The 72,089-nt window shown below is 36.2% G+C and overlaps 1 long non-coding RNA gene and 1 other non-coding gene across 2 annotated transcripts; both read right to left on the bottom strand.

The window, feature by feature from the left end:
* Nucleotides 1-24,604: 24,604 nt before the first annotated feature.
* On the bottom strand, nucleotides 24,605-47,072 carry LOC113617816 (uncharacterized). The gene is made up of 3 exons (XR_003431778.1): nucleotides 47,060-47,072; nucleotides 35,607-35,613; nucleotides 24,605-24,694 (listed from the first exon to the last, which is right to left on the bottom strand). It is a non-coding gene; the product is annotated as an uncharacterized LOC113617816 (long non-coding RNA).
* Nucleotides 29,448-29,554, bottom strand: LOC113618628 (U6 spliceosomal RNA). Its single transcript, XR_003432062.1, has one exon. It is a non-coding gene; the product is annotated as a U6 spliceosomal RNA (small nuclear RNA).
* Nucleotides 47,073-72,089: the final 25,017 nt, after the last annotated feature.

Below are 72,089 nucleotides of genomic sequence, written 5' to 3'. Positions count from 1 at the left end.
GTGAGTATCCCCTTTGTGCCAGCTGTTTCTTTAGGTTTTTGTGATATAGTTTTAAGATAATAAATAGAGCATGATAAATTTAGGACAAGTAGAGAGAAAGATACGTAAATAGAGTGACACTGGGAAGGGCTTTGTCTACTCAAGAGGGAATAAGAGCAATAGTGGCTTAAAGCAAAAGAAGTAGGGGTTCGGAGTAAGTGGAGTGGGAGATTTTGAGGAAACTACTTGTAATTCAAGGGTAGGATACCGATGATGACAGAAATGAAAATGTTTTAGATTTTCAGCACAATGAAAATATGTTTCTTACCCTTTGACATTATTTGAGAGATTCTAGTAAATAGGGATTTATTTTCATTACTTTCGGTGGTTACATTATATTTTTTTCAAACCAACTCCATGCCTTGACTCGTCATGCGGAGTTTAGTTTTTGTTTAAATTATACATCATCCAGTGGATATGTTACATTCTCTTCAAATTTCTTAAACCCTGCATGTCAGTCATACTCATAAAACCACTTGCATCCATCTGCCTTCTCCTCCAGCAATCTTTATCACTCCCTATCTCTTTCCTCTCACAGGAGGAACTGACCCTTTTTTAGTTCAAGTTCACCTTTTCTACCTGTTCTAAGAATATTGTTCTTAGGTACAATTTACAAACATGTCCTCAAAACACACTCTCACATACACTTTACCAATGCTGCATTGCAGGTGCTCTCATTTTCTCCCTTCTACAAACAAACTTCATTAAAGAGTCTAAAGAAATTGCTAGTTCTTTCGTGTCCAATTTGCTGCTAAACTCACTTTGATCTGATTATTTTAGTGAGATAGAAAATAGACTTGTAATTATCAAATCCAGTGACTGCCTTCTACTTAATTTGGCTGCTCTATAACATAATAATATTGATCAAACTTTTTTTCCACTATAGTATTCTTCACTATTATATGTTATTTCTATTTCCCCCCTTCAGCTCACTAATTATTCTCTTTCTGGATTTCCTCTAGCTCTGTCCCTAACCGTTGGTAAATTCCATGGTTCCACCTTTGACCTTTAACCCGTTAGACATAATTTTATGTGTGATCTTATCCACTATTATAGATTTTATTAACACCAATTTAGAAGGCCAATGAAATTAATCTCTAAAGCCTCCTGTGTTTACTATTTCCTTAAATGGAACCAATGAAGTTATTATTAGTGGAAGTATCCATACTTGAAAACTCAAATACCCTTGATATGCCTTGCTTCAATCCATATCTCTTAGCTATCAAGTCATTAATTGAAACTTCCCCTGTTAACTATGAAATCCCTCTTCTCTTCTCCATAGCTCTATCAGTTCAGATTTCCTTTCCCAATTCTCTCAATTATTTCAAGTCACTGAACTGAACTTTCTTGGATATCTCTTACTCTCTCTGACTCATCCTTTTTTGCAGACTTGGGCATGGCGTTCCCTTCTTTAACACTTGTTTTAAATCTTGGAAAGAAAAGGATAATATATAAGTCCTTTACAATATGACCACAAAATCCTTTCATTCAATTACCAAGCCACATCTCATTTTAAACTATATTAGCTCATTTTTAAAATGGTATGTAGAGCTGAGAGTACCACTATCAGAATATAAAGAAGAAACTCTCTAAAGGCACACAACAACACAGCTTCAGGCAGTGTTCCATAGCTATAAATGCTGGATAAAAGCTCTAACGGACAGATCACTTGAGCACAGACAGTAGAAAGAGGCTAGTTGAATCTGTGGCACTCCTGAGGCATGGTCATAAACATTTGACTGATAGTGGCTCACAGATGGCTAACCATTAGCAACACTATGAAAAAAAAAATTAGTTACTTGGCAACATCATCACACTTCCACTGTCACTTCTAAAACCTTCCTCTTCTTTCTCTGTTACTTCCTCTCTTCTTTTCTCTCTCCCTCAACAAATATGCAGAAGATCTTTCAACCTAGGAGCTTGTGACTGGCCCAGGGACCCTTCCTATGAATGGTTCACCTAGAGATTTCCTGATATTGAATTTTTGCCCAAACTAATCTACCCTACTTTCCATTCACATAGGATAAGCAGAATAATTTTTTCATGGCAGAATACCCAAAAGGGGGTTCTCCTTCTGGTTTTGTCTGTGGCTACATAGTATCTCTCATCTCCTGTGTGTTTCTAGAACCTTGCCACACCCATGTCAAGAAGCAGAAGTTAATTCCCCTCCTAATTCTGAGCAGACTTTGTGAATTACACGTGTCCAGGAGAGCATGGCCAAAAGTATGCTATGTTAATTTAAAGGCTGGCCTTAAAAGGGTGCAGCGTCCATCTAACTACCTGAGGCATTCACCTTTGGAGCCCTAAGCTTTGATGTGAGCAATCTAGCTGCCTAGGCTGTCATGATCTGAGGAAGCCAAAAGTAGTCTATGTCGACTAACCATGTAGAGAAACCACAGAAAGAGGCCCTGAGATTATATGAAGAGAGAGAGCTTTCAGTGAATTTAGTCATTTGCTATTCCAGTTCCAAGCCATCTGACTACAGTCACAGGATATATTCTGAGGCAAAAGTGTTCAACTGAAGCCAAATTCCTGACCTAGAGTAAATGTAAGAGGTAAAAAAAAAAAAAAAGTTTTTTTAAATACATAAATTTGGTATGATTTATTATGTTTCAGTACTAACAGGCACAGATTTTGTTCAGGCCTCCACTCTACCACTATATACTCAGAGTAAATCCTGTTTTGTCTAAATTAATTGAAGTTTTCTCATTCTCTGACTTGGTTTAAGAATAAGCATGGTTTAGGGGTGACTTGGGTATGGCCAGTAAGATATGGGGCAATTACTGAAAGGAATCACACGTATAACAAAAGTACACTTTCTTCCATCAGATGTCTTCTCTAGAAATGGTTTTAATCAATAACAAGCACACTAAGGGTGACAGAATGAAAAGAGAGAAGGGACCTGGGTCCTTGACACTGTTGATCAACTGAATTAGCCAAACCTGGAAATGCTATACTCGATATCTCTTGTATATGAGGGAATATATTCTGGTTTAGTTAAGAAATTCGACTTAAGTTTTCTGTTATTTGCTGCTTAAATCATCATAACTCTTTTAATACCTCAATATAAATACATGTAATAGTCAAGGATTGTCACTATAGCCCTTGCATTATGGTTTAAGAATAAGGATGCTTAGAATAAGCAAGATAAGAAGTGAGAAGTTGGCAAAAGAATCTAAAATCAGGGCAGAGAATTGGTTATAAAAATTTACCAGGCTGCAAACATATAATAGGCTAGTACCAGGCTATCTGAAGGGAGGCAGTCTTTTTAAATTAGGTAAACCATGAGGAATTGTTCAAGCGACTAGTCCCCAGGGCCGTGGCCTTTCAGGGCATCTGGATTAGTAGAGAGACTAAATAAAATATAAATCACACAGAAAGGTAGCATTCTTATTCTTATGGAGTAACCTAAAACAGAGGAAGAGTGATGGAGTTGAAGTGAGTGAACTGGAGAAAACTAACTCAAGACATTCACTTGATGGTGGGCTTGAGTTCATACTGAGAACTCAAAAGAGAAATAAGACAGCTTACAAGTACTGACTACGTGAGCAGACAGTAATAAATAATCTTAAATTAGTGCTTATTTTGTATTAGGCATTATTCTAAGCACTTTATGTTTACCAGATTATTTAACTCTCATCAAAACTGTATGTTAATTCCTTCCCAATTATCAGATAGGGAAACAGACACAAGGAGGCTGAATAGCTTGCTCATGGTCTTACAGCTAGTAAATGCAATCTGAAGTTTGAACCCCATGCATTCCAACCCCAGACCTTACGTTTTAACCTCTGAGCTATATTTTGAGGATGATTTATATGTTTAAGTTTGCAAAAAATTGTTGGCTCAGGAGCTGGGAAGATATTAACCTTTCAGGTGGTGAATAGCATTGATCAAACTATGAGGAGATGAAGAAGTGATGACATCCCAGGGGAATTTTCAAATTTCCCTGGGATTTCAAATATAAAGCCATTTCAAATATAAATGCTTTATCAAAAGGAATGAGTATGTTGTAACTGATAGCTTGCTCTAAATAAGTCTAGCTTTGGCTAGTCTCAACCAAAATACTTCCAGGTACAGTTAGTGTGAAGTTTTAAGCTACTCTCACACAAATATATAATATTGTCTACAGCAGCATCCTCAAATACCTCAGTGTGTGTAGAAGGAATTTAAAATTATGATGATTCATGTAAATAAATTGCTTGACTTTAGAAACTGTTGCTGGGAAGATTCTTAAGAAGTTGCATCTGTTGAAAGAAAGAACAGAGAATGAGCACTGACAAAAAAGATATACATGGGTGAGAAGTATTAGAAGCCATAAAGATACTTGTGAGAAAGGGAATCAAGTACTAGCAAAAGCCAATAAAAAGTAACCTTGGGGGCTTCCCTGGTGGCGCAGTGGTTGAGAGTCCGCCTGCCGATGCAGGGGGCGCGGGTTCATGCCCCCATCTGGGAGGATCCCACGTACCGCGGAGCGGCTGGGCCCGTGAGCCATGGCCGCTGAGCCTGCGCGTGCGGAGCCTGTGCTCCCCAACGGGAGGGGCCACAGCGGTGAGGTGTACCGCAAAAAAAAAAAAAAAAAAGTAACCTTGGCAACAGAAAGTTTAAACATTTGGAGCTAAGAAGAAAGAGATAAAAGTTATAGTAACTGAAAAAAGTTAATTTCCTCACATCGGAGGAGAGTATTTTTCACTCTTGCACTTACTCACAGACATGCTCAGAAAAGGACATCTATTCAATGATTTCAACAAAAGACAACCAAATCTTATATCAAGGCTAAAGGCTAAAAAATGCAAAATTAAATTCTGAGTCATCTATCTTGGAAAAATTGTTCTGAAATCAAAATTGTTCTTCCTTTTGAATCTTAAAAAGAACTTTAGAGTTAGAACTTTACTTGCATGGTGTCATTTTACATTCAGAATTATGTAATCTGAGTAATCTTCTTCAATTTTATGGACTGCCAATTGTATTATAAGATGTTTTCTCTTAAATAGCCTCAGGCCTTGGCATTAGCCAGGATTCTCTTTGGTTTGGACAACACACCATCCCACTGGGCATTCCTCTGGAATTCGACTATCATTGCGAGGAAATGTCCTCATTTTTATAGCCAGAGAGAATCAGATTGGGGAATTTCTGCCGGGAAAATGCATTGCAGCATCCAAACATATGAGTAAAGAGGGACTGTTTTAAGAACTTCATGGGTTTTTGATCTATGTTTGGGTGTTCAGAATCATCTAGCAAAGGCAAGGAAAATCTTAAGTGATGGTAGAAGTAGGCCACCTAGTCTAATTTTGGGTAGGAGTTGAATACATGCCCTTAGATCTTGAAGAATACTTATCAATAAAGATTATGAAATCATTTGGTTATCATTACAGCAGTTTGTCAAATAACATATCAGGAGCTAAGAAAGAAGAAAATCACTTTCAGAATATTAGACTATTTTCCAGGGTGGTAACTGAGTGAAGCTTCTATTTGACATCAGATTAAGAGCTATAAGAAGCAGTGCTTGAGTTCAACCTTCTCTCTCTAGTTCAGAGGCATGAATCATAAGGGATGTACCCAGTTACTGAACTATTTATTGTCACCTGTGAATTCTGTTTAAGATTAAAGGGAAGGGATGGAGGGAGGAGGATCCATCACTACAACTAGAAGAAGTGAAAGGACATGTACCAAGCTGCAGACAACAATTAGTTTGCTATATCATACAGTGCAAATAAGATTATGTTTAACTTTGTAAGAAACTACACAACTGTCTTTCAAAGTGACTGTATCATTATCGGTTCCTATCATTGGTGGGTGAGCATTCTTGCTGCTCCACATTCTCACCAGTATTTGGGTTTGTGAGTGTTCTGTATTTTAGTGTATAGTAGCATCTCATTGTTTTAATTTGCAATTCCTTAATGACATATGATATTGAGCGTCTTTTAATGTGCTTATTTGCCATCTGTGTATCTTCTTTGTTGAGCTATCTATACAGATCTTTTATCCATTTTTAAACTGGGTTGTTTATTTTCTTAGTGTTGAGTATTAGACGTTCTCTGTATATTTTGGATACAAGTCCGTTATCAGATGTATGTTTTGAAACTGTCTTTCCCAGTGTGGCTTGTTTTTCCATCCTTTTTATAGCATCTTTTGTGGAGCAGAAGTTTTAAATTTTAGTAAAGTCCTACTTGTCAATGTTTTTTCTTTTGTAGATAATGATTTTGGTGTTATTTCTTACCTTTTTATTAATAATTCAAAATTAAAAATATTAATAATAAATTATTAATTTCCTAGTACGAACAAGGCACTTACATAATCAGACTTTCCAGTGATCAACCTCCCTTATTTACACAGACATACTTCATCAATGAAAGGATTGAGACATTGATTTTGTCAGTGGATATTTTAATAAATGAATAGTTCTGTTTCTGAAATAATCATTGATCTCCTTAAAATATTATAGAACAAATTTTCTAAGAATTTCTTTTCATTAAAAAGAGGGCATTTCCTCTTTCAGCTTCAACATGAAAAGAGCTTAGATGTTATTACTCCTGTCCTTACAATAAGAAAAAGCTTGACAAACTGAAAACCAATGACTTTTCTGGGTCCCACCAGAGAATTGAGGTTTCAGAGCAAATCACCATCCCCAAATCTGAAGAGACAGGTCTTTATAGAAAGTCATAGTTGAGACCTGCATATCTGGAGCAGAAGCTGTTGAAGCCATAAAAATGTTCCCATAATCTTATACAACATGTCTGGCTTTCAGCAAAATGTTATAAGGCATACCAAGAAAATAGGTAAAATCAACAAAAGCAAAAGCTGGTTCTTTGAATAGATAAATACCATTAATAAACCTGTAACCAGACTAACCAAAAGAAAAAAGAGAGAAGTTATACAAACTGCCAGTATCAAGGAATGAAGGAGGGGCCATCACTACTGATCCCATAGACACTAAAAGGCTAATAAAGGAATAGTACCAACAGTTTTATGTCCACAAATCTGATAGTTTAGTGAAGGAACTTATTTTTTAAAAGAAAATCTAACAAAACTGACAGTAGGAGAGATAACCTAAATAGCTCTATTACTATTAAAAGAAATTAGATCGATAATTAATAATCTTCCAAAAAAGAATGCACCAGGCCCAGATAGTTTCATTGTTGAATAGTAGATTTAAGGAAAAAATAATACCATATTTTCATAATGATCTCTTCCAGGAAATTATAGCAGAGGAAGCAGTTCCTAACATATTCAGTAAGACCACCATTGCCCTCATACCCAAACTAGATAAAGACATTACAAGAAACAAAAACTACTGAGCAATATCTCTCATGAACACAGGCTCAGAAATCCTTAACAAAAGTTAGCAAATTAATTTCTATAACGTATTAAAATAATTATAGATATTCAAGGCTGATTCAACATTTAAAGATGTTGTAATCCATCATGTTAGCAGGCTAAAGGAGAAAGATTACATGATCATATCAATTCATGTAGAAAAAGCTTTTAACATCCAACATGTATTCATGATAAAAAATACCAGAAAACTAGGAATAGAGGGGAAAGTCCTCAAGATGATAACAAATATATACAAAAGACCTACAACCGACATCATGCTTAACTGTGAAAGAATGAACACTTTTTCCCTAAGACCCAGAAAAAGGCAAGGGTATCCTCTCACACCACTCTTATCAAACATTATCCTGAATGTTCTAATTAGTGCAATAAGAAAATATATAAATGGCATCATAGGAATTGGAAAAGGAGAAATAATATCTTCAATTTGCAGATAACATAGTCAGCTATGTATAACATTGCAAAGAATTGACAAAAAAATCCTTGGACTAATAAATGACTACATCAAGGTTGCAGGATGCTAGGTTAATGTTCAAAAGTCTATTGCTTTCCTATATACTAGCAATGAACAATAGGAATTTGAAGTTAAGAAAAAGACATTTATAATAGTATAAAAAAGGAAATAAGTTATAAATATAAGAAAAGATGGTCAGTATCTATATGGGAAAAACTAAAAAAAATTCTGATGAAAGAAATCATAGAAGACCTAGATAAGTGGAGAGAGAGTCTGTATTCATGAATTAGAAGACTCAATATTGTTAAGATGTCAGTTCTTCCCAACTTGCTCTATAGATTCAGTGCAGTCTCAATCAAAATACTAGGAAGCTATTTATCAGATATCAACAAGTGGATTCTAATGTTTATATGGAAAGGCAGTAGACCTAGAACAGTCAACAAAGTACTGAAGAAGAAGAAAGTTGGAGGTCTCACACTACTCAATTTCAAGGCAATATAAAACAGCATAGTTTTTGATAAAAGATTAAACACGTAGATCAATGGAAGAGAATTGAGTCCAGAAATACACCTATAGTCAACTGATCTTTGACAAAGGAGCAAAGGTAATTCAATAGAGAAAATTTGTATCTTCAACAAATGGTGCTGGACCACTTGAGAATCCATATGCATAAAGTGAACCTAGACAAAGAACTTACCTATTTTACAAAAATTATCTCAAAATGGATCATCAACCTAAATGTAAAATGCAAAACTATATAACTTCCAGAAGAAAATATAGGGTAATGTTTAGGTCACCTTGGGTTCAGTGATGAGTTCTTAGAATACCAAAATCATGATCTATGAATGAAAGAAGATTATAAGTTGAACTTTATTAAAATTAAAAACTTCTGCTCTGAAAATGACAATGTTAAGAGGTTGAAAAGATAAATGACAAATGGGAGAAAATATTTATAAAACATATCTGATAAAAGATTTGAATCCAAGATATGCAAAGAACTCTTAAAATTCAACAATAAGGAAACAACCCAATATGAGAAAATGCACTAAAAGAGACAACTTACTGAAGAAAATATACAGATAGCAAATAGGCATAAGAATGGTGCTCAGCATCACATGTCACTGGGGAATTGCAAATTTAAAAATATAAGATACTACTATACACCTATTAGAATAGCTAAAATTTAAAAAAAACTAAAGGATATACCAATTGCTGGTGAGGATATAAAACAATAAGAACTCTTATCTATCAATGCTGAAAATGGAAACAGTACAACCATTTGGAAGACAGTTTGAGAGTTTGTTACAAAGCTGAACACAGACTTACAATACAGCACAGCAATCATACTCCTAGTATTGGAATGCATTCTCATATTAATGTTAATTCCATCTCATTTTAAAAGTAGACATTTTATCAGCAGCTTTTGTATAAGCAAGGGAGATTCTGGTCTTGGCAATAGCCTCAAGTCTGATTTTAACTTTGCCCAAATGGTGGTGATGTTTCACCCTTCTCAGCAGATGAAATTTTCATCTGTTTTTAAAGCAATCTACAGAATATTTATCTCTCAGCTTGCTTCATAAAAACGACCTCCCGTGAGGCAGTATGAATTATTTTCACACTACCAGAGTGAGATTTAATGACATTTTTAATAAATAATAGTATCCTGTTTACACTTAATAAAGTGTTACCATTTACAGAGTTTCTAGTTTAGATTTACAAAAATATACTAAATCAGACATGAGAATCATGATAATTGTTCTATTACTATTTCTCAAAGTATTTATGGTAGGAAAGGTTAGTGACTGCTGCTGGCATGGTAGTAGCAGAAAGCTAATGATTCTCTTGTCTTTTAAGAGAGTTAGACTCGGTTCATGTGCCAAAAAAAAATACCTCAAGGCTTAAATGCTAAGCTCATTTATCTCTCATCAGTTAGGTAAATGAGATGCAGAAGTGGTTTCTAGTTTCTAAATAACTTTTTATGCACTACTGAAAGCCTTAAAGGGTCCTAAAATGCTTTCTCTTGTTAATGAAATTTCACTCATATAATCTGTTCCGTAGTCTAGAAGACTCCTTTTTAAAGCCTCCAGGCAGTATGCCATTGTTTATAAGCTCCTTTTTACTATACGTTTACTATACATTTACATTTACATTACTGTACATTTACTATACATTTTACTATACAAAAAAACTGACTATAAATGATTGAACTATACTTTCAGAAAAAATAAGGCACAGTTCCAAATTTAGGACCCACCCCTGTAAAGAGGTGATTTATATTTGGGATTACTATTGATGTTAAATATTGTATTTCTTGGAGGATATTAAGGAATATTCCAGGACTGAACTCTTTATTTTCTCATTATAATAATTTATTTAAGTAAGAATACAATTAATTAAGTGAAAATAACATTAAGCCTTTTTTTATATGATACTTAAATATATTTGAATGGTTATGGATCTAAGACTGTATTGGACTTTCAACCAAAAATGAATTTCAATTTGGTCTTTGTTATGGTTTCTTTGGGAATGGGCTATGATATTGATTCAGTTAAAAAGTGAAACTTACTTATAATCCCTGGTCAACATTTCATGACCCTCCAATCTTTGAATTAATTATAAATTGCTTTATAACTATTCCTCATCTTTTTCTTTCTCTTTATCCATGATCTTCCTCTGACACAGCTATAATTTATGAGTTTTCACAAGTTTATCTCTTGACTCTCTAAAGTGGCTTGAATAAAAAATTTTCATTTCTTTCTTAGATCGACAATAGATTAATTTTTTTGTTGACAGTAGGGTGTATGGATCTGTATTCATAATACTTGAAGTAAAGAGAAACTAATAGCAGACAGGCAGCTGTGGGCTTTCACACCAGCAGGGACTTTCAGAAGTGACAAAACCAAGTTAAAGAAGCACCTGGTAAAAATCAAGAGTTTACTTAGATATAGCTACAAAGGATTTGCAATAACGTTTAGTGAGATTGATCAGAAAGTATCAGGAGCGCGTATGAAACTAGTTTACTGAGATTCTCTGACAAAGGTAGACTATTGTAGGGCACTTGGGCTCTTATCCATGGACCATGGGAAGAGAGATAAGATTGGCTTTGAAAATAATTCAGTTAAATACAGACCCTTCTAACATACACATCAAGCCCTAATAATGGGCTTAATTCAGAGTTGCTGGATGTTTGAATTTTTCAGAAGCAACAGCAGTTAAAAGAAGTGAATGTAAGTAAAATCATAGGACAAACAGTATCAAAAGTGTACAAAAGTATATAGCACTCTTTGTAGTTTCCTTAGTTAAGTATTAAACAAAAAAGTAAGAGTTATATTTCCTTAAGCATTCAGATTCTTTGAAGATATATCCTAATTAGAGAAAGAATGGTAGAACATGATAAATATAGAAGATAATTAATGTATGCATCCAAAAATATTAAGTGCTTCATGTAAAACCAATACTCATTAATTGTTAATTTAGTAAAATTTGCCATTATGTTCAGGCATATTAAGCCATATTAAGTAGTGTATCTTAAAGTTATTCACACATTCTGTTCAGCGTAAGGAGTTAAGATGAAAGAATGTTTCTTTAAGATGTAGATGACAAGGTTATTAAAGTAGCACTGTTACTTTAGTTTTGGAATTCAGAATAGGAAAACAGCAATATGAAACAGTAAAGTTTATTTCAGTGTTTTAAAGTCATGCAGGGTTCATTAGGTAGCTATTAAAAGGCAATTTTTTGTTCATCTTGCTTTGACCATATCACCTTAGGCTTTCCAACAGGGTTCTCCTGCCAAGAAACAAATTAAGTACTTATTAGAGGGTCACTAAGGCATCGTTACAGGAGTAATAGCTCACTATAGGTTTTTGTCATTACTTCATTTATTACTTTCTCTCTCACAAGCTTTATAGAATCATGAATTTTTAATGTGTTGTACTCTGTGATTATCTCAGCTTTGTTACTGCTCATGGAATTTGTTTCCTTTTTGATTTTAACAGCTTGTTTACAAAATGATAAGTTCTTTTTCCTACATGAACTTCTATAAAATGGCTAGAAAGATGCTATAAACTTGACAATTTAATGCAGAATATAAACAATTATAATATGGATTCTTTATCATTTCTATGATCCCTTGCTTACTTTCCCTCTTTATCATTTTCTAATTTCCGGTGTTGGGTATATTATGTATTTCAATAGTTGAACCCCAATGAAATCTGAAAATGTCATTGATAGGCCCATGCTGTAAAGTTTCTTCAGGTACCTCCAATAGTACACCAGTGTGGACACTCTCTAAAATGGAACTTTTAGAAGAGGAGATCAAGATGGTGGAGTAGGAGGACACTGAGCTCACCTCTCCCCATGAACACAACAAAAATATATCTACATGAGGAGCAATTCTCACTGAAAACAAACTGGAGACTGTCAGAAAGACTCTTCTATAACCAAGGCTATAAAGAAAGATCCACACAGAGTTCAGTAGGAAAGAAAGAGAAGCGATTAGTACAGGGCTTGTGCCCCTAGGAGGAGACAGAAGAGGAAGGAGGGGGATTACTTTGTCTTGAGATCCTCCCTGGAGAGTGAGTGGTTTGAACCACATGTTGGGCATCTTACCCTGCGGTTCAACACCGCCAAGACTAATCCCCTTAGGTGCTGTGAAAACCAGTGGGACTAACAGGAGGTCTGTAAGAAATCTAGACTTCTCTCATGAAGAGCAAGCACACACACTTGCTTACTCCTGGGACCAAGGCAGGAGAAGCAGGTTGAAACTGTCTGGGCCTTGGCCAGTTTCCCACAACCACCGCACCACATGCTCTGGCCCATGCTGAGCACTTGTTCCAGCCCCTCTTCCTCTGGAGCAGCTCCCCACTAGGGTGAAGGCTGCTGTTGCCAAGGAGGGTGCAAGGTTAGGGGGAACAGAGCTGGCTAGGAACCTGCAATTAATCTAAATGGGGTGAGGGCAGCCATTACTGGTGCTCGAGGAGGCAGTGGATTGCGAGCTTTCCCGGGCTCTGACTGTCGACCCAGACTGCCCCAGCACATGCCCCTGCCCACACTGGTCACCTGCTCTGGTCCCTCTCCCTCAAGCACTGCTCCTCTCTGCTGGAAGGAGGGAGAACACACACTTAGTAGGAATGGAACCAGCTTGGACCCGACCCTCAGGGCTTCTGCTTTAGCACCTTGGGACCCAACCCAGCCCATGATAGGGTGGTGGCAGGCTCTGAGCATAGGAAAGCCCTAGCTCATACCTGGTTCTGGCTCTAGCTCCTCTATCCCCAGCTCCAGTCTTCCCCCAGCACACCCTAGTGGAAGATGTGACCCATGTTCAGCTCTCCCACCAAAGCTGTTGGGCACATGTCAACTGCATAGGGATACTCCCAAATAAGGATACCCCTTCAGGACCAGGATAGGAAACTGTTTCACCAAATTTCATAGAGGCAGTGAAGGTTAAACAAAATGAGAAGACAGAAGAATGTTTCAATTGTACTACGATTCAACTTGTACTTTAAAAATAGGTGAATCAGCTGCCTGTTTCCCCTTATCCCCAACCCCTGGCAGTCACCAGCCTACTCTCTGCCTCTGCGTGTTTGACCAGTTTAGACACCTCATGTAAATGGAATCATGCAGCATGTGGGGAGTTGCTAATCAACGAACATAGCGTTTCAATTCTGCAAGACGGTTAAGGTCTCTAGAGAGCATTGTGCCTATAGTTAACGATGCTGTATTGTACACTTGAAAATTTTGGAAGGGTAGATTTCATGTTAAATATTCTTACTACAATAAGAAGTGTGATTCAAATGTTTAATTTTTTATTTTTAGAGCTAATATACTTTTTGAGATTAATCTTAGTAATCATATTTTGAGGAAAATCTTAGGTTTAAGTAGAGGTGACAAGATTTATCATAGGAATTTTCCTTATCCTGCATTTTCTGAAATACATTCTCAAATATGAGGCACGTAATTTAATATATTTAATGTCAATCGCTATTGTTAGAGTATTATAACATTTTATTATGAACTGCTTTATTTCTAGCATTTCTGAGTGTAAAATAGCTATTAATTTGTAAGATTCTGTGACCTGTCCTGATAGATTTTAATGCTATATGTAAGAAGTTAGTACTTCAGTCATTGCTTGAAGTACATAATACTGTGTTTTGAAAACTTTCTCAAGAATAATAATAATTAAACAAATTAACACATAATATATATTTAATATAAGGAACACATGTGCCAGGTTCTTCTTATGTGGAAATAATAAAGAAGAATGAAAATCTGAGTTGTTACCAAGTCTGAATTTTAGAAATAAAAAGTTAATTTATTTAATTAAATCTATAACTCCTTCCAGTTGGACCAAATCAATATTGACAGATTGGAAACTAACTTATAATGCAGGTGGAAGGATGTAAGAAGAATGATTAGGACTTTAAATGACTGAATGTGAATGGATCCTTCAGATGTGCTTAAAAACAATTTGTTTTCCTAAACCCATTGAAGTCTTTTTTCTAAAGTTATTCTTTGTTTGATTCCAATCATATAGTGATGATTTTAAAATGAGTACATTGTTGCCAGAGAATTGAATCCAAAAAACCTGCCATCTTTTAGTGTATTTTATTTTTTTAATAAAAATTGTATATATTTAAGGTATACAACATGATTATTTGATATACATATATATAGTGAAATGATTACTACAGCCAAGCTAATTAACATATTATCTCTTGATGAAGTTACCGTTTTTTTGTGTGATGAGAGCACCTGAAATTTACATATTCAGGTAAATTTAAGCAAATTTCCAGTATTCAATACATTATTATTAACTTTAGTCATCATGCTATACATTAAATCTCTTCATCTTATATAACTGCAACTTTGTACTCTTTAACCAACATCTCCCCCGGTAACCACAATTCTACTCTCTGCTTTTACATATTTCAGCAGTCCAACTTCTGTGTATATACCCAAAGAAAATGAAATCAGTACCACAAGGAGATATTTGCATTCCCATGTTCATTGCAGCATTGCTCATGATAAAAAACCTGAGTGTCCCTCAGTGAATGGATAAAGAAATTGTGACACACACACACACACACACACACACACACACACACACACACACAGAGGAATATTATTCAGTCTTAAAAAAAGAGAGATCCTCCCATTTGCAACAACATGGATGAACTTGGAGGGCATTATGCTAAGTGAAATAAGCCAGACACAAAGAAAAAAAAAAAAAACACATGATCTCATTTATATGTGGAATCTAATTCCATTGAATTAACATCATTTTTTCATAGAGGAAGTTTAAGCTACAACACCTGAATTACTAAATATTTAAAACCAGCATTGCCTGAATGATTGTTTTCATTGGAAGTAATGCAATCAGAGAAAGTAATTAATAACCAGTATCTCAGGAGATTGTAAAATTGCAGGTTTTTACAGTGACAATTAAGTTGTTATCTAACCATAAAGCTTAAATGGAAAATTTTGCTTTGATGTCATTCATGGTGATTAACATACAAAACATAAAGATCTCTTTGTATAATTGATTATAAGAATGTTGAGATTGACATTTTTTCATGCAAACTGGTATATTCAAGTACGAAACATCTGAACATTTAAAAAAAAATTAACCAACATGTTAATTTATGTGCTCAAACTCTCACTTGGCATTATCAGTTCAAACATATTTTTTATGAAGGAGAGTATAACTTCTGCAATGGAAGATTCAGTATTTGCCATTTTGATTATTCTGTAAGTTCCATTTATGTTAGTAGAGTATGATTTTGATGAGGTGATGAGGTGAGAATTTAAATAATTCACAGTGGGTTTTTTTCTCTCATTTAGTCAGATAGTGAGCTTATGTGAATGCCCTATAAACTCATCTCAGTGCACTTTTCTTGTCCTCTACTTGTCCTTACATAAGCAGTGACTATTAAAATGATAGGAGTCACAGGTAGAAAACAAATTTATGGTTACCAGGGGGAAAAGGGTGAGTGGATAAATTGGGAGGTTGAGATTGACATATACACACTACTATGTGTAAAATAGATAACTAATAAGGACCTACTGTATAGCACAGGGAACTCTACTCAATACTCTGTAATGACCTATAATGGGAAAAGAATCTAAAAAAGAGTGGATATAAGTATATGTATAACTGACTCACTCTGCTGTACACCCGAAACTAACACAACTTGGTAAATCAACTATACTCCAATAAAAATTTTAAAAAAAGAAAATGATAGGAACTTTAAAGACTTCAGAAGTTTCTTGGTTAATGTTTCCAGAGAAATAACAAAATTACATATATTGTATTTAAATAACAGGATTTATTTTAATAGTTTTATAAATGACCTTGAATAATGACATTGCATAAATGATTATACAATGACCCTTGTATAATCATTCAGGATCTGAATGAGGCACTTAATTTTTCAAAAAATGTTTGTTGCAGTTTGTGAGGAAAATTATAAATTACATATAAAACTGAAGCTATTTAATCTTTCTATATGTCAACTTCCATATAGGAAATTTATGTAAAGCTGTCTTTTTCCCATTTTGGTCATAGATTGGTATGAAAGGATCCAACTCTTCGAAAAATCATGTCATAAAAATTGTTCTTACCTTACATGTGAGTTATGTTCAAAAAGTTCTGTATAAGATATTTATTGAGAATTCCAGTTGTGTGTTCCCAGAGAAAGAGGAGTATTTATGGTAGCTGGTGAGCAAAGGTCTCGGAACAGCTAACTAAAAGTTTTCCCTTGGACCATTAGTATTCACAGAGTTATTAATAGGTATTCCAAAGAAAAGTAGAATTTCAGGAGTAAATATATTGATTAATGTTGGAGTTGAATGAATTAAACAAGTTTTCTTGCTGTAGGATTCTTCAATGCCTTTAATGTTAATGTGCATTAATATGCATTGTAAGATACAACATACAATGTTTCTGAAATGTATTTTGCCGTGAAACTTCTAATGCTTTTGAAAAGCTCACAGGACATTTAATTTTCTCTAAGGTAACAAATAGTGCTTATTAGGTCAGCACTATTTGGACTACTTCATATGCATTAACTTTTTTAAAGTTATGTGTGGCATCTGAAAAAAAAGTGGAATTTGCTTGCTACTTCCAAATATGGATGTCTTTTTTAACGTACAAACAATATTTTAAATAGATTGTCACTCAATGGACATGTCTTATATTTATCCTGCTGTTTTTTGAACCTCCTGGCATGTAACCATATCCCTTTTCAAGGTCCAGTTTGCAAAGTGCACAAAATGTTGTCTCATTTGGTCTTTACTGAAACTTTCTAAAGCATAAAGCTGAGGCCCTTAGAAAGATTCACAGCCTGCAGGATTGGAAGCCTGTAAAGGGAAGAGCTGAGATTTGAATTTGGGATCTGGTGGATAGTGATAATAGATGCATCCAGTGTCTGTGGAATGGTATATTATATTATTCCTTTGGAAGTTGTCTGCTGCTTTCAAGTCTTCCATATTTTTAATTTTTTTGTCTTCTGTATTTTTCAAATCTGCTATATTTTCTGCTTTCCAATCTTTCATATTTTCCATTTTCCTTTCTCCTTTGCTCTCTAACTTGTTTAACCTTTATTCTCACTCTAAGAGTTGTCTTCCTTCCTCTTTTTCTCCATGACTCCTTATCATCCTAGACTTTCTACAGGAAATGAATATTAAAACATTTGATCCATTCTCTAGTCACCAATAAACACTACTTATTGATCATTTTTTTCTTTCTCTCTTAATGGGTTTTGTGTTAAAAGCTATAAAGAAAAAGATAAAATTTAAAAGTCTCCTTCCTTTGGTTCTAGTATAGTTATCTCTTGGAATTAAATAAAAAATGATGAAAAAATTGATGGAAAAGCAGAGAATTTTTTGAGTATGTAAATGTATGAAATGAAATTTTGAAAATCTCTTTTTCAGAGAATATACTAGACTGTACATACTAGTCATTTTATCAAAGTTGCTATATAGCATCCAAAATTAGTGTGTTGGAGCTTGCAGTGGAGAAAGTAGGAATTGCCTACTCTGCTCTTTTATCCCAGGACACCTTCCTCCAGACATACAGTACAGCATGGATGCAGTGAAAGAGTAAAGGTAGTCAAGCAAGGGGTTGAATGGGATGGGTGCCATAGTTGAGAGGCTGTGGAGTTGGGAGGAGTAGAAGAGCCCAGCCTATAACAGTGATGAGGGCATCCTGGTGATGGAGAAGGGGGCAAGGATAGAAGTAAGGAACATCATATGATGTGCTTTGAAAGATAAAAATAATATTTATAGAAAGCATATGAGAAGTTATTTTCTGTAATTATCTATAGAGAGATTATTTTCTGGGGTTATCTGTAAAGATATTAAAAACAGAAGTGAAAAATATGGTATTTAGAATTGGTCATACCTGAATTCAAGTCCCACATCTGCCACTCACCAATGATATGACTTGAACAAAACTTTTTAACTCATACAAACCTCAGTTTACTCATCTGGAAAATGGGTGTGTGTGAGATTAACTCTCATAGGTCTTAATTTGTCAGTTAAATGTTCTACTTCTTTTAAAGTGCTTGGCACTAAAAGTTCTCAATAAATGCTAGCTAAAAGTATTGGTATCAGGGAGGCTGTACGTGTAAATCTGGGACTCCCTGAATATGTGCTTTAAGTTTTTCAGACCCATTTGCAGTTGTAAAATCAGCTCTTTCCTTCTGGCGGAAATGCTTAGTTTATCAATTAACTTTATAATAATTTCCCCTCCTGCTGTAAAAGTGCATCTTTAGTAAATAATGACCCAAGAACAATGCCAGGAAATGTACTAAATTTTCCAAACGGATTTCTTTGATTCAGTCAGTAACTATTAATTAAAATATGTAAGTAAGTTCTAAAACTCCAATTTCTTGTTTTAAATTAATTTTTATTGGAGTATAGTTGACTTACAATGTTGTGTTAGTTTTGGGTGTTCAACAGAGTCAGTTATACATATACATATATCCACTCTTTTTTAGATTCTTTTCCCATATAGGTCATTACAGAGTATAGAGTAGAGTTCCCTGTACTATGCAGTAGGTCTTTATTAGTTATCTATTTTATACACAGTAGTGTGTATATGTCAATCCCATTCTCACAATTTACCCCCCCTTCCCCCTTGGTAACCATAAGTTTGTTTTCTATATCTACGAGTCTATTTCTGTTTTGTAAATAATTTCATCTGTACCATTTTTTAGATTCCACATTTAAGTGATATCATATAATATTTGTCTTTCTCTGTCTGACTTCACTCAGTATGACAGTCTCTAAGTCCATCCATGTCACTGCAAATGGCATTATTTTGTTCTTTTTTTTTTAATGAAATTGGATACTATACCATTTTAAGTTTGTATCTTTTAGAAACAGTTGTTCCCAAACACTGATCAATTTGACTGCTTTCATCAAAACTAAATAGGTGAATTCAGGCATAAACATATGTAATTAAAAAGAAAATGCAATATAAGATTTTCTTTTGTCAAAAAGATATTGTGGCCCACTGTAAAATATCTAAATGATGTGTTATCTTGTAACCATTAGTAAATTGTTGATCTAACATTGATATGCCAATAATGTGCTATTCTTCTACCTTTGTTAGCTTTTATCACAAATAACGTTTAGAAGGAAATAATAGGAATCCAGTTAGAATTGTTAAACAAGGTTAATATTTTTTGAGTATCTACTGTGTTTCTGGCAGTGTGTTAGTTTCTTTATATGTGTAATGCATTGAGTATATGATATTATTTGTATTATTTTATTCAGATGGTAAGAATAGATTTGGAAAGCTAATTAACACACTCAGAGTCAGATAGCTGTAAGTATGGCAAGTCATGGAGCTAGAAGTTCAACCCAGTCTGTCTTATTCCAAAATCTATTTTTCTAACTGCTGTACCTTGCTGCCTTTTTTATCATTGTTCAAAACTAAGCTTTCTTACACATTGAAATTTTCAGTTTGCTGTGTTATGAATACCTCACAGTCCAATTCCTGCCACATAATGTCAATATAAAAATCAGATGATCGGCTGATAATAGTAATAGTAGCTAACATTTACTGAGTAATTAATAGTCTGTATTATGTGTTTCAATATGCAATCTTTAATATTTATAACTACCACTTGAAGAAGTAGTAATTGCTCTTACCTCCATTCTACAGATGAAGAAACTTAGCCTAAAGGAGGCAAATATGTTGTATATAACTAGCAACTAGTAGAGTTATGATTCAAATCCAGGTGTGTCTGATTCTGAAGCTCTTTACCACTTTACTGTTTTGCCCTTTGTTGTCATGAAGCTATATATTGTTTAGTAATTCTTATGATGAGAAAAACATATCCCAAGAACTGAGAGAGACATTTCCAGACCTGAAATTATCTAAATACCCTGACAGGTAATTGCTAGTAAACCAAAATTCCTCAAACCAAGATTTTATGGGCTTCATATTTATGCTCAACTCAAGATTCAGGTTAAGGTGACTTGAAAGCTTAAGATGCCCTGGGGTAGGTGGCATGGCCCAATGATTTGGAGTTTTACTCATCTTTAAATGTATGGGTACAAATTACATACAGCTATGTATCTCCTTACTCTTCAAGATAACTGAGCTATGATAGTTAGCTGAACAGCTGTGTCCTTCTTTGCTTTCCTGCCTTCAGATAAGCCGGTTTTTATAACCCAGAATGTTCCTTGTCTTCTCCACTCACAAACCTTTTAATATAGTACTTGAAAGAGTCTGGCCCTAGTGGCTCTCTCTGAGAGTCAGCTTAGGGTAGTGGTTAAGAAAGGGAACCTGGAGCCAGACTGCCTGGGCTCAGATCTCCTTCTAGGTATGACTTTATTTAGCTTCTTAACCTTTTTGTTCTTCAGTTTCCTCATGTGTGAAATTGGGATAATAATAATAATAATAATAAATTTCACAGAGGGTTGTCATAAGAATTAATTGAGTAATTTTTGAAAATATGTAGATTGATGTCTGGAATAAAGTAAGAGCTGCATAAGTACTTACCAAATAAATTTTTAAAAAATAAGGCTTTCACTGATAACAGGTATAACTGATAACTGATAACCCTGATCAGTGTGCTCTCTTTGTCCCCTATTTCCTGATGCACTAGATTCAACTCCTAGGGCACTTACCACATTGCCTTTTCTAATAATTACTTATTTGTATACCTTTTTACTTATACTAGATTTTAAGCTTCTTGCGAAGAGACAACTTCTTCCATTGCTTCAGGTTATTGTTCAATAAGACTCATGCATAAGTGAACCAACGACTCTCTAGAGGCAGGTAAGTGACTTCCATTTCCTTCCGTCCAAGAGAACATTGCTGATGATTGCAACACCATTACATCATCTGTCTCAATAAGATGGCAGTTCAGGGCTTCCCTGGTGGCGCAGTGGTTCAGAGTCCGCCTGCCAATGCAGGGGACACGGATTCGTGCCCTGGTCTGGGAGGATCCCGCATGCCGCGGAGCGGCTGGGCCTGTGGGCCATGGCCGCTGAGCCTGCATGTCTGGAGCCTGTGCTCCGCAGCGGGAGAGACCACAGCAGTGAGAGGCCCACGTACCGCAAAAAAAAAAAAATGGCAGTTCACACTAGTGGAAATTGTTACCTTCTGATATGATCATTTGGTGCCTTCTGTGTATGTGGTAGGTGAAACAATGTTCTTACAAAGTTGTCCGTGTTCTAATCCCAGAACCTGTGGATATGTTACCTTACCCAGCAAAGGGACTCTGCAGATGTAATTATATTAAGGATTTTAAGATGGAGAGATTATTCTGGCTTTTTCAGGTGGGTCCATTGTAATCACAAGTGTCCTTTGAAGAAGGAGATAATGGAAGCAGAGGTCCTAGTGGTGCCATTGCTGGAGGGGAGGCTGTGAGCCAAGAGATGTGGACAGCTCTCTTGGTAAAGGAAAGGAATGGATTCTCCCTTAGTTCCTCCAAAAGAGCTGACACATTGCTGTCAAGACCTCTGGCCTCCAGAATTGTAGGTCAAATTACGTTATTTTTAGTTTGTGTTATTTTAAACCACTAAGTTTGTGGGTGCAGCAGCCATAGGAGACTAATCAAATCTACTTCCCGGAATGAAAGATAATGAAAATAAAAGATAAAAATAAAGGAAAGAACAAAAGAATGATGGAACAAAGGATGCTTTACTACAAATTACACCTTTGTAGTTATTATGAGTAAGAACCAATAACTGAATAGACAATTAATCATCACAAATTATAGTGGGCAGAAAATAAAACATCCATTGTTGGGAACAAAATTTAAAACAAGTACATTAGTTTTAAATGTACTTGGAAGTTGGTCAGAGTTTTTATGGAAGTTCCTTTATCACGAGCAAGGCATTGTAAGAAGGAAAAAAACCCTGAATCAATACTGTAATTCAATTTAAAAATGGAAGAATCACAACCAAGTACAGAGTTTCTTTTTATAAACCCAATCTTAGAAATGATGAGTAAAAATTTTTAAACTTATTCTCTCCGAAGCTACAATATGTAGTTCTTTCCACCATGTTTCCCTTCCCTCACTCTTTCATTTCCACTCCCTGATTCTGCTTCCAACCAGAAGCAGTTGCATGTAGGGTAGTCATGAGGGGAGAGTAAACAAAAGGGCAATGGCAGAGATGATACTGTCAATCTCGTTTTAATAAAGAGTCTACAGAGGGGCTTCCCTGGTGGCGCGGTGGTTGGGAGTCCGCCTGCCGATGCAGGAGACGCGGGTTTGTGCCCCGGTCCGGGAGGATCCCACATGCCGCGGAGCGGCTGGGCTCGTGAGCCATGGCCACTGAGGCTGTGCGTCCGGAGCCTGTGCTCTGCAACGGGAGAGGCCACAACAGTGAGAGGCCCGCATACCGCAAAAAAAAAAAAAAAAAAAAAGAGTCTACAGAAATGCTGAACAGAAGCTTTAATAGCATTTCTGGCAATAACCACCCCTGTTCCCCATGTATTTTGAATCAGATTTAATTTGAATTAAATAGAAATAAAAACTCTTTACCATTGCACCCTAATGACTGTAATTTTCTCTCAAGCTGTTACTTATACAGTATGCTGCACCTTGGAAAGAACATTCTTAATCCTTTTCTAATTGAGTCTCAAGGCTAATGTCTTTATTTAAAAAACTCACTTATTTTTGAAGGCTGAACTTTAATACTGTGAATTAATATGACATATAAGCCTTTCTGGATTTTCCACAAGAAGAGAAATACCTAACTTAGATGTCTTCCTTTAGTTACAATAATTCTAGCCAGTCTAATGATACCACCCAGTTTGTCCTTTTGAGGGCTGTAATACTCCTGTCAGCAGCTCCGTTGGAGCATTTAACTCACCAGATATCTGTAACCCTGATTGCCAGAGCCAAAAATGTCTCCAGTATGACTTCAAGTAGTTCAACTCTCTGGTGCCAGATGGTATGCAAATAGAACCCTTCTCACAGATACAGATGTCACCGTGCGCAGAGCTTGTGCGAGTATCTATATCTACTCCTGCTGGGAATATAATTTGGTAGAAAAACTCTTTGGCCGACCTGCCTATGATCTGTAGACTATAGACTCATTCCCAGATGACAGCTTTAATATGTACTTTCCTATTAATCAAAAATGAAAAAGAACCCAAATTCAAAATTAGGGATGAACATATATTTTTGAAGCTGGATCTAAGGAGAGACTTGATAAAAAATTTAGAAAGATTACTAAAAAGGAATATCACCGAATGAGAGATCTAATTTGCCATCTCCTCCTTCCCTCATTGTAAATGCTGCCAAGGAGAATACCAAACTGTTTACAACTAATGGAGTGAGGGAACTTGTTTGCATCCATGCATCAGTTCCTTGATCTAAAGGAATGCAGTAATGAATAGAAGGAATATCAGTGTCAAGAAAAGTATCTGAATTAGGTAAGAGTCAGTTTTCAGAATGAATAACTGAATCCAAACCCTATATCCAGAGTTTTCCATTGTTAATATCTGAGCAGTTTTTAAGGACTTTTCTTTGGTTCCAATGCTACCCCTTGGGGTGGTAGAGTAGGATTATTTTTCTGTTTTTATGCAGTTTTAGATCATCCCATAACCTAACTTATTCACTTGATCATATATTCAAAGATTTGAAGAAAATTTTAGCCTATGACACTTCGGAAGATAAATCTGCTTTAAAATAAAATTATTTATAATTTTACAGCCCAATAAAAAATTTAAAATTGTTTGTGATTTAAAAGTGTCCATACCACTATCCTTTTTATTAGAAAAACATATAAAATCTGAAAGTATTTTATATACTCAAGTATAATCTTAGGAGTGAAATGTAAGGCTATGGAGAAGCAGGATATATATTTTCTATGTTCTTTTCATTGCTGTAGTTGTGCTGGACTTCAGTCTTTAGCATGGGCAAATAGAATGATATAGTTTTTTGCTTTTGCCATGTTATACAGTTTGTCAGGTTTAACCAAATATTGTCAGGTAATTTAACCAGATTATTGGTATACCAACAAAATATTTTTAGAAATCAGCCTAGAGAAAACCCGAAACTATACCCTAGAGCTCAGCCAGTTGGTTGGTTTGTAGATATCTCTTTGTAGAATTGGTGTATTTGTTTGAATTTCAATTTGAGGTAGAGTATTTAATGTCTAGGAAATAATGAAAAACTATTTTTGCATGTAAACCCTAAATGTGGTGCTATTCTTATAAAGAAAATGTCTAAGAAGAATGAGCTCAATATCTTTAAAAATTTTATAAGCAAACCCACTGTTCTTTAAGAGTTTAAAATACTGCATCAGGGACTTCCCTGGTGGTCCAGTGGTTAATACTTTGCCTTACAATGCAGAGGCTGCGAGTTTGATTCCTGGTCAGGGAGCTAAGATCCCACATGCCTCATGGCCAAAAAAACCAAAACATAAAACAGAAGCAATATTGTAACAATTCCAATAATGACTTTAAAAATGGCCCACATTAAAAAAAAAATCTTCAGAATACTGCATCAGTGACACAAATGAGCTACTAAATAAAGTGCATTTTTTTAACAACAAACCCGATTTAATAAAATAAGTCTCAATTAAGCAGGAGGTTAAAGGTTAAAATATTTAACTAAGGTGATTCTACTGATGGATGAGGTAGACAAACTGGGATTTAAGACTAGTTCCATCAGACTCATGGCAAATTATTTGATCTCATCGTAAAGCTGTGGGAACTCTTAACAGCCTTAATTTACTTACCTGCAAATTGTAGCTACCAGGAGGAATTGCTAGATACCGGTATAGTGTTTGCTTCATGGTAGGTCTCAGTGATTTTTAGATATGATAATGATGCTTAGTATCAATATTATAATATCTAATAACACTACATCTATACCAAATTCTTTTGTGCATTTAACTTTAATAGACTACTCTTTCCATTTTGAAATGTTATCTTTTTAATGATCTTATAAAATCTTCACTGATTTTTTTATTCAACTTGTTATAACCTTTTTTTTTTTTTTTTTTTTTTTTGCTTTTTCTGCCTATTTGCCACATGTTTTTCATGATGTGTGGAATCCCTATGATACGAGATGAATATCCAGTTACTACGTTTTTCATTAGGCCTTGGGCAACTCTGGCTGAAAATACTTATAAATGTATGTTACAATTTCACTTCCTACATCTTCTTACTTTTATTTTTCACTTCAGTGCCCTATATTTCAGTACAGTATAGTTTTAATGTGCTGTCTCTTTATTGTTCCTTGGTGAAAACTGAATTTTATTAAGCCCAAGCTCTAATTCTCATCAAGTTATCCTATAACTGTGAGTTATATGCATGAGTCTATGAATATAAAAGAGAAAGTTCATTCTAATCTAAAGCATACAGATTGATCTTATTATCAACAATACATAATAGAGACTTATTATTCTTCAATTTGCCTAGCGTCTTGCACAGGGCCATCATCAATATAAACCAAGTTCAAGGCATAATGCTTGCTTTCAAGAAGTCGGAATAACTAGTTCAATTCTTTCACCCCAGTATTCCCTATCAGATTTACAGTGTTACTTATTTTAAAACACTACTGACATCACCATCAACAAAAATACTAGAATTTATTTTTGTAAAAAAATGTGGGAAAACAATTTTAAAAACAGAATTTAATTTAAAAATTTAGTCAATATGATGTGTTTATTACATTCAGAGGGCTGATCCCCTATAAAGTTGCCGTAAGTCTCTTTGGTCATCTGATTTTAAGGCAGTGATTTGTAGTAAATATTAGTGTGTATAGGAGTCCGAGCCCCCTTCTCCCACCCATCCTCTGCCATTTCAAGAAAGGCGATACTGTCATGTTCTGTTAGAAAACTGAGAAGAAGATCTCTGTTGTTTTTGCACCATTAATTTATAATAATATAGAAGAGTATCTATTTCTCAATCTGTGTGCCTCTCCACCTTCTGTGTAAGTGCTATTGTATTAAAAATTGAGGCATATGGAGGAGGCTGTAGTAAATCAGTAGAGGTAATGTTTTCTGTGCCTCTTAAAATCATGTAATTATGATTCAAATCCTTCACAGCTCATGTATAGTAAAGATAGGCTCTGCACATCTATATTGGCATTTAAACAAATAAATGTTTATGACTCTGCAGGTTGGAAAGAAATTTCAACCAGTTAATGTAGACCTTGTGGGAAAAATCCCTTTTAAACACAATTATTGCTGGAAAACAGGATTTACACTTAAGCCATTTTTTCTGTTGCCTTAAGATAGTATGCAAAACATTTGAAAGGAGTGATGCTTTTAGTTTGACTATTTCATTATTATTATTGTTCTTAGTTTGCGGGACAGCACTGAAGATAAGGGGCCTTTGTAAAGTACAGTAAAAGTCGAGTCCTTCACTACATGTCATTTTTATTTTAGCATCTTGTTCTATATTTCCTCTCAGGGAGACAAGGATACTACATAAACAAAATTTATCAAAATCCTAAGATTGTGTGCTTGTTGGAGGAAAGGAATGGCAGTGATGGTAAAAGATGAAGGGGAAAACATAAGCAAATAAATTCAAATAAGAGTAAAATTTTATAATGAAGATGGCATATCCTAAACTAAGGAATAAAATTTATTTAACTTCATGCTCCTGAAATTTAAATGAATAAGTAAGTATATATATATGTGTGTATATATATGTAAGTATATATATACATATGACATATATACCAGTATATAGGGGTCAAACCACCTTCACCATTGTGGGCAACCTCAAACATCATCACATAGGCATCTGATATACCAGGCTTCCCCCAAAACAGATTAGGGATACATGCATGCCATCAAATTGAAATGTAGGCATTTTTGCTTACTCAATGTGTTTATCTCATCGGTAGTTTACATAATTTTTCTAAAATGCTATTCAATTTAAAATGGGGTTTCACCTGCCAAAACCTGCTAATGAGGTATTTTAAACATTTGATGATATTCATAATATTTGGTTTCAAAAATTAAAAACAAAACACCTATTTTGGTGATTTAACAGAGGTTCATAAGTTAGTGCGTCTACTTTTACCTATTATGTTGTTATATTTCCAGTGCAAAACTGATGTTTGGAATTTCAAGGTTGATGTCTTCAGGAATAGGTTATCCCTCAAACAATGAACATGATTTTTGAGAATGACCAAAGTAAAAGAAAAATGCCATAAATCCAGGAATGTGTTCACAAAGGGAAGAAGTGCCTTCTCTATCTCTGAGTCCTGGGCGTTCACAGCAAGCCACGCACTGCGGGAGACTTCTGTTTGTTTGTTTTAAAATTTTACAGAAACTTTGGGAGGCTGGAAAGGTGGAGACAGGGAAGGTATATCTGCTTTGACGCTGAGCCTGGAGTATATAGAATTTGGTTTTACCTTTTCTGTGGTTACAGTGATGTTTTTCCTAAAGATAATTGTTTCCTCTCAGGGAGGGGCTTATGCCCACACTTAGAATGAATTAATGTGAGAATGCTTTCAGCAGTCATCACCTTGGAGAACTTCAAAGAGTGAAGGTCAGGTCTGAAATCAGCTGTCTGCTAGAAGTCAGAAAAAGAAATACGTAACTTTCCCTAAGAATTTACAGAAACGCTTGGATAGGACAACCTGCTTTCAAAAGAAAGAACGGGAAATCCCACTGCAGCCGTTGCCATCACCACGATGCTGAAAGGAAAGAAGCAGAATCAGCAGGGGCAGCCCGGCCACTGCAGCCCCCATCTCCAGAGGGGAAGAGACCCCAGACAGGATGGGGGGCTCACTGCTCTTCCCAGAGGCCCTCTAGGACCAAGGGGACCCATGATTGCACCAGTGGGGAGTCTCCCATTTCCTCCTTAGGGTAGAGGCCCAATTCAAGGAGGCTTAGGTCCCTGGTCTGGCCCATATGGTCATGGTTGGTGGGGGAGTCAGTGCTGAACCTCCTTCCTGGACCAGGCCAAGGGGGTCCCTCCAGGGGAGGCCTTCACAAAGAACAGAGACACCCTTGAACACTCACAACTGGCCCCTTAACAAGAATGCCTGCCGGCCCAAGGATGGACCCCAGGTTATGGAAGACAGATCCCACCACCCTCTCTGCCAACAGTGCCAAAAAGGGCCATTGTTGATATGAAGACCTCTGTGCCTTCTGCCACCCAGGCATCAGTGGACCTCTGTGAGACTGTGCCTTCCCACCAGCCTGGAAGGGGCCCTCTATGGCCAACAGCCATTTATTTCCCTGTCCCTTGTGATGGCTACTGTGCGGCTGTTCCACCCCTGACCTCAGTCACTGACACCCGCCCCTAGAGTTGTGTTTCATCACTGGTGCCCTTTCTTCTGATCCAGCCTCCAGAGCCTTGCCTCAGGACCCCATCTTTGCTCCCTTCAGCTGCTTCCTGGATCTTCCTCTCTCTCACCAGAGTCACTTCCTGAAAGGCCAGTCTCCCTGCTCTTGGACTCCGTAGTTTCTGCCTCAGTAGCACGATCCCCACTGCCGTGGTCTGTGATCGCTGTGTCTTGTGAGACTCTGCATCCCCTCATAGCTTTCTTTTCTCAGCGTCCTTGGCATTTTGTGACTTCTCAACACTAGAGGAAGTTTTTCTGTCAAAATGAGTGAGGCTGGGCTTCCCTGGTGGCGCAGTGGTTGAGAGTCCGCTGCTGATGCAGGGGACGCGGGTTCGTGCCCCGGTCCAGGAGGATCCCACGTGCCGCGGAGCGGCTGGGCCCGTGAGCCATGGCCGCTGAGCCTGCGCGTCCAGAACCTGTGCTCCGCAACGGGAGAGGCCACGACAGTGAGAGGCCCACGTACCGCAAAAGAAAAAAAAATGAGTGAGGCTCTTGGTGCCTTCTAGACTTTCCCCACCTCCCGACACGTGAAACTTTCCACAACTTTCCCTGGCCTCGTCATCCTTCTCCTGGAGTCAGTTATCGTGGGTAGGACACAGCCGCTGAGATGTTTTATAAAGCCTCTGAGGGGCCTTCTGTAGTTCCTTTCCAGTCCATTTTAGTTAGACTATGTCACTGTGAGGCCATCAGCCCTTTTGTTTGAATTTTGTGCCTTTCCACCTGGCCCGCCTTTGGTGGAACCTGGATAGTACTGTCGCCCTCTTCCCACTCTCTGCCTCTGCATCCTGGCGTTGGTTGTTTTCTGTGAAAACACCAGTGAACAGGTCCAGTATTTTTTCAAAAATACGGAACGCTTCACGAATTTGCGTATCATCCTTGCGCAGGGACCACGCTAATCTTCTCTGTATCATTCCAGTTTTAGTACATGTGCTGCCGAAGCAAGCACCAGGTCCAGTTTTGAACTGACCCTGAGGAAATAGGTCAGGAGCTGTGTGGGGAAGAGGGAGGGATGAGAACCACTGGAGAACTAAGAATAATTTGTTTTTTCATTTTAACATTTTTTTATATTGGTAGTAAATGCAGTGGAAACAAAAAGAAAAAGAAAGGAAAAGAGGAAAGTAAGACAGGAGGAAGAAAGAAACGAGAGAGAAAAAAGACAAAAGGTAACCCCAAACCGTACTTCCTGTGGTAAGGTATAACCAGGAAGCTTTATTTTAAACCCTGAAGAACTGTGGCACAGTTAAAACTGCAGGAACATCTAAAGCTGAATCATATAGCAACTGACTCTGCATTTGAGGGAACCTAGGTATCTAAAGGCCAAAATGTATATTCCAGGTTTCTATTTAATTGGACAAAATATATTTGAAATTTTTAACAAGCAATAATAATTACCCTGCTGCACATCTACCACATGCTTGACATGACTTTAAATGTTTACAGCTTTTATGTATGAGGTTGGAATTGTTATTACCACCATTTTTACAAAAAGGAGACTCAACAGTGAAATTAAATAACTTCTCAAAGTTCTCACTGACAGGAAGTTTTGAGGACTGTTAGAAATTGCTTCATATTGAGTTGTCTAACTCTAGACCGTGTGCTCTTTATTGCTGTGATATTATTCTGGAATTATGTCCCTTTTAGCTTCACAGACCTACTTTGTCAGCTTCTGCTGGGAAATCTCATTATAGGAGGTGCACACACATGTGGAAACTCTACATCTCTACTCCTCAGTGACCTGACAACTCCGAATTTGGTAAAATTCAAGTGTAATTACTTGTGGCTTTTTATCTCCAAGTGATACTTCTTCCAAAAGCTGATGTGTTGAAAACAACATTATAGACCAAAGTTCTCCAAATATACTTGAATATAATGTCATGGAAATCATTCTAGCAGTATAGCGTTTATCCCTCTTTAAATCATTATAGCATTTAAGTTTGACTGTTATCTATTTGTTTCTTTTTTGTTTGTTTGTTTTGTTTTTAATAGAGTATCCTGAAGAGTATATATTCAAAAAATAATAATTGCTGAATGACTGGATTTGGAAATTTTTCACCTGTGAAAGCTGAATTCTAGCTTCAGACACAGCTTTAGCTACCCTTAAAATAGACTAATGATATGCAAACGTTAGAGAATATTTTCAGAATGATTTTTTTCATTCTGAATTTTGTCTCTAACAGTGGAGACAAGGTATATATTATGGAAGAGCTGGTAGTAACCCTAAGGGTCATCAGAGGAGACTAGATTTGTATCTACAAAATGTACATGTTTCTCCAGACATAGGATTAAAGTCCCTTCAGTCTGATTTGGGTCTCCTCTTTCTTTTCAATGCATTAACTTCTTTCCTCTGAGACCACATGACTCCTTACAGTCAAAATTCCAGGTTTATTTTCTTTCTGTTTATTTATCTTCTTTGAGGGAAATAGAAAGAAGATGAACAATCAGTTTATAAATATTGAGTAAACTGAATTTCACTCTTTGAAATTTTGTTGTGCAACTAGGAACAAAGGGTTATATTTGTTATAATGGTGATGAGGAAAAAAAATTGATGAGATGATAATTTAGAAATATTAAACAACATTGCTTTATAAAATAATCTCATTTACCTAAAAATTAATGAAGAGGCTGCAGAAAAAAATAATGGTGACTTAGGAGAACCCAGCTTCCCCGTTCCCCCACAAAGATCAATGATTGGATAGCTGGCCACAAATAAAAAACAGCTCTGGGAGACCACTAGAGTCCACTTAGGAAGTTTTAGCAGCACAGTGGAAAAAACTGAAATAATCACACAGAGGAGAAGGAAGACAACTTCATTTTGCTTGCATCATCCTATCCCCAAGCCAGCTCTCTTCAGTGCCAAGGAGTTTACCAGGTACAAAGAGTTTCTCTCACCAAGAAAGGAAGAACAGAGTGAGCAACCACCTTTTCCAGCCTCTTGGGGGCACTGCATGAAGATCTTGCTTAGGTTTCATCGCACCCAGTCTGGCAAAGCTGAGATGTATAGAGCTGGCTAGGAACAAGGAAGAAAAACACAGATTAGCAGACATGCAGCAGGAGTGACTGTTCATAGAGACCTGGATTAAAGACTTAAACATAAGACCTGAACCTGAAAACTCCTAGGACGAAACATAGGGAAAAACCTTCTTGACATTGATCTTTGTAGTGATATCCTGGATATGAAAAGTACAAGCAACAAAATAAAAAATAAACAAGTGAGACTGCACCAAACTGAAAGCACAGTAAAAGAAACAATCAGCAAAAAGTAAAGGCAACCTATGGGATGGGAGAAAATATTTGCAAATCATATATCTGATAAAGGGCCAATATCCAAAATATATGAAGAACTCATATAACTCAATAGCAGGAAAAAAAAAAAACCTGATAAAAAACAGTCAGGCAACTCAGTAGACATTTTTCCAAAGGAGACACACACAAATGGCCAACAGGTACATGATAAAAGCCTCTACATACCAATCGTTAGGAAAATGCAAACCAAAACCACAATTAAATATCATCTCACACCTGTTAGCACGGCTATTATCAAAAAGACAAAAAATAGCAGGTATTGTTGAAGGTGTAGAGAAGAGGGAACTCTTGAGCACTCTTGGTGAGAATGTAAATTGGTATAGCTGCTGTAGAAAACAGTGTGGAGGTTCCTCAAAAAATTAAAAATAGAACTCCCATATGATCCAGCACTCCCACTTCTGGGTATATATCCAAAAGAAATGAAAACAAGATTTTGAAGAGATATCTGTGCCCCCATGTCCATTAGAGTATTATTCAACCTATTCAAGAACCAAATGTCCATCAACACATTTCATATATATATGAAAAACAGTATTATTCAGTGAGAAGTCCTGCCTTTTGCGACAACTCTGATGAGCCTTGAGGGCATTATACTAAATGAGATAAGTCAGACAGATAAAGACATATACCTTAAGATGTTACTTATATATGAAATCTAACAGAGAGTAGAAAAGTGGTTACCAGGAGCTAGGAGGTGGTGGAAATGGGGAGATATTAGTCAAAGGATACAAACTTTCAGTTATAAGATTAACAAATTCTGGGGTTCTAATGTACAGCATGATTGTAGCTAATAATACTGTATTATATACTTGAAAGTTGCTAAGAGAGTAGATCTTAATTGTTCTCACCACAAAAAAGAAATGGTAATTATGCGAGAGGCTGGAGGGCTTACAAATTAATGTTATGGTGGTAATCCTTTTGCAATATATGAACGTATCAAATTGACACACTGTACACCTTGAACTTTTACAATGTTATATGTCAATTATATCTCAGTAAATCTGGGAAAATAGAAATAAATAAACAAAGGAAGGAAGAAAGGAAGGAAGGCAGCAGGCAGGCTTTAGGGAGTATTTTGGAATCATTAATCAATTCCTTATGCCATCACATTGTTTTCTTGGAAATATAAAAATGACTAAGCAATATACTGACTTTTTATAGGGATGAAAGTAAAAATACATTACCTTGTTACTTTATTGTGAGGTCCAGTTTATTATTAGAAACATAAATAACTACAATTCACAATGGAACCTGCACTTAAACATGAAACAGGCTCTCACGTGATACTGTTAGTTGATTATGAACTGTTCAGCTTCCTTGAAGTATGAGAGGTCTCAGTTGGAACATTTTCCCGGTTTTTGTCACAGTGTTTTAATCCTGATATTTCAGTGATGTCGGTGGTTTCATTGAAACCTCATCAAGATGACTGCTAAAAATCTTATATTTGCTCTTTATACTAAAAGTCAACTCCAGAGAAAATTACAATATTCCCCTGCTCTACTTATGAGCAGTAAGACTTAGAAACTAACTTGAGTCAATATCATCCAATATAGGATTACAATTTAAGGTAGTATTTTAAGAGAGTGTCACATCTCATTTTTTGAGGAAGAAGTCACATGTGGAAATATTTACAGAGAAATATGTGAGAGCTGTTTTTAGTCTGGAATGGAAGGGTTCAGTGTCAGTCACCTTTACCTTCGATGCACCACTGCCAAAGCTGGGAACTAGTTTTCCTAGAATGTATGGTGTTAGGTTAGGGTTTGTTAATGAGAAGAGATTAGTTGAAACTTAGAAGCCATTACTCTCGGGAGCCAAGACATCACAGCTAAGGCGCCCTCCAACAAACTCCCTCTTTGTGCTAGTGGCAAACAAATGTAGCAGCTTCTTCGCCATCTGCATAAGCTCTGCAGTTCTCTACCTGCTCTAGTTTGAAGTCATTAGTAACAATTTCTCTACTTCTTTGACCACAGACTTTCTGTCCAACATGTACTTCTACATTTGTTTAAGCTCACATTCCTTTTTTTTTTTTTTTTCCCCAGATGTCCTGCATTTTATTAGCTGTGTGATTTTCAGCAGACTCTTAACTGCTCTGGTTCTAGTTCCTCACCTATAATACAGCATGCCTGTCAAAAATTAAAGTTTAAATGAAAAAATATCTATTGTGCATTATAGACTAGAAGTCATTTTACAAGCATAACCAATTATTATCACATCAAGTCCAAATCTCTCTACCATTTTTCAAAGCCCTCTAAAACTTGACCTCATGCTCTTCATCCAGCATTATTTTTTTTTTTTTAACATCTTTATTGGAGTATAACTGCTTTACAGTGTTGTGTTAGTTTCTGCTGTATAACAAAGTGAATCAGCTATACATATATATATATACATATATATATATATATATATCCCCATATCCCCTCCCTCTTGAGTCTCCCTCCCACCCTACCTATCCCACCCGGTTAGGTGGTCACACAGCGCCGAGCTGATCTCCCTGTGTGATGCAGCTGCTTCCCACTATTAAGCTCACATTCCTTCATTAAACTGTTCCCTGAAAAACTGTAGTGTCTCTATCTCCTTGGGTACACCAAGATTAATAAAATTTTTGGCACCAGAAGTACTTCACGGGGGTCAGACTTAAGGATGGGAATCCGACATTCATTCTCTGATCTAACTAGATTTAAAGGTATTGATGATCTCACTGCCAGTGGTAATTAGGACGCAGTGAAGGGCAGTATTTAAAAATATACATTTGAGATACCATAAGATCTTTGAGTTCCAGGGTTTAAGGATGTAGGAATGCTGGAGTCGAATTTTGTTTGCGAACTGTTTTCTCACCCCTAACTAGGTCACCTGTGAAGGTCCAGTGACCAGTCAGTCCCTTCAGCAGAGCTTTGAGGGATATATTATGAGTATATATCTTTTCCCTAGAGCTGCCGTAACAAATTACCACAAACATCGTGGCTTAAAACAACAGAAGTTTATTCTTTTACAGTTTGGGAGGCTAAAAACCTAAAATTAATCTGTCAGCATGGCCCTGCTCTCTCTGAAGTCTCTAGGAAAGAATCCTTCCTCGCTTCTAGTTTCTGATGGTTACTGTCAGTTCTTGGCATTCCTGGTTTCTTTAGCAGCTGAACGTCAATCTGTCTCTGTCTTCACATTACCTTCTCCCCTGTTTCCTCTGTGTCTCTGTATTTCTAAATCTTTCTCTCTTTATTAAAGACTATCAGTCATTAGATTCAGGGCTCACTCTAATCCAGTACGACTTCATCTTAACTTGACATTATCTGTGAAAGCTTTATTTCCAAATAAGTCACATTCACAGGTACCAGGGGTTAGATCTTCAACCTGCTTTTGATGGACAAAAGTTAACCCATACAGTGAAGGAAGCAACAGTATTTTTTTTTTTTTTTTTTTTTTAGCAGTACGCGGGCCTCTCACTGCCGTGGCCTCTCCCGTTGCGGAGCACAGGCTCCGGACGTGCAGGCTCAGCGGCCATGGCTCACGGACCCAGCCACTCCGCGGCATGTGGGACCCTCCCGACCCGGGGCACGAACCCGTGTCCCATGCATTGGCAGGCGGACTCTCAACCACTGTGCCACCAGGGAAGCCCAGCAACAGTATTTTTGAAAGTTACGGTTGGGGCTAGAGGCTGTTCTCTGCAAGCAAAGAATGACAGTGGAAGGTGGTGCTATTACAATGGGGCTGCTGAGTTTAATGAGGTGGTAGAATCCTATAGTGGCAGGGCCACGTGGTGGAACTTAATTACCAAACCTGGGTATGGTTAGCATAATACGCAGCAGGACCAGAATTGTAAATACTAAGAATGGTTTGGCCCTCAGAGATCTTCGGCAGTCTTTGCCAGTATATCATGATATCCTCAGGATTGAAATAGATGGCTAGCTGTCTTAATGTTTACTAGATTTATATAAACAAAAAGGTTTGACATTATTCATGGCCCCTCACACAGCTCCCAGATCTGAGCTAGTTCACAGGCCCAAAAATCCTTAAAAGAAGGAAAGTCTAGGTGTTTATGAAGGATTTTCTTACAGTAACACACCCATGATTATGCTAATACTTGTAGTGGTTTTGTGTTCCTCAACAATAACAAATTGATAAAGGCTTTGAACTCTGAACTTTGAGGAGTTAAAATCAAAATAGTAGTTTTTTGGAAGAAGTTGAATGAGTCATCAGAGCAGACTTAAATAAAAAATAAGCAAGCAAATAATGACTAATGTTGTGGATTGAATAGTGTGCCCCCAAATCACATTCACCCAGAACCTCAGAATGTGAACTTATTTGGAAATAGAGTCCTTGCAGATGTTAATAGTTAAGGATCTCAAGATGAATTCATCCTGGGTCTGGGGCGAGTCCCAAGTCTAATGACTGGTGTCCTTATAAGAAGAGGAGGGGATACAGAGACTCACAGAGAAGATGAAGATGATTGGAGTGATGCAGCTACAAACCCAGGAGTACTAAGGACTGCTGGGAGCCAAAAGAAGATAAGGAGAAACAAGGAAGGATTCTTCCCTAGGGCCTTCAAAGGGAACTGGCTCTGCTGATACCTTGATTTCAGGCTTCCAGCATCTAGAATTGTGAGAGAATAAATTACTGTTGTTTTAGCTAATTTTGGGTAATTTGATACAGCAGCCTTAGGAAATTAGTATGACTAGTTTGAAACAAAGCTTGTGTTGAGAGTTTAGCTAAGCCACTCCATGGTGTTGTTGCTTTGGCATTCATTTTGTTTGGTCAAGTGACCTGCAGGGACCTTAAACTGACACTAGCCCCCTCATGCGAGCTCATGCCCTAGATAGCAGCTGCAGAGTCACAAGCAAATGTAAGTTCCTGACGTAACTTCCGCAACAGCCCTTGTGATCCACAGTCTCCCCTGCCTCCCAGCACCTGGATGCCTTATGCTTTCCTTAGATAAGACCCCCATGGGGTTGCCAAAACGCTGCTCTTTTGATTTGAATTGACCAAGCTGGCCCTACCTTTGAACCCCAAAGCATTCTACTCACACACCCTAACAAAAGCATGTGCCCCACCCAGTTCCTGTCTGTCTCTGTCTGCACTCTGCCTTGACCTCCTCTTGTGGCCCTTTGAGGCATGCTGTGTCCTCCAGGACCTATGAGTAATAAACTCACCTATTTCAAATTTTTTTTTTTTGTGGTCTGTTGTTGAACCACAACAGCACCCTGAGCTCCACTTAGCAAACGTTCATTTAACAAGGTCCTGACAGCTTGTTAGGAAGGTTTTCATACCAGTATTTTCCTCTTCCGTTTCCTCTTGCATCCTGCAGCATAGAGAATGTGATAAATATTTGGTGGCTTGAATCCTAGAATTTTTATATTGTGAAAATAATTGGCTACATTCTATACAATCAAAATTTATCCTATCTTCAGTATGTATTATACAAAGGATTTTGAAAAAGAAAAAAAATTCATATTTCATTGCACCAGTATACAATATACCATGGACCAAAGAATATCGACTAAAACAGGCACTGGCAAAGTATAAACTGGGGGTCAAATTCAGTCACGTGCCTATATTTTGTAGGTAAAGTTTGTTGGAACACAGTCATACCTGTTCTTTTATATTGTCTGTGGCTGCTTTCACATTATAATGACAAAGCTGAAGAGCTGCAACGGAGACTATATGGCCCACAAATCTGAAATCATTTATTCTGTGTCTCTTTATAGAAAAACATGTTCAACCCCTGCATTAAGATACAATTGGATATAATAAAACATCTCATTATACATGGCCTGCATATACAATAACATATGTGCTAGTGTTGCACCATTTTTAAAATCAAAACGTCTCTATCGTGGTTTTCTTTTTTCGTTTTCAAGAGATTGCAAATTTGCCTTTGGAATTGATTTTTCATTGTCCCACAATCTTCATCTAATTACTGTGGTTCACATAGTCGTTGTAGATAAATGTTTGTTGAATACTTATTGAGTTCATTCATTTAATCAGAAATTTGTCAGCTGTAATATATGGTTGAAATGTTAGTATTAATTATATACTGACATGTTAAGTATAGGTTTGCAATTTTACCATTAACACCAGGATAAGCATATTAATTGCAAAGATTCTTGATGAATCTGTTGACAGAAATGTGAGGATAGACACTGTAAGTCAAGATGAGTCTTGTTGATGCCAGGAAAGGTGAAATCAAAGACACTAGCTTACTTATGAACAGGGATTTGAGGCTGAGAACTATGGGAAAAGTGGGAGAAAGCACATCTCTGGACACCTGGGATCTTTTCTTGAAAGAGAAATAAAAGAAGCTATCACACAGAGCAAGATATCCAAGGGACAAAACTGAGAGGAATTGGGGTGAAATACTACAAATGAGAAAAGTTTTCAATAAAAAGCAGATGAAATGAAATTAAAAGCTCTAGTTAGGAAAATAGAGACAAGCATGGGTTGACTCTGTGCCATATTTCTAGTCTAGAACAAACAGGCTGAACTTAGGATGCTTTTCTTTCTTTGTTTTTTATTTGTTTTTAAATACAAATGTATTGATTCTAAATCTTTGGAAGTGAGATTTGGGATTTGTAATTTAAGAGACAACAGTAACTTTCATAATCATGCAGGTTTGAGAATCACTAACTCAGGTAGGAAAGAGTTAATATTCTATCACAAATATTTGGGATTTGGTACCAGGCCACTCTTGTGCTGAGTCTGACATTCTCATGGCGAGTCCAATTCTAACAACTCTTCTTCTCTTATATTTTCCTTGGTTTGAATTCCTGTCTTAGTAATTCATTTAATACTTAGTCCACATGTGGATCTTTGCTTTGCTTTTGTCTTTTGTTTTTTCTCCTCATAAACTTTGCCATTTCTAGATACCAATATGGTAGCATGGCCACTGCTGGCTGCAGATAAACTTCTCTGATAGGGGCTGCTGGCATGTGTTTCTGGGTAACTTCTGTCCTTCGGTTTCCCCGTTTTCAAACTACTCCTTTTTGCTAATTATTTCTGCTTGCCATGCCCTTTAGGTTGTGTTTCCTACAAATGGCTCATCCTCCCCAGAATATCCACAAATAAGTCTGGGTCCCTTGCAAAATAAATTTATAGAATCTCCCATGACAACTACCAAATCCATCCCTTTCTCCCCTTTTTCTAAAGCATTGATCCGAAATTTGTTAGTGTTCTATGTGGAATTATAATTAATTTCAATTGAAAAAATATTGATTATGCAAATACCACTAATTAATGTAGCTCTAAGTGTGTCATATATTTTGATAGAAGCATAAACAAAGTCATGAAAGAGCGATTATTTTTGACTGACAATAGAAAGTGACATTTGACCTGGTCCTTTGGGAATATCAACAATAACAATAACAAAAGTTTCAGGAAGGAGCTTTCGAATCAGGTGGTAGAAAGACCAATATGAAGTTAATATAAAAGTCACAAAAGTCCATGGCATGTTTATGAACAAGTCGACAAGTAAGATGTAACGGTAGAGATGAAAGAGGAAAAAGTAGGTTGGAAGCCAGAAAATAAATTTAAAAGTGCTTAAAGCACTGTAGACAGCCAGCAACATATTTTGTTTTGGGAAATGCCATCATCATGTTCTTATTTTAGAAGATGGCTAGAAAACAAAAGATAGTTTTGAGTATTATTGTACTCAGTTAGCTCTCTCCCTCATCTTGGCTTATTCCATTTTTGTTTTCTAAGTATTCATGCCTTCCCCTTAGCTTAACAGTTAATGGCCTAAATTCATTTACTGATCTCACGCTCGTATTCCAAAATTTTCTAATTGATTTCTGGATTTTGCATTAGGCTCAGAAATAAGAGTTTTGAGAGCTATGTATCTGAAATTTCATATTGTAATTATTCTGGTGTATGTTCTTCATCAATCTATTGATTGTTCTGTAGCTGGTTCTTTTCTAATCATTACAATCTTGATTTGAGATAATTCAATCAGGGCAGTTACTGGCTCACGAGTAATCTCGGAAGGGGACAACAGAGTATAGCATCTGAGGGGAATTTGACTGTTGCACATCCAAAGCGCTGTTCTCTAATTTGTTCGCATGCAACTTACTACATTCTTTACTCACCTCAAGAGGTGCATTTCCCTTCACTTTTAGAGTAAACAGGATGTCACCATGACTCATATTCTTGTCACTTGCGTCACAAACTTCCGACCCAGAGTTATCTTTTTCAGTTGATTCTGATCCATGGCAGGGCCCTCCACTTATCCCCTTTTCATCTAGATCTGCTTCCAGTGCCAGTCAGCAGGGTAAGTATGAATAGTATAGGGGAGTTTCCCACTTTCCCATGACCTGCCCAAGCCTTGTCATTTCGTCAGCTCAAGCATCATTAGGCTTTTTTAGACCTTGTCACATAATGCTAGAAAAATCTGAAAATTGCTAAGGATCTGGAGAAGAATGTATTAAAGTATGTCAGTGTTCTCCAGTTTGATTCAGATTTCATTGTTTTTGTCAAATGCTCTATTTATGGTCTGTGGATGTGGCCATTTGAAAATTTTGATCAGATTGTTTCCCTTTTGTTGCATTTTTTAGATTTCTGATTATAGGTCTCAGAAAGAGGAAGAGTAAAAATGCTCGTTCCATAATCTTTTAGTGGAACTCTAAGCTAGGTTTATCATCACTCATTTTTATGTTATTCTTCATATATTAGAACGGATATTGTAATACTCAAATATTAAAGAATTCTTAGCATTTTAAAATTCTCTCTATGTATATGTAGAAGAGATCAAACATCTGATTTATCTTTATATTCAAAGTATTCAAACCAATTCAAATTAAAAATTTGCACTGGGGAACACTCCTATGCAGCTGTACTATATTTTCCAGTATATGCAAAGCAATTATTTTGATGGGAAAAGTCAATTATGCTGTAAAATATGTCTCCGTCAAACTTTCTTTTAACCAAACCAACTGTGCTAAAAGTACACAAAGTACTTGGGGGTAATATATATTATATAGTATAATTTTTTGGAACATGAATTCTAGAATATACAATAAGATATAAAATTTGAAAAAAATATGTGCAGTTATATACTCTATGAGAGTTATTGTATTAAAGAAAGGAATTTTAAAAATCTGATTCTGGTCCTGGAGATTCCAAAAACGGACTGTTAGGAGAAATCTATTTAACACTCCCAAATTTTCATTTCATGTTCTGTAAAGAACATAGACAAGATGTTTGAAAGCTTTACTATCTAGAGACTTTCTGAACGTAGGACAATTCTTTTCCTTACATTTTGTTTTTTGAATGTGTCTATAATGATTTAACTTTATTATGTTACAATTCAAGTATTGAAGAACATATATTGAGAAAAAATTCATTAAAAAAAAAAACAACTGAGCATTACACCTATAACACTGTCCAAAATGAACATCAAGTTTTATAATTATATTATTGGTAATTTGACTGAAATTCAAATAAAATCGTCTATATTTTTCTCCAAAAACTGTTAGATGTTAAAAATTTCCTGTTTTCAAGTTAATATTTCTGGAGAAGCTATATTTCCCTCTATCTCTGTCTCTCTCCCACATACACACCTACCTCTACATACATGAGTTGACACATACATTACAGAAAATGGAAAGTGCCTATAATCTAATCACCCCACGTATTGTTATGTTAAAATGTATTTCCATCTAGTCCTAACTTTCTGTGTTTGCTTACTATCTATTATATTGGGATCCTATTTTATGTAAAGTTATATAGATTATTTTTTTGTATAAAATTATGTCGTGGACATTTTCCCATGTCATTTTAAGATTCTTCCAAAAAAGCAAATAGTTTGATTTCCTGGAAAGCGTTCTAACTATTAGTTGACTTTGGCTTAATTTTTTTAAGCTTAACTTTGTCAGTTTGAATAAGGCAACTGATGCAGCTATTTATATTTTCATATGCAATAGTAGTTCTTGTACATAATTCTAATAGGAGGAATAAATTAAATTTTAAAATATCTATGGTCATATAATAATATTACCTCCATAATAATACCATTGCCTTTCACTCATAAAATATGTACACGAAGGAAAGAGAGTAGAAAAAAATGTTCAATCCCTGTATTAAGATACAGTTGGGTATAATAAAACATCTCATTATACATGGTCTGCATATACAATAACATATGTGCTAGTGTTTCACCACTATTAAAATAAAAACTAGATGTTTTTCATCCAATTTTGATTAATATTGGAGTTGATATCTGAGGCCACAAAGGGCAAGCTAATATTTGGTGATAAAACTTTAATGATAATATTTAAGAAGCTGGTCACACAAGTCCTTTTGATCATGCAAAGCAATGGATTTATCCATTACTTTCATTTACAAAGAAAGATAATAGCAAATATTTACATGGAAGTTACCATGAAAATTAGGTGAAATCTGTACTTATTCTGTATCTTGCCTCTCAAAAATATTTTTTCTAAAAAGAAGGAGAGATATTTTCCATAGTATTCACACATTTGAGTAGTACCAAGGACAATAAACTTGTAATCTTTAGATTTTGCATGTTTGCTTTAGGAAAGAAAAACTTTTAGGATTATGGAATATTGTTCATTCAAAATGATAAGCTTTGTTTGGCATATGAGGTTGATTTTCTCACCACTCCAGTGATAAATAACCTGCTGATTCTGACCTCATTCATCCAGTCTTGATTAACTCAACTATTCTAAAGGATGTATTAGGGTCCTCCAGAGAAACAGAACTAATAGGCAGATAGATAGATAGATAGATAGATAGATAGATAGATAGATAGATAGTTAGATACGGAAAGAGATTTATTATGAAAGATTGGCTCATGCGATGATGGTGGCTGAGGAGTCTGCCAGTGTCCGAGAGCAGGAGAAGATGGATATCCAGGTCTAGCAGAAAGTAAATTCACTCTTCCTCCACCTTTTTGTTACATTTGGACCCACTGTGGATTGGATGATGTCCACTGGCATTGGTGAGGACACTCTTTTCACTAAGTTTACCAATTCAAATGCTAATCTCGCCCAGAAACACCCTCACAGACACACCTAGAAATAATGTTTACCAGCTATCTAGGCATCCCTTCAACAGCCCAGTCAAGTTGACACATAAAATTAACCATCACATAATGACTATTAGTGTTTTATAACGTGCTTTATTTTCCAAGTAAAAAAAAAAATGTGGCTAACAAATTTCACTTTAAAACACAGTAGTGAAGACTGATTTTCCATGATATTATACAGTTTGTATAATAGTGTATTCTCATTGTGCACCAGAAACATACTAGGTTTTTAGCAAATATATTCTGAATGACTGTACAAATTACTGTATGGATGTAATAAAAATAAAGGGCTAGTGAAAAGGACTATTATTTTTTGGACAAGTAAGAATAGATTTAAACTGCTAGCAATGATTTAATTTTTTATTTAGGATTTATAATTCATATTTATATACTGCAGTGATTTTTGGAAAAAATTATTAACCCATCAATGGAGGCTGAACTATGTTTAGTCTTTCCATAATCTTTTTTATTTTTATTTATTTTTACTTATTTTTAAACATCATTATTGTAGTATAACTGCTTTACGATGGTGGGTTAGTTTCTGCTTTATAACAAAGTGAATCAGTTATACATATACATATATCCCCATACCTCTTCCTTCTTGCGTCTCCCTGCCTCCCACCCTCCCTATCCCACCCCACTACGTGGTCACAAAGCACCAAGCTGATCTCCCTGTGCTATGCGGCTGCTTCCCACTAGCTATCTATTTTACATTTGGTAGTGTATATATGTCCATGCCACTCTCTCACTTTGTCCCATCTTACCCTTCCCTCTTCCCATATCCTCAAGTCCATTCTCCAGTAGGTCTGCGTCTTTATTCCCATCTTGTCCCTAGGTTCTTCATGTCCATTTTTTGTTTGTTTTTTAGCTTCCATATATATGTGTTAGCATACGGAATTTGTTTTTCTCTTTCTGACTTACTTCACTCTGTATGACAGACTCTAGGTCCATCCAACTCACTACAAATAACTCAATTTTGTTTCTTTTTATGGCTGAGTAATATTCCATTGTATATATGTACCACTTTTCTTTATCCATTCATCTGTCGATGGACACTTAGGTTGCTTCCATGTCCTAGCTATTGTAAATAGAGCTGCAATGAACATTGTGGTACATGACTCTTTTTGAATTATGGTTTTCTCAGGGTCTGTGCTCAGTAGTGGGATTGCTGGGTCATATGGTAGTTCTATTTTTAGTTTTTTAAGGAACCTCCATACTGTTTTCCATAGTGGCTGTATCAACTTACATTCCCACCAACAGTGCAGGAGGGTTCCCTTTTCTCCACACCCTCTCCAGCATTTACTGTTTGTAGATTTTTTGATGATGGCCATTCTGACCGGTGTGAAATGATATCTCATTGTAGTTTTGATTTGCATTTCTCTAATGATTACTGATGTTGAGCATTCTTTCATGGGTTTGTTGGCAATCTGTATATCTTCTTTGGAGAAATGTGTATTTAGGTCTTCTGCCCATTTTTGGATTGGGTTGTTTTTTTTTATATTGAACTGCATGAGCTGCTTGTAAATTTTGGAGATTAATCCTTTGTCCGTTGCTTCATTTGCAAATATTTTCTCCCATTCTGAGGGTTGTCTTTTCATCTTCTTTAGGGTTTCCTTTATTGTGTCAAAGCTTTTAAGTTTCATTAGGTCCCATTTGTTTATTTTTGTTTTTATTTCCATTCCTCTAGGAGGTGGGTCAAAAAGGATCTTGCTGTGATTTATGTCATAGAGTGTTCTGCCTATGTTTTCCTCTAAGAGTTTTATACGCTCTGGCCTATGTTTAGGTCTTTAATCCATTTTGAGCTTATTTTTGGATATGGTGTTAGGGTGTGTTCTAATTTCATTCTTTTACATGTAGCTGTCCAGTTTTCCCAGCACCACTTATTGAAGGGGTTGTCTTTTCTCCATTGTATATTCTTGCCTCCTTTATCAAAGGTAAGGTGACCATATGTGCGTGGGTTTATCTCTGGGCTTGCTATCCTGTTCCATTGATCTATATTTCTGTGTTTATGTCAGTACCATACTGTCTTGATTACTGTAGCTTTGTACTATAGTCTGAAGTCAGGAAGCCTGATTCCTCCAGCTCTGTTTTTCTTTCTCAAGATTGCTTTGGCTATTCAGGGTCTTTTGTGTTTCCATACAAATTGTGAAATTTTTTGTTCTAGTTCTGTAAAAAATGCCATTGGTAGTTTGATCGGGATTGCATTGAATCTGTAGATAGCTTTGGGTAGTAGTCATTTTCACAATATTGATTCTTCCAATCCAAGAACATGGTATACTCTTCATCTGTTTATGTCATCTTTGATTTCTTTCATCAGTGTTTCATAGTTTTCTGGGTACAGGTCTTTCACCTCCTTGGGTAGGTTTATTCCTAGGTATTTTATTCTTTTTGTTGCAATGGTAAATGGGATTGTTTTCTTTAATTTCTCTTTCTGATTTTTTGTTGTTAGTGTATAGGAATGCCAGAGATTTCTGTGCATTAATATCGTATCCTGCAACCTTACCAAAATCACTGATTAGTTCTAATAGTTTTCTGGTGGCATCTTAAGGATTTTCTATGTATAGTATCATGTCATCTGCGAACAGTCACAGCTTTACTTCTTCTTTTCCAATTTGTATTCTTTTTATTTCTTTTTCTTCTCTGATTGCCGTGGCTAGGACTTCCAAAACTATGTTGGATAAGAGTGGCAAGAGTGGACATCCTTGTGTTGTTCCTGATCTTAGTGGAAATGGTTTCAGTCTTCACCATTGATGATGATGTTGGCTGTGGATTTGTCATATATGGCCTTTATTATGTTGAGGTAAGTTCCCTCTATGCCTACTTTCTGGAGGTTTTTTATCATAAATAGGTGTTGAATTTTGTCAAAAGCTTTCTCTGCATCTATTGAGATGATCATATAGTTTTTCTCCTTCAGTTTGTTAATATAGTGTATCACATTGATTGATTGGTGTATATTGAAGAACCCTTGCATTCCTGGGATAAACCCCACTTCACCATGTTGTATGATCCTCTAAATGTGCTGTTGGATTCTGTTTGCTAGTACTTTGTAGAGGATTTTTGCTTCTATGTTCATCAGTGATACTGGCCTGTAGTTTTCTTTCTTTCTGACATCTTTTTCTGGTTTTGGTATCAGGGTGATAGTGGCCTTGTAGAATGAGTTTGGGAGTGTTCCTCCCTCTGCTATATTTTGGAAGAGTTTGAGAAGGATAGGTGTTAGCTCTTCTCTAAATGTTTGATAGAAGTCGCCTGTGAAGCCATCTTTTATTTGTTGGAAGATTTTTAATCACAGTTTTAATTTCAGTGCTTGTGATTGGTCTGTTCATATTTTCTATTTCTTCCTGGTTCAGGTTTGGAAGGTTGTGCATTTCTAAGAATTCGTCCATTTCTTCTAGGTTGTCCATTTTATTGGCATATAGTTGGTGTAGTAATCTCTCATGATCCTTTGTATTTCTGCAGTGTCCATTGTTACTTCTCTTTTTTCATTTCTAATTCTATTAATTTGAGTATTCTCCCTTTTTTTCTTGATAAGTCTGGCTAATGGCTTATCAATTTTATCTTCAAAAAGAACCAGCTTTTAGTTTTATTGATCTTTTCATCATTTCCTCTGTTTCTTTTTCATTTATTTCTGATCTGATCTTTATGATTTCTCTCCTTCTGCTAACTTTGGGGGTTTTTTTGTTCTTCTTTCTCTAATTGTTTTAGGTGTAAGGTTGTTTATTTGTGATGTCTCTTATTTCTCAAGGTAGGCTTGTGTTGCTATGAAATTCCATCTTAGAACTGCTTTTGCTGCATCCCATAGGTTTTGGGTCATTGTGTTTTCATTGTCATTTGTTTCTAGGTATGTTTTGATTTCCTCTTTGATTTCTTCAGTGATCTCTTGGTTATTAAGTAGTGTATTGGTTAACCTCCATGTGTTTGTATTTTTTACAGATCTTTTCCTGTAATTCATATCTAGTCTCATAGCGTTGTGGTCAGAAAAGGTACTTGATACAATTTCAATTTTCTTAAATTTACCAAGGCTTGATTTGTGACCCAAGATATGATCTATCCTGGAGAATGGTCCATGATCACTTGAAAAGAAAGTGTATTCTGTTATTTTTGGATGGAATGTTCTATAAATACCAATTAAGTCCATCTTGTTTAATGTATCATTTAAAGCTTGTGTTTCCTTATTTATTTTTATTTTGGATGATCTGTCCATTGGTGAAAGTAGGGTGTTAAAGTCCCCTACTATGATTGTGTTACTGTCAATTTCCCCTTTTATGGCTGTTAGTATTTGCCTTACGTATTGAGGTGCTCCTATGTTGGGTGCCTAAATATTTACAATTGTTATATCTTCTTCTTGGATTGATCCCTTGATCATTATGTAGTGTCCTTCTTTGTCTCTTGTTATAGTCTTTGTTTTAAAGTCTATTTTGTCTGATATGAGAATTGCTACTCCAGCTTTCTTTCGGTTTCCATTTGCATGGAATATCTTTTTCCATCCCCTCACTTTCAGTCTGTATGTGTCCCTGGGTCTGAAGTGGGTCTCTTGTAGACAGCATATATATGGGTCTTGTTTTTGTAACCATTCAGCCAGTCTGTGTCTTTTCGTTGGAGCATTTAATCCATTTACATTTAAGGTAATTATCGATATGTATGTTCATTTTACCATTTTCTTAATTGTTTTGGGTTTGTTATTGTATGTCTTTTCCTTGTCTTGTGTTTCCTGCCTAGAGAAGTTCCTTTAGCATTTGTTGTAAAGCTGGTTTGGTGGTGCTGAATTCTCCTAGCTTTTGCTTGTCTGTAAAGGTTTTAATTTCTCCATCAAATCTGAATGAGATCTTTGCTGGGTAGAGTAGACTTGGTTGTAGGTTTTTCCCCTTCATCACTTTAAATATGTCCTTCCAGTCCCTTCTGGCTTGTAGAGTTTCTGCTGAAAGATCAGCTGTTAACCTTATGGGGATTCCCTTGTATGTTATTTGTTGTTTTTCCCTTTGTGCTTTTAATAGTTTTTCTTTGTATTTAATTTTTGATAGTTTGATTAATATGTGTCTTGGCGTGTTTATCCTTGGATTCATCCTGTATGGGACTCTGTGCTTCCTGGACTTGATTAACTATTTCCTTTCCCATATTAGGGAAGTTTTCAGCTATAGTCTCTTCAAATATTTTCTCAGTCCCTTTCTTTTTCTCTTCCTCTTCTGAGACCTCTATTATTCAAATGTTGGTGCATTTAATTTTGTCCCAAGGTCTCTGGGACTGTCCTCAATTCTTTTAATTCTTTTTTCTTTATTCTGCTCTGCAGTAGTTATTTCCCTGTTTTATCTGCTGGGTCACTTATCCATTCTTCTGCCTCAGTTATTCTACTTTTGATCCCTTCTAGAGAATTTTTAATTTCATTTATTGTGTTTTCTTCACTGTTTGTTTGCTCTTTAGTTCTTCTAGGTCACTGCTAAATGTTTCTTGTATTTTCTCCATTCTATTTCCAAGATTTTGGATCATATTTTCTATTATTATTCTAAATTCTTTTTTAGGTAGACTGCCTATTTCCTCTTCATTTATTAGGTCTGGTGGGTTTTTACCTTGCTCCTTTATCTGCTGTGTGTTTCTCTGTCTTCTCATTTTTCTTAACTTACTGTTTTGGGGATCTTTTCACAGGCTGCAGGTTCCTAGTTCCCGTTGTCTTTGGTGTCTGTCCGCAGTGGCCAAGATTGGTTCAGTGGGTTGTGTAGGCTTCCTGGTGGAGGGGACTAGTGCCTGTGTTCTGGGTGATAAGGCTGGATCTTGTGTTTCTGGTGGGCAGGTCCTTGTCTGGTGGTGTGTTTTGGGGTGTCTGTGACCTTATTATGATTTTAGGCAGCCTCTCTGCTAATGGGTGGGGTTGTGTTCCTGTCTTGCTAGTTGTTTGGCATAGGGTGTCCAGCACTGTAGCTTGCTCGTCATTGAGTGAAGCTGGGTCTTGTCATTGAGATGGAGATCTCTGGGAGATTTTCGCCGTTTGATATTATGTGGAGCTGTGAGGTCTCTTGTGGACCAGTGTCCTGAACTTGGCTCTCTCACCTCAGGGGCACAGCCCTGATACCTGGGTGGAGCACCAAGACCCTGTCCTCCATACGGCTCAGAATAAAAGGGAGAAAAAAAGAAAGAATGAAAAAGATAAAATAAAGTTGTTAGAATAAAAAATAATTATTAAAAAAATAGAAAGTAATAAAAAGAAAGATAGAAAGAAAAGAGCAAGCAAATCATAAAACAAATCCACCAATGATAACAAGCGCTAAAACCTATAGCAAAAAAAAAAGAAAAGAAAAAAAAAACGGACGGTTAGAACCCTAGAACAAATAGTAAAAGCAAAGCTATACAGGCAAAATCACACACAGAAGCATACACATACACACAAAAAGAGAAACAGGGGAAAATACCTATGTATTGTTGCTCCCAAAGTCCACTGCCTCAATTTGGGATGATTCGTTGTCTATTCAGGTATTCCACAGATGCAGGGTACATCAAGGTGATTGTGGAGATTTAATCCGCTGCTCCTGAGGCTGCTGGGAGGGATTTCCCTTTCTCTTCTTTGTTTGCACAGCTTCCGGGGCTCAGCTTTGGATTTGGACCGTGTAGGTCACTGAGGGTGTCTGTTCTTCGCTCAGACAGGACAGGGTTAAAGGAGCAGCTGATTCGGGGGCTCTGGGTCACTCAGGCTGGTGGGGAGGGAGGGGTACATAGTGCGGGGCGGGCCTGCGGCGGCAGAGGCCGGCATGACGTTGCATCAGCCTGAGGTGCGCCGTGCGTTCTCCCTGGATCCCGGGACTCTGGCAGTGGCGGGCTGCACAGGCTCCCGGAAGGGGGGTGTGAATAGTGACCTGTGCTCGCACACAGGCTTCTTGGTGGCGGCAGCAGCAGCCTTAGCGTCTCATGCCCGTCTCTGGGGTCCGCGCTGTTGGCCGCGGCTCGCGCCCGTCTCTGGAGCTCCTTTAAGCAGTGCTCTTAATCCCCTCTGCTCGCGCACCAGGAATCAAAGAGGCAAGAAAAAGTCTTGTCTTTTCGGCAGGTCCAGACTTTTCCCGGACTGCCTCCCGGCTAGCTGTGGCGCACTAGCCCCTTCAGGCTGTGTTTACGCTGCCAACCCCAGTCCTTTCTTTGGGATCCAACCAAAGCCGGAGCCTCAGCTCCCAGCCCCGCCCGCCCCGGCGGGTGAGCAGACAAGCCTCTCAGGCTTGTGAGTGCCGGTCGGCAGGGATCCTCTGTGCGGCAATCTCTCCGCTTTGCCCTCCGCACCCCGGTTGCTGTGCTCTCCTCTGTGGCTTCAAAGCTTCCCCTCTCCACCTCCTGCAGTCTCTGCCCGCGAAGGGGCTTCTAGTGTGTGGAAACCTTTCCTCCTTCACAGCTCCCTCCCACCGGTGCAGGTCCCGTCCCTATTCTTTTGTCTCTGTTTTTTCTTTTTTCTTTTGCCCTACCCAGGTACGTGGGGGGTTTCTTGCCTTTTGGGAGGTCTGAGGTCTTCTGCCAGCGTTCAGTAGGTGTTCTGTAGGAGTTGTTCCACGTGTAGATGTATTTGATGTGTTTGTGGAGAGGAAGGTGATCTCCACGTCTTACTTTTCCGCCATCTTGAAGCTCCTTCTCAGTTTTTCCATAATCTAAAAGAAGCTGTTAAAATATAGAATATGAAGGGTGACAGGCTCTTCTGCTTTTGAAGCCTCATTCTCTCTCTATGATGAGCATTATTCCAGTCTCAAGCTATACAGCTACTGAATGTAGTAGATGGGTGAGAGAAAAATTAGTCCTAGAAAAAAAGGGCATTCCTCAGAATATTCAGCCGGGGTTCATTCTGACTGCACATGGCAGAAATCCAACTGGAACACATTTACTCCAAGAGTGGTATTGGTTATCTACTCAGACTTTAGGAATCACAAAGCATTAGCTATTCTCAGAAATGACTGAGAACAGGGATTTGAAAGACATCAGGTGTTGATCATTCTCTGTCTTCACCTTAGTATGTTCTCTCATTATTCAGGCTTTTTACAGCTGACTAGCTAATTCACCATGGCAGTGCCAGCTCTCGAGCTAGTGTATTTCCATTGTGCTACGCAAGGCACGTTACATATCATACTTCAGTCCTCAGGTTAAAAAGTCATAGAGGAATAAATTAATTAGTCTTATTTTGCTGAAGTGTCCAAAAATAGAGTTCTTGGGTACAAGGATTAGGTAACTCCCTCTACAACAGGGTGGTTAGGTTCAGGGGAGGGACAGTCCCCCCACATAAGAAGGTGCCGTGGTATTCCTGGGATGTTCAGTAATTTAGAAAATTCATCAGTCTGAGACTGTCAGCTAGAAACTGGTTATCATTTAATAGGAAAAAACTAATCTAGTAGATTATAAAATTGCTAGTAGCATGAAGAGGTCAAAAAATGAAAATGGTTTCTGTGTGTGTGTGTGTTTGTGAAAGAGAGAAAGATTTAATGTCTCACTGGTTCTGAAAAGAATGATTTTTGATTCTTCTCATTTGTCCGTTTTTAGAAAATGAAATCCAGTAGCTAATGGTTTAGAGGTCCATGTAAGATAGGTGTTAGAGGTCTCTTGTGATAAAAGAATATTTAAATAACAATGAAATTATGAAGATATAAATGATAGGAAAGTCAGTCAAGACTAAGAGGAGATTTCCTAAGTCAAATCCTTGATATCGTATGACTCTGAAAGTGTTTTCTCTCTTTTTTTCATTTCCTGACCTTTTCTGTGACTTCCCTAAAACTGACTAAATCTGTCAAGGACATTGTATTAGAACAGCCAGCCCTCATCCTAACTACCAGGTGAGCAATTGTATGAGTGAGCCTGGGCGAGATCATCTGAACCCAACAAGATTAATAGAAACACCCAGACCACCTGTATACTCATGAGAACTAAAAAGAAGTTGTTTAAGACACTGAATTTCGAAGTGATTATTTCAGAATCCTGAAATATTCTAAGTCCTTTTCCAGAAACATGGAACTGGTTGTGCTAGCAGTGTAGCCACAGAGATGAAGCGCTAAGCATGCTTGAGCCCATGAACAATTGTATAATTTTCCTCAGGGGACCCAGCACATGCTTGTGCTGACTTGGAAGCCCCAGAGAGGGCTCTCTGGGCTGCCAGAGACACCACAAGAGCCCAGAACTGCTCTTGCGTTCCAGGAAGCAGTGGAGAGTTACCCCTGTCTGAGTGATTTCAGGATTTTCTACCTTACTTCAGAACCCCAGGATCAACACTGCTGAAAATTGAGCCTCAGTGATGATGCCAGTTACCTGGCCAAGCTTCTAGCAAAATTTTAAGTCCCTTCCAGGGCCCAAACAACTCTTGTGCTGGGCTGGAAGACCCAGAGAGTGCCTCTTGCACCACCAGAACTACCAAAAACTTTCTAAGTCTACTTGGGGGCCCAGGAACCATTTTTGCCTTCCTAGAGAAGTTGGAGAAAGTATTACCCCCTGCCTGAGTGTCCTTAGAATTTTCAACCTCACCTCAGAGTCTGGAGCCGGTGCCAAAAATTGAGGTACAACGAGGGTGTCCTCAGCCTGGCTGAGCTAACGGAACTTTTCTAAATTCCTTTCTTGTCCCAGGAAAAGTTTGTGCTGTTCTGGAAGGCATAGAAATCTTACCTTACCTTTATTTTTTTCTTTTTTGCAGTACGCAGGCCTCTCACTGTTGTGGCCTTTCCCCTTGCGGAGCACAGGCTCCAGACGCGCAGGCTCCAGACGTGTAGGCTCAGCAGCCATGGCTCACGGGCCTAGCCACTCCACGGCATGTGGGATCTTCCCAGACTGGGGCACGAACCCGAGTCCCCTGCATCGGCAGGTGGACTCTCAACCACTGCGCCACCAGGGAAGCACCCTTACCTTTAATTTTGAAAGCTATTCACTGATCATTAAATTCTAAGTTGACAGGTTTTTTTCTCTTTTTTTTTTCCCTTCAATATTTAAAGATGATGCTACATCTATGGCTCACAAAATATCTCAGGAAAAGTCTGTTGTCATTCTCCTATCTGTTCCTGTGTACATGGTGTGTCTTCTTTTCTCTGGCACCTTTTAAGACTTTCTCATCACTGGTTTTTAGCAATTTGTTATGTTCTGCTTTGCTCTGATCTCTATGTGGCTTAAGTTTCATTGAGATTCATGAATCTGAAATCTTAGATATGTGAGTTCATAGGTTTTATCAAATTTGGAAATTTTTTGGATATATTACTTCAATTCTTTTCCTACTGTCCTCTTTCAAGAATTCCAACTACACATATGTTAGACAGCTTAGATTAATATACTGGTTTTTTATCTTTTAAAAAATTATGCTTCAGTTTGGAAACTTTTATTTCTTTATAATTGATCCCTTGTTCTGCACTCTCTTGTGTTGTTTATCTCATCCACTGTAGTTGCCATTTCAAATATTGTAATTTTCATCTCTGATTGAGGCATTTTAGTACTTTCTATTTCCATCCACGTCATATTTATGTTTTTATGTATATTCTTGAGTATCGTGTATATCATATTCACAATAGATTTTTAAAGGCTTTTGTCTACTAAGTTCATCATCTGTATTACTTCTGAGTCTATTTCTATTTACTAATTTTTCTCTGGTAATGAACCATATTTTCCTGTTACTTTGCACCCCTGATCATTTTTGATTGGATGCTGTACATTATAAATTTTACTTTGTTGGATTTTGTTGTATTTCTTAAAGAGTGTTGGTCCTTGTTCTGGCACGTAGTTAAAGTATTGAGGTGGTTTGGATCCAGTGAAAACTTGTTTTTAAGCTTTATTAGTTCTGTCCAGTAGCCTTTAGTTTAGAGCTAATTAGGTATCACTCCTAAGAAAATTTGATTCTGAATATTCTATCCAATGTCCCGTGATTTATGAGGTCTCTGTACTCTGCCTGGTGAAAAGCAAAGTATTCATAAGTATTCTGCAAAACCTCTTTGGTCTTTCCAGTGGTGCTTTTTGGAGTCTTATGGCATTTCACTTCAAGTTTGTTGAGATAAGCATTTAGATAAACATTTAAGGGTAACCTCTTTGCAGAGTTCCAGAGCTCTGTCTCTCTCAGTGCAACTCTCTTTCCTCTGGTATTCTGCCCCATGGGTCTATTCAGATCTCCTTTCTCATATTCCAGCCTCTGTCTACTTAGCTTGTGGACTACTGGACTTTATTAGGATTTCTCTCCCTAAGAAGTGCCCTGGAAATGGCATTAGGTAGTACACAGGAGCAATTGTGGGTTCATCTCATTGTCAAGACGCTTGCACTGGCTTTTGTCCAAGACTAAATGTAGTTGTTTTAGTATTTGTCCATTTTTCTAAGTGTCTATGATGGGAGGGAAATTCCTATAGCAATTAATTCTTCATGGAAAGTTTTTTTTTTAATTGGTGGCTGAGTATACTTATGTTTTCCATATTTTAAAACATATTATAATATATATGGAATCTAAAAAAAAGTGGTTATGAAAAACCTAGGGGCAGGGCAGGAATAAAGACACAGATGTAGAGAATGGACTTGAGGACACGGGGAGGGGGAAGGGTAAGCTGGGATGAAGTGAGAGAGTGGCATGGACTAATATACACTACCAAATGTAAAATAGATAGCTAGTGGGAAGCAGCCGCATAGCACAGGGAGATCAGCTCGGTGCTTTGTGACCACCTAAAGGGGTGGGACGGGGAGGGTGGGAGGGAGACGCAAGAGGGAAGAGATACGGGAACATATGTGTATGTATAACTGATTCACTTTGTTATAAAGCAGAAACTAACATACAATTGTAAAACAATTATACTCCAATAAAGATGTTTAAAAATAAAAATAATAATTGAATTTTTAAAGTTTTCTCATACTATTATAGTTGCTGTGGGTGACTTAATATTTATAAGTTGAAATTCTTGCTTTCCAGGAGGATACGAAGGATAAATATATTAAAGACTCAGTGAAGGGATGAGTTTGCTGGCGACTGATTGTATACATAGAAATCAGAAAGAACTTCAAAGATTTGAGTCTGTTTAAATTGAAGAAATCTTTCCAAGGTATGTTGTGATTTATTATTATTTTTTAGTGAACTAGCATTTTTTAAGTTAAAAAAGTAAGGCATTAATTTTGATAATTGATAATATTGAAGATTGACTCTAGCAAAAAAAAAAAAAAAAAAAAAAAACCTCCCTTTTTTTGAACCTTTAAGGAAAAATCCAAGAAAATCCAAGAGAATCTTCAGATAAATTCTTAGACTAATAGGACAGTTAATCAATAGGACTAATAGGACAGTTTGTTGATGTAAGATTTTTGTTCTGCTGGTATAAAGTTACAGTTATAAAAGATGCATAAGTTCTAGAAATATGCTGTACAACATCCTGCCTATAATTAACAATACAGCATTGTGCACTTAAAAATTTGTTAAAAGAGTAGATCTTATGCGTCTTACCACAGAATAAAACAAAACAAAAAAAAACAAAACCAATAAAACAAGCAGAAAACCCCAAAGGTTTTTCATATGGATGGATATGTTTATTACCTCAATTATGATAGTGGTATCATGGCTGTCTGTGTATATTCAAATTCATCAGATTGTAAACATTAAATATGTGAAGTTTTTTCTATATCAATTATAGCTCAACAAAGCTGAAAAAACCACATGTACACATTGTTTATAGCAGCTTTAATTGTAATAGCCCGAATTGAAAACAGCCCAGATGTCCTTCATTCAACAAGTACATGGTTAAATAAACTGTAGTATGTCCCTACAATGGGTTATTGTTCAGCTAAAAAATAAAATAAAATTTAAAAAGAACAAACTACTGATACATGTAACAACTTGGATGGATCTCACGGCATTATGGTGAGTGAGATAAAGAAATAATCTCAGGGCTTCCCTGGTGGCGCAGTGGTTGAGAGTCCGCCTGCCGATGCAGGGGACACGGGTTCGTGCCCCTGTCCAGAAGAATCCCATGTGCCACGGAGTGGCTGGGCCTGTGAGCCATGGCCACTGGGCCTGCGCGTCCGGATCCTGTGCTCCGCAATGGAAGAGGCCACAGCAGTGAGAGGCCCACGTACCACAAAAAAAAGAAAATCTCAAAAAGTTACATAATGTATATTTCAATTTCTACATCATTCTTGAAAAGACAAAGTTCACGAAATGGAGAACAAATCAGTGGTTAGGGAAGGAGGGAGGTGTGACTTTAAAATGGTATCTCCAGGGGGTTCCTTTGTGGTGACATAACAGTTCTATATCTTGATTAAGATGGTGGTTTATATGAATCTAAACATGATAAAAAACACATAAAGCTATACACAAAGACATACCAAAAAGAGAATTTGTGCAGAAACTGGTGACATTTGAATAAAGTCTTTAGGGTAATTAATTGTATTTCATCAATGTCAATTTCCTGGTTTTGATTATGTATGTACTATAGTAATATAAGATGTTACCATTGAGGGACACTAAGTGATGGGTATGTGGGACCTTTCTGCACTATTTTTACAAGTTCTGGAGCCTATAATTATTTCAGGATAAAAGTTTTAAAGCACAATTAATTGTATAATTTTGAATACTAGAAAAACCAGAAAATGTAATTTAGAAAAGAAATATTTACCATAGCAATAAAGCATACATATTATCCTAATAATAACTATAAAAATATACTGAAGGGAAAATAAATCTGTAAGACAGTTAAGAGAGAAAATCTTAAACCTTTTTTTAAAAAAATTATTTATTTTTGGCTGTGTTGGGTCTTCATTGCTGCACATGGACTTTCTCTAGTTGCGGTGAGCAGGGGCTACTCTTCGTTGCGGTGCGCGGGCTTCTCATTGCGGTGGCATCTCTTGTTGCTGAGCACAGGCTCTAGGTGCACGGGCTTCAGTAGTTGTGGCACGCGGGCTCAGTTGTTGTGGCTCGTGGGCTCTAGAGCACGGGCTCAGTAGTTGTGGCGCACAGGCTTAATTGCTCCGTGGCATGTGGGATCTTCCTGGACCAGGGCTCAAACCTGTGTCCCCTGCATTGGCAGGCAGATTCTTAACCACTGTACCACCAGGGAAGTCCATTAAACCTTTTTTTAAGCAATTCAAGAAAACCTAAATACATGGAGAGATGTACATGTTTATACATGATTAGTCAATATGATAAAGATGTTAGTTTTCCCTAAATTATATGTTTTATGTAATTCTGATCAAACTACCAGGTTTTTAATGAAACTTGAAAGGCTAATTATAAAATTTACATGAAAGCACAAAGGCCCAAATATATCAAAGACGCTCCTGAAAAAGTATAAAGTTGGAGAATGTGTCCTATGCAATCCAAAATATAACAAGGGTATATTAAGTTAAATGCAGTATGGTATTCAAACAAGGATAAAAAAGATGGACTAGAGAGAATAAGTATCTTAGAGACACACCCATGAATACTTGGAAAACTGAGTTACAAAACAGGTAGCATGTCAAATCAGTGGACTCTTTGGAAATATGTTGAGGCTATAGGTTAACTGTAAAACAAAACATAAATATAAAGCACATATATTAGAATCGATTCCAGGTGGATTAAGTATCAGTATATGAAAACTAAGAATTTAAAATTTTAGAAGATAAAAGACTATCTTATTGCTTCATGATAGTGAAGATTTTCTTATATAAAATACAAAAATCACAGTCCCTAAAAAATGATAGAGGAAATTCAATATAATAAATTAAACAGTGTACATCAAACAATGCTATAAAAATTGAAAAGATATGTACCAGACTTTTAGAACAGATTTACAATGATCTACACACAATACAAAATAAAACATGAACAAACATTACGAGCTGGTAATTCACTGAAATGGAACTCAAACAGAAGTATACAGTTTCAGTAATAATCAGTGAGTTAAAATTAAAACCACAATGAGATGTTACTTCAGAACCAGCAAACAAGAAAACACTAAGAGTCTGACAATACCAATGCTCATTTATATAGGGAGCAATGTGTAAATCACATACACTCCAGGTAAGGTATTATAAGCACTTTATATATCTAATTAATATGACAATATGGAAGACCTATAGCTAGGCAGTTCCTCTCCCAGGAATCGTTTGAACATCTCATATTAGTATTTATTTAGAGGTTCATAATAGCCCTTTTACTATATAAATTAACCCATCGTTATTCATATTGTACATGTATTTGGTATGTTTTTATAATGAAAAAAATTTTAATCTATGTATAATGTAGTTCTATCTTTATTAGATTTTTAAAATAACATTATGCTGCCTTTGCAAAAAGATTTTGAATGCTTTATTCTCTTTCTACTCTTTGGAATGAATTAAATTGCATTGAAGTTATCTATTCATTTTATGTCAATAGTTTCACTCATGCCAAGGTTTAAAATTTATCTATATTGTATTTAGCAAAATAATTCCTTACGATTTTTTCTAATATACTCTGTAGATGTATTTTTCCATTCTCCTTTGTTTTCTTCTTTATTTCCGCTGAATTAGCTTAGCTAGTGGTTTATCTATTTTACTTTTTTCCCATTTACATTTTTTTAAATTAATTAATTTATTTATTTTTGGGTGTGTTGGGTCTTCGTTTCTGTGCGAGGGCTTTCTCTAGTTGCGGCAAGCAGGGGGCCACTCTTCATCGTGGTGTGCGGGCCTCTCACTGTCGCGGCCTCTCTTGTTGCGGAGCACAGGCTCCAGACGCGCAGGCTCAGTAGTTGTGGCGCACAGGCTTAGTTGTTCCGCGGCATGTGGGATCTTCTCAGACCAGGGCTCGAACCCGTGTCCCCTGCACTGGCAGGCAGATTCTCAACCACTGCGCCACCAGGGAAGCCCCCCCATTTGCATTTTCAAAGAACCACATCATTGATTTATTTATTAGTTCTGATTTTCTGTTTTCTAGCTCATTAATTTCAGCTTTTATATTACTTAGTTTCTTCCTCCAACTTGCCTTGTTTTATTTTTCTGTATTTTTACTAACTTGCTGGGTTTAATGGTCAATAAATTTTCATTTCTTCTTAGTTTGTATTGTAAATATTTACAGCTATGCATTTCTCTTTCCAGAGTGCAATCCATTGATTCTAGTACATAATATTTTCAGTATCAACATTCCTAGATATTTTGAAATTGTGTTCTTGATTTATTTTATTTAAATGATTTTTAAGGCTGTTTCTTAGCCTTAAAAATTTCAATTGTTTTGTTTCCAGTTTTACGATGAATTTCTAGTTTTACTGCACTATGATCAGAATGTATAATTTTATTTTTTTATAAAATATTTTAATTCCCTTTGTATTCAGTTAATTAAGATGGTTTTTGTACCCCTGAAAAGAAAGTTTGTTTTCTAGTTTTATAGTCTGAATTCTAAAGAAAATTAATTTGATTTCTTTTACGTTTACTCATTTTTTATTTGCTTTTTAGTGCTGATGGAAATAAATTAATGTCTTCTAATTTATCTTTGTTTCTGTGTTTCTCCCTGCATTTCTTGTAGTTTTTATTTATGAATATCGAAGCTCTTCTGTTTGATTTTAAAGTCATTATAAAGTCTCCTCATTACAACTATCATGATTCTCAACTTTTAGATTTTCCTTAATTGTTTCAAATTAGTTTTTATTAATATTGATACTGGAATATTTGAAAGAAAAATACTTATGATAGATTTTCATGATTCAGTTTACTCTATTTTTAGAGTGTCCTTCTTTTTCTTCAGAAAAGTTTATTTTTCCACCTTCAGTTCAAACTGTTGATGTAAGATTATGCTTCTTGTTTTCTTTTTGTTTGCATTTTCTGGATATATCTTTAACAATACTATTACTTTCAGACTTCTTGTTTTGGTTTTAGCTTTGTCTCATATTTGTCAAATAATTGTTTTTTTCCCTTTGAACTGCTGATTACAAACATGCATGTATATGTGTGTGTGTGTCTAGGCACACACATGTGTATATTCACCTTTGTTTTATATTATGTTTTCAATATTTCTTTCTTTTAATCATCCTTTAAAAATCTTTGTTTGATTTGCATTATCTTTGTCTTGTGTTTCTTATATGTTTCTCTTCTGAACATCTAGGGGGCTTCATGATGAAGCCATGACAGCTATGGTGGTTCATTTGTGCGTGTTTGTGTGTGTGTGTGTGCGCGTGCATGTGCATGTATGCATGTCTTCATGTTTGTGTGTAGACTTTTTTCTAGTATGATTTAGCCATTAATGCTTTTCAGATGACAAAGTTTGCAGATCCAGGGCATTTTGCTACTCAGTTTCTTCTTCCCTTTACAAGCTCAGCAATCTGCATTTTACAATAGTTGTGCATTTGTTTATATGGATACCCCCAACCAGCCCCTGTCTCTCAGTACTGCTAAGTAAGTTTCAAGGAGGCTCTCAGAGCAAGTTCATGCAGCACAACCTTGGAATTCCAAGTGTGAAATCCCTGGTCTTGCTCCTACTTCGGAGGCCTTTTGATCTACCTGCTCTGAAAGATCTGCTGGTTCTGTGTCCTCTGTGGTGGTCCCGTTCACGTAGCACCCTTGGTTGTCCTTTTCACATGGCATATAGGGTTACAGGTATTTGCTAGTCCGTATATATTTTTTCTCTGCTTCTCATTCACCTTTATTCCAGTTGGTTTCAGAGCAGAGTGGGGATATATAGAAAAGAGCTCAGTCATATGAAAGTGTTTAATAATTATGAAAAGTGATTTTTAAACATCTCCAATTATAATAAATTCTCTTAGAGTATCTTCCTCTCTCCCTTTGATCACTGTACAGTGTTCAGTATTTGCTTCTTGTTTGATAGCTGATAGATACTGCCAGGGTTAATGTATGGGCTATGAACACATTCAAAATCCTGGAAACATTTGTCTAATTTGATTTTTATGTCAGTGTTCACATCCCTGGATTTAGGTTATCATGAAAAGGAAGACTCTTACTGGGTTTTGCTTGTTTAGTATTCAAGAGAGATTTCCCCTTAAATCTCCTTCAATATATCAACTTTGTGCAATATAGAATAAGAGATTAAGATGCTGCCTATGTCAATATACTTTTCCATAAATTAAAAGAACATTTATTCTTTGTAGACTATCATTTATTTAAAATATATCTAGTACCACTGACTTCCATCTTTATGAGGGCAAGTATAACAACTCATGTATTTATATTTACAGAAAGAAGACAGTCATGGAGCTTATAATAGTATGATATACAAGATTGCTAGCTAATGTTGATCATCTACTATATGCCAAGCACCATACCAAGCAATATGTTTATTTCATTTTGTTTAATCCCCTCAGCAATTAAGATGGATTTGTTCTTTCATCTAACAAACATTGTAAGTGCTGTGCTGAGGAGGAAAATTACATTAACGATAAGAACAAGGATTTTAAACAAGAGGAGGAAACAGTCTTCCTTAGATTTGAAGTCTATCATTCTGGCTGCTGAATGATATCAAATGGAGTAGGAATAAACAGATAACAGAGAAAGTTTAGGACAAGATAAAGCATTATATTTTTTCTAAGGACAACCAGAAGACTTGGGTTATTTTTTAAAGGGTTATGAGGAATAGATTGATGTAAAATTTTTTTAAGAATAATATTCTTGCCACTGTGTAGGTAATACTTCTGAGGGAAATGTGAGTAGAAAAAGAGAGATGAGTCGTGATACTGTTGCCATGTTCTGGGTAAGTGATGATGGTGGACTAGACTGGGATTTAGGCAGAGAAATGGAGAGAAATTAATCACACGTGTACAGTTAGAGCAGAAGGTGAATGTAGAGAGGATTCTTGAGTTAATCACCTAAGCAATTGGGTGAGAATGGTGTTGCTTTTACCATTATGTGAAAGATTGGGGTTTAGAGGGATGGGAAACTAATTTCTAGGACACTTAAAATATATCTGACTACACGAAAAATATATCTGACTATGCGACTCCCAAGAAGAATCTTAAGTAGGCAAATGTGATGTGCAGTTTTTAGCTCTGAAGACTGGGCTTGGCTTAGAGATATTTATCTTGGAACTATGAAATGGAGAGAATGTAGAGAGAGAAGAAAGGACTTTTGAATTGATCCTGAATATGTCATCACAGTTATCACTTACCTACAGTCTGTGGTTGTTACTAGTTCTTTAGGCAGAAAGGCACAAGGCACATTTCCAGATCTCCAGAATGGTGGGAAGGTATCACTAGGCTGAAAACAAACCTTTGTGAACTTAGTAGAGAGCTTTCTGTAGAATCTGATGGTCCTCACCCCTGCTGGGTGATTTCTTTCATAGTGTGATGCCTTCATGAAACTTAAAGGCCAGGAGGGTTTGCCTTTCTGGCAGGGAGAATGTTGTTATGTCTCATGCTTTATACAGTATCTTCATTCAGTTACATTATTATAACCTTTATTTACGTTGTAGGAAATTATTTTCCTGCATTGTACATTTTGGTGTTTTTCTTTAAGTCACCATTACTGTAATGTTAGAAAAATTAAAACTTAGATTCTGCCGTACCCATTTCAAAAGTAGCCAGAATAAAGCTTTAGTCACCAGTTTAAAATATAAGTACAAGTATGTTTGTGGGATAAAAATGTGGGTTTGGAGTAACAGTGTGTGGTGAAGACCTTCAAAGGACCCAAACCAATGGACTCTAATTATTAAAGTTATATATAAAAAATACTCTAAGACCAACTCACTTCATATTTATCTTTTTCATTTCAATAATGTTATTCAACATGTGGCAATGAAAGCTGCATTATGTTTTTGGATACTGACAAGGCGTTTAACAAATATTTCATGCTATCCTTATAAGAAAAATTGAGACATTTGTGCTGAATATTAGTATAATCTGGTGCCTTCCTAAATAATGGAATAAGCGTGCCAAAAATGTGTATGATTATCTGTCAGCATCAACAAGAAAGGAGCATTTTAGTAGAGATGCCATTAAACTGTTATGAATTTCTTAACTCTTTAATATTTTAATAATATTTTACTAATTTACAAACTAATTTATTAGTTTAATATTTTAATAATATTTCAATAAAATACAAATAAAGCTGAAAAGTATTATTTGCACTTATTTTTTTCAAAAATAATTTAATTATGGCCAGGAAAATTATAAACTATCTAAACATTTTTGCCTAATAAATACTCATAACTGTGTCTATATCTGTGTATATATGCATGTTTGAATGTGAGTTAACATTTCCAGCTGCAGATTCATTAAAAACAGAGCAAGTTCACTAGGAGCTTGTGCAAGACTTTCGAAACACAAAGGTATGTACATTGTTCTCTAGAAGTACCAGGAAATGTAAAGCAAGTCAAAGCAATGATCCAGATGGCAGAAGGCAAGGAAGAAATGATGAGTCTGTGGGTATATGGTGCTGTCCAGGGCTTCAGTGTTTCCTTTGATTTTCTCATAAGTAGCCTGATAACAGACGCTATAGACGTTGAAATGCAGGAACCACCTCTACCTGGATGTCTCACAGGCATCTGAAATCAATATGTACAAAGCCCGTCTCAATATCCACGCTGTGAAATTCCCTTTTAATTCTGTTTTGCAAAGCCACCCCTTAGCCTGGGCAAGAAATATTGGAGATACCTCTCTTCTTCATGTAAATTTATATGATTCTATATCCTACAAACTTCGTGATTCTGTTTACTTTTCACCAACATTCCTGCTTGGAATCTTCAGTTATCCAATATATATCCTGTATACCCCTCAGAGTAATTTGAAAATGTAAATCTGATCACCTCTTTCCAATGTCTACTTATTAATTTTGGGATAAAGTTAATGTTAATGTTGTTCACTAGGAAGTTCATTATTAGGCAGGCTCTATTTATTTACCCTTCCAACTGTGCTCATTTAAAATTTTTTTTCACTCTTGGGTGCTACCTGTGAGCAATATAGAGGATGTTTAGCTTCTCAAAATTGCACATCTCTCTCAACTTTGAAACTTTAACTGTAGAGATTAGAGTTAGAACAAAAAATGTAAATGTTATAAACTATGGATCAAAAACTTAATGTGCAATTAATAATTATGAGCAACATCTGGGCCAGTTAGTTAAAAAAGATTGGAATTGATATTACTTGTCAATTATATTTGTATTGATTCTCTATTTAATACATTACTAAATAATTTCTCAAGTCTATCATGCTGATCACATCTGTGATTCATACAAGTTGAGAAAGGTGGAGGATATATTACTTGGATGACAAAAATAAATATACCAGTATGGAACAGGAAGGTGTTTCCTTGGGGCTTTCTACCTCAGTGGGGAAATATGAATAGAAAGAGCTCATTAAAGCAAGACTAGGAAAAAAAAAAACAAAAAACAGAGGAAGTCATTAGTGATTCAAAGATATCAAAACATTCCAGGAAGACAAAAAGCTGAAAGTATAGAAGAAACTAATGCCTGGTGTTTTTTGATTTGATGCGAGATATTTTAGCTTGTTGGATGCTGGATATTTTGCACTCCTAAAAATATTCTTGAGCTTTCTTTGTTCTTGAAGGCAGTGAAGTTTTTTGGGAACAGTCTGATGATTTTGTGTCGTGATTTTAAGCTTTGTTGGCATTTACTTTAGGGCTAATTTTGTCTCCCTAGTGACACAGAACACTCAGTGCTCTATTCAAGCCCCAAGATATCACACACTGGCTGATGAGAACAGGAATTATTCTGGCCCTTTGTGTGATCTCCAGTTATTGTTCCGTCTATCTCTCCAGGCTTCAAGGAGTTTTTTTTAATCTACATGCTTTTTCTTTTTTCAATTAAACTTTTAATTTTAAGATAATTGTAGATTCACAAGCAGTTGGAAGAAATAGTACAAAGAGAGCCCATGCATCCCTTACCCAGTGATCCCAAAGATGAGATTTGTCAAAACTGTAGTACAGTATCTCACAGCAAGATATTGACATTGACACAATCAAGATATGGAACAGGTCTGTCACCACAAGGGTCTCCCAGTTTACACACCCACTTTCCTCCCTGTCCCTACACCTCTCCCCATACTTACTCTGGGAAACATGAATCGGCTGTTTCTAAAATTTTTCACTGAGAGAATATTATATAAATGAAATCATATATTATGTAACCTTCTGTCATTGGCTTTATTCACTCCGTATACTTCTTAAGAGATTCATCCAGGTTGTTGTGTGTATCAATAGTTCATTCTTTTTTTATTGCTGGATAGTATTCCATGGTATGGATGCACAACAGTTTTTTAAAAATTCAACTTATTTCAACAAACAAAAACAATTCACCCATTTCTGAGTTAAAAAACAACAGCCATTTTTTTTAACCATTCACCTGCTGAAGGACATCTGGGTTGATTATTCTTGTTTTAGACTTACAAATAAGGCTTCTGTGAACAATTGTGTCTAGGTTGTTGTGTGGCTGTAAGTTCTCATTTCTCTGGGATGTATGCCCAAGAATGCAATTGCTGGGTCATATGATAGTTGCAAGTTTAGTTATTTAAGAAAATGACAAATTGTTTTTCAGATTAACAAGGTTCCTGACCTACAGCACAATAAATGACAAAATAATCCTTAGAAGAGCATCAAAGACTTTCAGAACATCAATGATAAAAAGCTGTGTTGATGGTTAAGCATGGAAAGCAATGCTTGAAAATTTAAGAGGCCATCTGAGTTCACTAAATAGAGCATATTTTCCAGAACAATCAATTGACCAAACAACATGTGGAGTGTTGTGTTCAGTTCTAAATACTGTGGTTTAATAAGGAAATTGATAAACTGAAAGAACTTTGAGTCAATTTCCTTATCACCTGATCAAGAAAGCCATATTATAATAGGGGTCCATATGTAAGTTTTGTTAGTGATATTCAAGGAGGAAAGACTTTACCTATACTGAAATATATTTATGGTAGTCTAACAGATTAAATATTCAGAGCAACAAATAAATTTCAGTGACATATCTTGTGTTATATGTAAATATACCTGGAGAAACGGGTTATAATCCCAGTTCTCCCACCAGCTGATTGCGACCCTAAGAAAGTGTATGTATTCATTATTCAAATTACCTTTTAAGTGAAGCATGTTTTAATATTTTTCATTTTAATGGAAGGTTGCTGTAAAGGTGTCATCTAAGGTGTGTATATATTACAGTGATAGATATTGTGATCCATGTAAGAATTTGTAAATGCTTTGCATATATTCTTATCCTATATGAAGTTTGCCATAACTATCAGTTACAGTTATTATAATAAACTTGAAGGTATTTTTTTCATATTTGATGTAATGTGGCTCCAAATTCTGCATATACTCGTGATTATTTTCAAATATTAAATCTTCAACGTGGATCCATATATCCTGTGTTGTTAGCTTCACAAGTATTCAGCAATACAGCTCTAACAGAGGAATCACAGCCCACTGCTTTCAGAGTCAGTAAATTCTACAAAGAAAATACATTAATTGCTACTGCTTTTTATCATGTAGACTTTTTTCAATTTTTTGTAGATTAAAATTATAATGTGAAGTATATATGCTATATATATTTAACCCCTCAAAAATTACTGTTATTATTTTGTACAGTAAATATTCATATAGATTTACCTTAATATTTATCTTTTCTGATTGCCTTATTCTTTTCTGAATTTCCACATGGTTTTTGTTTGTTTGTTTGTTTTCTAGGATGATTTTCCTTTTGCATGAGAACTCATTTTAGTGTTTTTTTTTTAATATTGAGTGATTTCTAGGGGCTGGGGAGAGGGGGAAATTGGGAGTTGGTAATAAATGGGTATAAAGCTTCAGTTAAGTAAGATGAATAAGTTCTAGAGATCTGCTGTACAACATTGTACCTATAGTAATAATACTGTATTGTATGCTTAAAATTTTGTTAATATTGATCTACTGGCTAAACATTATTTTATTTACTTTATCTTGTTTGAAAAACATTCATTATTTTCTTTACCTTTGAAGGAAATTTTTGCTAGGTCTAGAAATCTAGGTTAGCAATAGTTTCAGCATTTTAAAGATGTTATTTTATCAGCGGCTAGTTTAATTACATACCTTTGAAGAAAACATGTGATTTTCTTGCCTATGACTGCTTTTAAGATATTTTTATCTTTGTCCTTGGTTTTCAGCAATTTTGCTATGATGTGTTTTGGTGTAGTTTTCTTATTTATTTACTTGAGTTTTGTAGAATTTCCTTAATCTGTGGCTTGATGACTTTTGTCTGTTTAGAAAGTTCTTGACCATAAATTCTTCAAATATTTTTCTTTCCCTTTCCCTCTCTTCTCCAGCCTAGGATACTAGTTACACCATACTAGACATTTCAATATGTTTCTTCTGTTTTTCTCCAAAGATAATTTACATCATCATTTGCCAGACTCAGAGGAGTAGATCACCCCAATCCAATTAAAGACAGATTTGGCTGATTGCTGATTTTGGAGTCTCTCCCTCGCTCCCGCCCTTCTTTTCTTCCTTCCTTCCTACCTTCCTTCCACTCTTCTCTTTCTCTCTCTCTCTTCTTTTCTTCGTTTTTCCTTCCTTCCTTTTTTCCTTCTCTCCCTCACTTCTTCCTCCTCCTCCTCCTCTTTCTCTCACTTTCTGTCTCTCTGTCTCTCCCCCTCCCTCCCTTCCAGCCTCTCTCTCTTCCTCTCTCTCTTGTTTTTTGTTGTGTCTCCTGGGATTTGGCCTCACTCCTGTTTTTTAGCCCTCTAATAATTGCAAGTGTGCCCTCTGGAATTTTTACAGGCTTTCTCCTATTTAGTGATTTCTGGACCCCAATTTTTATATTCCCAATACAGTGAGCTATCCAAAAATCTCTCCTCTGCATTTCAGATACTTCTGCTTGGTTTCTTAGTCCCTTATGCCTGGCAAATGTCTTAAAGGAAAAACCAGTGTAGAGTGTCTGTTTCACTTCTCTGTGTTACCCTTTCTTGGGGATCTCAGTTCATCAATTTCTGGATATCTTGGCTGTCCCAAACTCAGTATTTTTCTCTGAATTTCTCAGAGACTGCTTCAAGTTCCACTGGATTTTTCACCTGTTAGAAGAAATCATTTGTAGCACTTCTTAGCTGTTTGCCTTACTCCAAGACTTGGTAAGCATCCCAAGGGCAAAGCGGCATGCATTAAGTTGTAGTTACCTCAGTATGCTTCCCTCGTTTTCCAAGATCTGACCCCTCAATTACTGGCTGCAGTCGTAGTCATGCAATACTTTCAAACAAAGGCTGGGCTGATTTTAATGGGTTTGCTACACTGAACCGTGAGCCAAGGAAGGAACAATACAGGTAGCACAACATTCTGTGCAGAGCCTAATCAAAATGTAAGGATGAAATATGTGTAGCATGTTGTTAGAAATAAGACAGTTTTGCCTCAACTGGAGTATGATATGAAACAGGGGTGGTGTTACATATGACGAGGCGGTGAGGAGGCAGCGCACCTAAGGAGTATTAAGCCATATTCTAAAGTGCCACACTCTTCCCTAAGCCTCCTCCAGTGCGCTGTATGCACAGAGATGTCAGCAGCCCAGCACCTCCTCTCCTCTGATTATCTGCCCCTGTATTGCGTCTATAATACTTTCCACCTTAAAAAAACAACTCAGTCTCTGAGTTATTCTTTCAGTTCTGTGCTTCAGGTATCTGAGTCAAGTGCATTGAATTAGTGCAAAGAAATTAAGAAATGAAAGAGAAAAAGAAAACAGCACTCCAGGAGAGTTGTTCATGATTTTTACCACTGCCTTTTGGCCATGGGCATTACATTTCAAAAATTTTGGTCATATCTTATTTTTCATTATGCATTTCAACTTGAAAATATTCTGACAGTAAACTCTAAAAGTATAAATTGGCAGTTTATATGTGCACGTAAGGCATAGAAACTGATACATATGGGGTCTTCCTATTAAATAATATTATCCTGGAAACAGAAACTCTATCTGCTTTTGCTTCCGTAAACAAACCAAATCTGTTTTTCCCTGGCAGGAATTTTTAACTTTTCTCAGTTTAGTTGTAAAATTGTAGCTAGTCTATACTGTGACTTTCTAAACTTCAGAATACTGGGTTCCATTTAAACAATAGCATATAAACCATATAAACAATGTCCGTCATTCACAAAATGAGTCATGGAGAAGTAATATTACACTTTTTGGCTTATAGAGTCCTTAATCTTAGAAACCATCACAAATCCAAATCGTGTTTCCCGAGGTTAAGTTCTGTGCTGAGATCTCATCTATAGTAGATGAAAGAGCTGTAAGATTACATGCCATAAGATGCCTCCTTAGAGGCATCTTTACCACCCAAAGAAACTTGAAGCTAATATTTGAATATCTTTATTTTGATGTATATTCATTTATTGAAACCAATAATTTTTCCTCTGTATATACACAATATATATCTACATTAATAGAACCATCAACTTGTAACTGACATTTTTATCGTGTGGTTTTACTTAACATTGTAGTATTTACACTTCTCCATGCCATTAAAGCAATTTTTGTTAACAACATCTTAGCAATGATAAACTTTTCCATCATAATTATTTACTATAAATTAATAATTTGCTGTTATTGCACATTAAATTTTTTATATTTATTACATTATATAGTTTTATAATGAACATCTTTGTGCATTTAGCCTTTTATATATCTCTTGTTGTCTCTTTATTATAAACTTGTAGATGTGCAGTTGTGAAAAAAACTTGCACATAGCCACACTGGTCTCTTGAAGTTTGTGCCAATTAATCAACTGCAAGCGAGATATGAAAGAACACTTGATTTAGCAGCTTTCCACCGTATTATTCAAAAGTACATCATTCAGTAAATACGGAAATTCATATGTGGCCTATTTCAACCTCATTTACAAGAGGTAACTTTTGTTGACGTCATACAAGGAAGGATGTATCAAAAATTCCATGCTATTGACTTATCTGGTCATTAACAGTAAATGAAGTATTGGACTTTGGGGATATCTGGTGCTTTACATCCCGAGCTTCCGAGTGTCTGCAGAAGATGTAGGATACTCCAAACTTCAGGATAGGACAGACCTATCCATTAGAACATTTTAAGAGTTGCCAACTATTCTTTCTGATTTCTTCAACATTTATTTTGATTATATTTTTCTTATATCATTCTTACTTCCAATCCTCCTCCTACAACTAAACAGTGAACACACTGAGACCAAGCCTAGGAGTATCAGAGTTGAGGCCTTGTGGGAAAGTCAAGGAATAGGTGATAGTGCTCCTCAGGCCATGCGTTTTCGAAACTTCTCTTACATATTCACTCTTCAGGACAGGATTGTGGCAGATTATACCATAGATTTTCTGTTCACATAAGTGTATTACAAATGACCAAGATAAATATCTCTTTAGAGCAGTGAAAAGTAATGGAAAAGATAGTATTAACTTATCTTTCAGTTCAAAATTTAAGTATTGGGTTTTAAATTTAGTATTCTGTGTATTTTCATTCAGGTGTTATCATGAAATTTCAAGAGTGAACAGAGTGTTTGAATAAAAGCTAGTGTTTGTATTCAAATAGGTGCCTGAATATGAGAAACATTTAATTGATAATTTAACTTTTAATCAAGTAAAAATCTGTCAACTACACAATTAACTTTCTTTATTTAAAGGATAAATACAAAGTACCTTATTAAATGTTGTATCAGGCATGAGCTAACTTTTTGTGATGAATGTATAAAAAGGAAAGATACCTCTGTTGGTATGAAGGAGATTTTTGAAAACTTTTTTGACTTCTGCTTCTTTGACTATCCATCTATCTAGCAGAGAGCATTTCTCTCTCAAAGTACAATTAGAAAAACTGGGTAATATACTGAACACAAAACAAACAAACAGAAATTTATTTTAAGGCATTGGAGAAACAAGTTGATGTGAGTCTGTCAGATATTGTCTGATTTCTAAGCAGCACAATTGAAGAATGAGAGAGACCAATATGCAACTACAAAAAAAAAAAAAAAAAAAAGAGAGAAGCTGTGCAGTTTTCTTTGTGGTGGGCTTTCACAAATTTCTTTAGACTTAGTCATAACTATTTGGTGCTTTTTATTGCTATTGCAATTGACATTTTAAAATTTTTATTTTTAAATGCCAGTAATAGAAAATAATTTTCACATATCAATCTTATCGCTAGATGCTTTCTTACTTTCTATGTTGTCTCAAAAAAGGAAAGTTTTATTTCATACTTTGCAATCATTATTACCTTTACTTCTTTCTCTTTTCTTATTGCTTAATCTATGACTTCCAGTTCAGTGTTCAGTAACGTGGTCATAGTCGATATCCTTTTCTCCTTCAGGAGAAAGGTTTTTGATGTTTCCTCATGAAATGTGATGCATACTGTAGTTTTTTGTAGATGCCCTTTATAAGATTAAGGAATTTTTCCTCTTATTAATTTTTTTACATTTATTTATAAATAAATGATGTTGAATTTTATGAAATGCTTATGAGATTAGGTGGTTTTTCTTATTCTGTCATGCATTGTGAATTTCATAGACTGATTTTGAAATGTCAACTCCCTATACATACCTGAGATAAACACAACTTGGTCATGATATAGTCCTATATTATACAATCCTGGATTTTAACTGTTAAAAATGTGTTTATGATACTTGAATTTCTGTTCTTGAGAGGATTTTATTTCTTAGCTTTTTTATCTTGCAATATTCTTTGTTTGGTGTTTGTATCAAAGTTAGAGTGGCCTCCAGAAATAAATGTATTAGGTCTTTTGAAAGAAACAACTTTTAGCTTAGTTTATTTTCTCTATTGCAATTTGATTTTTTTATTGTTATTAATTTCTGCTCTCATCTTTATTATCCATTTCATCCTATTTTTCTCAGATTTCCTTTGCTTTTCTCTTTCTAACTTTTTGAGATGGATACTTATATTATTTTTATTTAGTCTTTGCTCATTTCCAATATATACCTTTAAGACTAGACATTTCCTTCTAAGTATGGGGTAAGCGACATCCTGTAAATTTTGATATATCATACTTTATCATTCAGTTAAAATATTGTCTGAAATCAGTGTAGTGTTTCTTTATTTTGTTTTTGATCCATGGTTTACTTAGAAGTGCATTGCTTACCTTCTAAAGATTTGGTGAGATTTTTAGATACATTTTTGTTATAGATTTGCCTTGATTTCAATCTTTTGAGATTTGTTGAGACTAGCATTATGACACAGTATATGACTAACTTTGGTAATGTCCCACATGGATTTGGGAGTGGTATATATTCTTAAGTTACTGAGTTGTTCTATATTTGCCAATTAGATCATGTTCCTTAATCATTTTGTTCAATTTTTC

Source organism: Aethalodelphis obliquidens, unplaced genomic scaffold (genome assembly GCF_003676395.1).
Source record: "Aethalodelphis obliquidens isolate GAN/ISIS:26980383/991018 unplaced genomic scaffold, ASM367639v1 scaffold5, whole genome shotgun sequence".
Taxonomy (NCBI): Eukaryota; Metazoa; Chordata; class Mammalia; order Artiodactyla; family Delphinidae; genus Aethalodelphis; species Aethalodelphis obliquidens.
The sequence above is the reverse complement of the archived record's forward strand: the minus strand, read 5'-3'. Positions and strand labels throughout refer to the sequence as shown.